The 70,924-nt window shown below is 41.2% G+C and overlaps 5 protein-coding genes and 1 non-coding gene across 7 annotated transcripts in view; 1 reads left to right on the forward strand and 5 right to left on the reverse strand.

Moving 5' to 3' along the window:
- Window positions 1-273: 273 nt before the first annotated feature.
- Window positions 274-8,033, reverse strand: LOC138611721 (cholesterol 24-hydroxylase-like). The gene is given in 9 exon segments (XM_069684932.1): window positions 274-327; window positions 512-596; window positions 678-776; window positions 1,560-1,762; window positions 1,848-1,965; window positions 2,040-2,171; window positions 2,285-2,291; window positions 2,373-2,401; window positions 7,891-8,033. Coding segments are annotated over 9 exon segments (870 nt in total).
- A 978-nt stretch (window positions 8,034-9,011) lies between these two features.
- Window positions 9,012-14,096, reverse strand: LOC138610794 (cholesterol 24-hydroxylase-like). Of its 2 annotated transcripts, XM_069683624.1 has the most exons (15): window positions 13,771-14,095; window positions 13,545-13,622; window positions 13,106-13,187; window positions 12,838-12,911; window positions 12,439-12,525; window positions 12,217-12,355; window positions 12,017-12,127; window positions 11,769-11,931; window positions 11,300-11,365; window positions 10,599-10,671; window positions 10,433-10,517; window positions 10,190-10,300; window positions 9,908-9,996; window positions 9,706-9,772; window positions 9,013-9,620 (listed from the first exon to the last, which is right to left on the reverse strand). In XM_069683624.1, exons 1-15 carry the CDS (start codon window positions 13,917-13,919, stop codon window positions 9,471-9,473), a joined length of 1,524 nt encoding a protein of 507 aa, XP_069539725.1. In that variant the 5' UTR covers window positions 13,920-14,095; the 3' UTR covers window positions 9,013-9,470. The 2 variants fall into 2 exon arrangements, with proteins under 2 accessions (XP_069539732.1, XP_069539725.1); XM_069683631.1 differs by lacking the exon at window positions 10,599-10,671 and having other exon boundaries at window positions 9,012-9,620; window positions 10,433-10,533; window positions 13,771-14,096.
- A 5-nt stretch (window positions 14,097-14,101) lies between these two features.
- On the forward strand, window positions 14,102-14,174 carry trnat-ugu (transfer RNA threonine (anticodon UGU)). Its single transcript has one exon. It is a non-coding gene; the product is annotated as a tRNA-Thr (tRNA).
- Window positions 14,175-24,236: 10,062 nt separating this feature from the next.
- ism2b (isthmin 2b) lies at window positions 24,237-34,591 on the reverse strand. The gene is made up of 6 exons (XM_069657162.1): window positions 34,484-34,591; window positions 28,445-28,696; window positions 27,116-27,443; window positions 25,255-25,392; window positions 25,077-25,145; window positions 24,237-24,898 (listed from the first exon to the last, which is right to left on the reverse strand). The coding sequence occupies exons 1-6, from the start codon at window positions 34,589-34,591 to the stop codon at window positions 24,381-24,383; spliced, it is 1,413 nt and encodes a 470-aa protein (XP_069513263.1). The 3' UTR covers window positions 24,237-24,380.
- A 1,107-nt stretch (window positions 34,592-35,698) lies between these two features.
- On the reverse strand, window positions 35,699-56,305 carry sptlc2b (serine palmitoyltransferase, long chain base subunit 2b). Its single transcript, XM_069657716.1, has 12 exons — window positions 56,091-56,305; window positions 53,037-53,231; window positions 52,506-52,660; window positions 51,092-51,240; window positions 50,418-50,542; window positions 47,879-47,972; window positions 47,243-47,348; window positions 45,469-45,688; window positions 44,043-44,169; window positions 40,276-40,411; window positions 39,828-39,957; window positions 35,699-38,011 (listed from the first exon to the last, which is right to left on the reverse strand). Exons 1-12 carry the CDS (start codon window positions 56,232-56,234, stop codon window positions 37,898-37,900), a joined length of 1,695 nt encoding a protein of 564 aa, XP_069513817.1. The 5' UTR covers window positions 56,235-56,305; the 3' UTR covers window positions 35,699-37,897.
- An 8,901-nt stretch (window positions 56,306-65,206) lies between these two features.
- Window positions 65,207-70,924, reverse strand: part of snw1 (SNW domain containing 1) — an 8,232-nt gene continuing 2,514 nt past the window's right edge. Inside the window, exons 6-14 of the mRNA XM_069655781.1 lie at window positions 70,445-70,549; window positions 69,718-69,787; window positions 69,544-69,609; window positions 69,308-69,424; window positions 69,077-69,218; window positions 68,260-68,362; window positions 67,431-67,548; window positions 66,982-67,145; window positions 65,207-65,493 (exon numbers count right to left, since the gene is read on the reverse strand). Of these exons, the coding sequence (XP_069511882.1) occupies window positions 65,301-65,493; window positions 66,982-67,145; window positions 67,431-67,548; window positions 68,260-68,362; window positions 69,077-69,218; window positions 69,308-69,424; window positions 69,544-69,609; window positions 69,718-69,787; window positions 70,445-70,549 (1,078 nt within the window). The 3' untranslated portion in view covers window positions 65,207-65,300. The remainder of the gene's footprint in view (window positions 65,494-66,981; window positions 67,146-67,430; window positions 67,549-68,259; window positions 68,363-69,076; window positions 69,219-69,307; window positions 69,425-69,543; window positions 69,610-69,717; window positions 69,788-70,444; window positions 70,550-70,924) is intronic.

Genomic DNA, 70,924 nt, shown 5'->3' on the forward strand with positions numbered 1-70,924 from the left:
GAACTGAGGCTGATGAGTGAAAACTTTTGAGTTTTAATCCTCTGAAAATTGCAGTTTAACAGGTGCTTTTGAGATTTCTTGGCAATGTCACAGCGCCACCCTGTGTACAGGGTCAGTAATAGCTAAAAACACAACCAATCACTTCATTAAAAACAAGACACAGCAAATAAGTATGAAATAAAACCACGTTGACAGGCATTTAATTAATCAACAGTTTATTAAATTGTAGAACAAACGAAAATATATTTCTGCATTAATAGAATAATAAAATGGTTAATTTGGCATACCTGGAGCTGTCGGGTAAAGCCTCAGAGTCTCTTTTAGCACCTGTTTCAATTTACAATTTACGGGAAGGTTACAATTTAAGGTGCATACTTGCATACATAAAAAAAATAGAGCAAATAAGGACATGTGAATGATCCTGGTTAGGAGCCAGTGAATAAGTGAACATATTCGCCCAACTGAAACCTCATACTTCACTCTTAAGAAGTGCAATTTCTCAAACATGCACCTGTGAAAGGTAGACCAGTTTCCCCAGATCGTCATAATGGATCTCCTGTTTCTTCCCAATGACTTCATCCACCTCTTTCTTCACTCTGAGAAAAAACACAACTGAAGAAGCCTTCATTCAACAGCGATACTTTGAAACTGTTGTGCACTGCATTATTAGTTCTTACTTCTCCAGGACATCAGGATGTCTTCCTAGTTCCATGATGCAGAAAGCCAGTTGATTGGCTGTTGTTTCTTGCCCTAAAAATGTTACAAAACAATCACAACTTCAAAACCATATTTTCTATCAAAGTATGCTTTTAGGTAGTTTACAGCAAAGACTATGGATTAGAAGAAGACACTTTCATAATCAAAGAACTCACTCTGTTATTACAAACATGCGACACACAGGCCTGAAATACACACATGCACGAACATGACTCTAAGGACATGCATTACTGGAGAGATGTCAGAGTGAGGGGGCTGCACGTAGACATGCACGCAGAGCAGTGGGGAATTCAGTGGATTAGTTACCATTTACCCCATTAATGTCAATATTAAGTCTTTAAATATTATAAATAAACATTAAACTTCACCATTAATGTGATTAAGGGGGAGTTAGGTGAAATTGAATTTTCGGGTGAATTCTCTCCATAAAAATTGTTAGCTTTTTATGGTGCAAAACATTTAGTCTCAAGCTTATTTCACACACCAAAGCAGACAAAACACTCACCCACAATAAACAACAAAAGAATTGAACAAGTAAAACATAGTCTATCCATCTTATAATAAAAGGAAAAATAAACAACAAACATTGACATCCATGTTGGACTGAAAGTCAAATGAACATGCCTACTGACCTATTTAATGCAGTTACATAATGTCTACTGTATGTGATTGTGAACGGGTAGAAGCCTTACATTGAAATCCTGCTTAACTATAAGCTAGCTAAATTATATACACGTTAAGATTGTGATTTGTCGTATATTTGTTACATTTTTCTTTTAAAATAAAAACACAGCTAGATCTTGACACCATTGCTTTTAACTGCCATGACCCAAATACAACACAGCTTTCCTCTTATCTGGCCTGATTAAATCTGATCTTAACCTTCGCCAGCACTTCTGGTGATTTGCGTGAGGATGTCTTTGGGGACATCGTCGCCATTTTTCATGGCAGTCTTTCTTTCATTAATCCACTGAGCTCCAGTAGTGCGCAGCAGGCGGCAAGCTTCCCACACTTCCTTAATGAATGGTCGGTTCTTTGGCTTGTACTGGAATGTGAAGATTTTAAGAGTCATTTTGTTTTTCTAAACTGTTTTTATTTTCGGCAACAAACGTCAAAGAAATTCTGCATACCTGGAAAAAGGAGTCCCTTACGTAGTACACCATCCCCCTCAGGCACGTCTCAACAGCTTTAGGGAAAGGTGAACTATTCGTCAACAGGTCTAACTCCACACCAAAAGCCACCTGACAGTTATCAAGAAAACAATCATACATAATAACATTGGTACAACTTGATTACATTAACTTTTTTCATTAGATGATTTTGCCACATCCATGGTAACACAGTTGACGAGCTTGAGCATTCTGGCCTCTGTTTTGTCATCAGCAAGCTCCGAAAGTTTAATCATCAGTTTCTCTGCCCTCTCATTGAAGGTGCCCATTAGACCTCTCAGACACCTGGAAATAATAGGTACTTTTAGACAGTGGACTAGTTAGACCAGGCAATTTCTGTCAAGCTCCACATTTTGTTAGTGGACAATGTTGCCCAAAAGAAAAACAGCAAAAGATACCGGAAACCTGAACAGAAGTAGCAATATCACAGCAAGGACGGGCAGATGCTCCATATTGTCTATTGTTAATAATTATTAAATGACTCACCTGCTGTTACCAGGCCATAACCCAGGAACCTTCAGAAGACACATCAAACACATGACAATTCGACATGACAAAACAGTACAATGACCCAACAAAGTAAGGGCTGTGCACTCAGAAGTTGAAACTTCTAAAAAAGCGCACTGAAGACAAGCCAAGATTACTTGTAGTGACATTAAAGTATGTGATGCTGTATCATGCAAAACAATGCATAACAAACAAAATATCCTTCTTACTAAAGTATTGCTTAAGTGTTCCAAGGTCACTTTGACAACAGTGTAGTCAATGACACAGTACCTGTACACGCTTTATCTGTATACATGATGCATGTAACAAATCTAACAACCTTTGATTAAACAAGTTGAAGAGTCTCTTGTACAGGAATTTGTCTTTGTGGTACTTTGGAGACATCAGGATTTCCTGAAACAGAGCCATAAACAAAGGCATTAATCTTTTATTATGCTACGTTTGTGCAACTGACGGTTAGACAAATACCACTGTAAGGTGTGTTCCACATACTGTCAAGGCAGTTCATTACATTGATGATAAATGTAATCTAAAGATTGATCTTTTGTCACAAACAGTCATGATACTGCAATAGATGTTTACCTTGGTCGTCTCTGGACAGGTCACAAGGAGTAAAACGTAATGAATAGCATTTATCCTGCAAACAGGCCCATACGTCTCGGACCTGTAAATAACAGAAGTTTGGATTGCAACACATGAATAGTAGTTACAAACACGACATGTCTGATATGTAAGGACAGAATGAAAGTCAGCTAAAACTGAATCAATACAGAGTGCTTAATAGTTAAACATTATATTTAGCACGTTTGCTCACCATTCCATAAATGTACCTCTTTTTGTACATATTTTGTATTACACATATTGTTTCTTATATTTTTACTCCTATTGCCTATTTTTTATCTTTTGTTTTATTTAAGTCTTTTACTTATTTTTATTCTAGCTCTGTTATAACTGTTCTGCACCAAAACAAATTCCTTGTATGTGTAAACCTACTTGGTAATAAAGTTGATTCTGATTCTGGCACAGAGGTGAGCTGTTTTTAATGACTTAAAACTTTGAGCCAAATTGTATTGCCTCCCTTTCCCAGAGTTCAGCATTCATGTCTCAGCATAGAGGAACAAGGGGATTCCTTTAAAACTAAAATAGGACCAATTTGCCAATCGGAGCGTACGTGTACGTAAGTAGACGCACTTCACACATCAGATCCCGTCTACATTCACTTCAGCTTCTGAAGCAGGAAACCCTCACTTGGTTAATACAATTACACTAATCTCCAGGAGCACTGACAGAACGGTAATTATTTGAGTCAACACAGACTCTCACATAGGTTTGATGATGAAAAATGCGTACGGAAGTGATAGGCTAAGTCATGCAGATGAACATTGTGAATAAGTCTGCTCATGTAAATATATTGGGTCAAACATTGTTAAACCCAAAGAAGCTCGGCATGTCCTCTTCTCAAACTCACCTACTTAGCAGTCTTTAGGCTGACACGAAGCTGGAGGCAATGAGCAGCATACAACATCTTAGTCTGTGGGTGGTGATATACACACGCCATAGAATTATTTTTAACATGGTAAATCAAGCTTTTAATATGTTTTCAGAGTCACAGTGTGTGGGGCAGAATTACTTACATGAAAAGAACATGTACACTCTGCAGATTGTGTGATCATTGAACCCAGTGCTGAATCCGGTAAAGTGATTCTGTGAACTGTGACTCAGAACCTATGAAGGTCACTTGTGGGGTTCCACAGGGCTCAGTGCCGGGTGCAAAGCTCTTTGTACTTTATATAAATGACATTTGTAATATAATATTTGCTGATGACACAAACCTATTTTGTTCAGGGAAAAAATTTTAAAGAACTTTTGAATATAGTTGAAGGGGAATTGGAGACACTAAAAAAGTGGTTTGACACAAATAAATGAAACCTAAGTAAAACAAAATTCATTGTGTTTGGAAATCGCAAAATTAAATTCTGAAGTAAATCTTAAAATGAATGATGTAGAAATTGAAAGAGTGTATGAATACAAATTCTTGGAAGTGATAATAGACTATAAACTCGGTTGGAAACCTCACATAAATCATATCAAATCAAAACTGTCTCAAATCCATTGCAATACTGCACAAAACTAGGAAACACCTATAAAACTAGCACTAATCCAATCTTTATACTGCAAAAAAGAGCAATAAGAATTGTCAATAAGGCTGATTATAATGACCCAAACAACCCATTATTTATAAAATAGTATGTGCTAAATTTCAAGGAACTGGTCGACCTTAAAACTCTACAAGTAATGTTAAGAGCGAAACAAAGAACTGTATCCAAAGGTTGTTTTCAGTGAGGGAGAGCAGGTATCCATCCAGAGGGAACTTTCATGTTTGGAAAAATTAGGACAAATGTGAAAAACAGATGTGTGACAATTAAAGGGGTCAATTTATGGAACAGTTGCAACAATGACTAAAAAGAATGTAGTAATATATGTACATTTAAGAAAATGTACAAAGACATGGTATTTTAAAAATATAAAGTATTAGATCATATTGTTTTGTTATTATAATTCTTTTGACCAAATAAGAGAATTGGCTGACGATAATGGTCTATTTTTGTTTTGTTTATGTATGTTCTTATTAAGATGGTGTGCTTTATTATAATCTATCTTTGTTTGTTTTTTTCCTTTGTCTTGTTTCATTTCCACATTGAGTAGAATTCGGGTAATGCTTCGTAAAGTAATTCGGGTAGGCACAATAAGCTCAGGCTTCAGCCTACACGCTTTGTTTCGGTCAAAAAATGTGTTTGTTTTATTTTTTCTTTGTTTGATATGGGACTAATTATTGGATCATATTCAACTGCTTTAAAACTGTATGGACAATTGTTGTTATGTTACTGTATGTTTATATATGACCGAAAAAAAAACAACTAACTAATTAACTAAGGAATTCTTCAGGAAAAATCAATCATATTCCATGTTTAGGTGTTCGTGATTTCATCCTTATCAAGCTCACCAGATCAACTGATAATCACAATTAGAGCAGTTTTATAGGCCAAGTTTGTGTATGTGTATGTGTGCACATAGTAGGAACTTGAATCCAGTTTTACATGACTCTCAATGTACAGACACACAAAAAGACATACACTTAAAACAAGGACAAGTTGGGCAAAGGTAACACTGGCAATTAAACACTTAACGACAGGCCCATGGATATAAATATATATTAAACAGTATTTGTATAGGAAACAGATTTAAAACAGACATTAAAAAGTGTTAATATATATATAAATAAAACACAACAACAACACTTTTAGACAGAAAACAGTGGACAATAGTGTAATTGAGAGCAAAAAGGGTTCTGAGATAAATATTAATGTTTAAAGTAAGAGTAACAGGAGGTGAAGGCATTTGAAGGCCTCTAAGTCAAACTGACCACCAGGGTGTGCTCTTTGTCAGTCTCCTCAAAGGTCTAGTACTCACGTCTTTGCTTTCTGACAACATGAACTGTAGACTGACTGGGAAAATAAAAAGATTAGGAGGTTTTTAGTGCCAAAACTTCCACTTTTGTTGACTGATTAAAGAAGAATTCCTGCGAGACAAGGTCTCACACTCTGATCCAAGGCATCCAAGAGGCCTCATTAGATCTAAAGTACGCCTTTCCTCCTATTTGTTTGCTAAAATCCATCCACTTCTATCACTACGGCCACTTATGTCTTTACATATTTTCCACAATAACCTTCAAGCTCGTCTGCATTTACAGCCAATTTTGACACTTTTTAAAATCTACTTTAATTTAGAAGTCCATCTCTTTTGAAGGAAAGGAGGCAGTGGGAGAAGAGTGTATAACAGGGGGCCAAGCGGAGGTCCTTCACTAGGTCTTATTTTGTTGTCATTTCAACTATTTGTATCTGACTCACGGGCTGATTTACCTCCAGGCTCATTGCACGTCCTACAATGTGACTTACACATGCGCACATGCTTATTGTGATTGTTAAACAATTTATGGTTTAGCCCTATTCTCAGCTGTCTGAAAAAAGTTTCATCTTGCAAAGGGGGGCCCCGCAGAAAAAGTTTGGGAACCACTGGTTTGGTGGCAACTTAGTTAGCTTTATATTTAGTAATAAGTATTAGTAACGTTAACGTTAGTAGTCAGTAGTGAGTTTGCAAAAATTACAACGTTATCTTTTCCACATTCAATGGATCTTTAACACAACAACGACAGGATTTCCTTAGGTAAGATCTCTCTTGCTAACACATATTAGCAGCGTGTGCAGTTGCTGTTTGGACTATCACCATCAAACAATCAACAACAGCCTTTTAAAGCCATGCACACTTCGGGCTGTACAAATGTGTTAAACAGCAGCTCTGTTTTCTTTCCGCATGGACTTATTTACAATTACGTGAAAGCCAGAAAGATTTGTGATGCTCATCTCTGTTTGGGACGAGATAGCATCAAGCTCATTAGCAGTGCATTGGTTTTAACAATGACATAATAACCCAGGTCTGTCCCATGCTGGCTGCATCATGTGCGTTTGTGTGTATCTGCTTGTTATTGACAGTGATGAACACACTGAGCCAGGGCCTCAGGGGCACACAATGTCACACACATCCAGCAAAACAGTGGCTTATAGAGGAGCCTCCCACAATATTGATGTTGTGTAATGACAGCCAATTGCGGCCTTAAAATGTTGGCATGCGAGTGTGTCCCTCGGCCGTCCCTCATTGCATCCTTTAGATGTGTTACCTTCACGGTTTCAGTCCACAAAACCAGGACGGTCCCGTGAATAATAAGTGAATTTTTACTGGATAGGGGATTTTTTTTTTCCTATGCAACAGAATTTATTCCCCATGCCAAACAGATCATGGCGAGTTATCAGCCAGTGTCCTAGCTAAACGAGGCTTAGTGTCCTCCTGTTCCATCAGGGCTTTTTCATCCCAGCTTGGAGCTTTCAGCCGTGTATTTAGGTCTTAAAACAGGGACATTGATTTCTGGTCCCACGCCACGCATTTCAAACGGGCCAAAAGCAGACTTGAGAGCTCTTCCACAACCAAAGACGACAACGATAATCAGTGAACGATATACGGGGGGCTGTCAGTGATTCCCTGTGGGCCAATTTTTGACCATTTCCTTCACTACATGGAGCTTCTGGCAGCGTCCAGAGCTAATGATAGTTAGTTATATCAGTAGTAATAGTTATATTATTAGCTGTTTGCACTAATAATATTTCTGCCCAAAGAAAAACACCATGAGATATATTTCTGTAAGAGAACAAGGCCAAACAGCTTTTATTTTGAAACTAATCCTTGGCCTGGTTGGTTGGACTCTAGGAAGGGCTTCTTCTAGGGCCTCTTCTTAGGCGTCTGTGAAGTCTGCATGCAGATAATGTCAAACAGGTGTGTTTCCACAGGTGGAAATAGAGTTCTTACTCACTATTAAGTCCATTGGGGATGCTCCTGTGATGGAGGTGCACCTGCAGCCGCCGGTTGATGTCTTTCATCATGTTGCCATGCTCGATCATCAAGTTCATTTTTATCGCTGTCAACCCTCCTTAATCTCCGGACCAGCTCCTCTTTGCTGCATCGCACCAGCTCCTCGTCCGTCAGCTGGCTCAGTTTATCCTTCGCTCCCTCGGACGGATTTTTAGCCATGACTGTCTCTGCTATGAGTCTTAATTGCGGCATTGTGTTAAAATACATAATCCAAAATATAATAAAAGTATGATCTTCTTCAAAAGGCTGATAATGAAAAGGAAAATATTATTGTGATGCTATGGCAACCCGAGCATGAACTAAATGCCCTCGCTAACCTTTTAAAGTTATTATCCTGTATGAATCCCCAAAACAACGGCAGATATTCACATTCCGTCAAAACACATAGTTCAAAATCGATTACCAGAGATGTTTAGGTCCTGGCCCCGAGTCCTGTCAGCACAACAAACCGCGTCCCATCGCAATGTGCGTTGATTCCGCCCTCCAGCCAGCCAGCTCAGAATTAGCAGCCGAGCCCTCTCCTGATGCAGGAGCGGAGTGGGCAGCAGGTTGATAAAAAGTGCGGCGAAGCTCGATGGAGCTCGGCCTTCTTAAAAGAACAGTAACACAGTTGTTAAACTTAAGTTTAAGCAGCACTAAAGCAAACATGTATAATTGTTTTCGAAAAAGAAATCACGAGTATTACATCGGCTAACAAAGCTGAGCTTACGGATATTTTATTATAAACTTTATCAACACACGATTATTTAACTGTTCTTTCTTGTATATTTAGTATATAATAAACAGACTTTTGCTGTCGGACTTCTTTAAGTAAGGCTACTTATTTTATTGTGTTAATTTTTAAGCAAAAGAAAAGCTTTGCAGTTAGTAATTTGACCTATTTCTTTTTCTTATTTTAATTAAAAATATCTTTGACAACCATTGTATTGACGCCAGCCTCTCACAACAGTGTGATTCCTCTGAAAATTGCAGTTCAACAGGTGCTTTTGAGGTTTCTTGGCAATGTCACAGCGCCCCCCTGTGTACAAAGTCAGTAATAGCTAAAAACACCGGTCACTTCATTGAAAACGAGGCACAGCAAACTATGAAATGAAATAAAACTACGTTGACAGGCATTCAATTAATTAATTAACAGTTTATTAAAGTGCAAAATTAAAAAATATACATTTCTGCATTAATAAAATTGTTATAAAAATAATTTCTAAAGCGCTTGATAATTTGGTGTATTATAGTAGTGTTAAAGGCACAAAACCAGTGTAGACACTCAGTGTTATTACAGAGCTCAAGGGTTAGCTCAAACAAGATATACCTGGTAATGATAATATAACTATAAAAAGTTTCCTATATGCTCATTATGGTTAGAAAATAAAAATCACTATCATTTTTAGAATACAGTGTATACCTTTAAAACAATAATCTCTGATACAATCATATTGAGAAAGGCTAGCAAAATGACAGTGTGTTTTAAAAAAAACTCTGCAGCATAAGGGGCTGCTTTAGCAGCAATCAGTAGGTTACTAGAAACAAACCAACATCCCAATTTTCACCACATGGATTATGATCATTTTTCTTTTTGTTGTATCACTCTACGACCGTTTATTTCTTGAATTCCCTGTGGTTAATCAAGCACACCACTCCACTCTTTGGCCTGAGTGTGCCAAAGTCCAGGACATCAAAGGTCTGGCCCGGCTTAAGAGTGAGGTCAAACCTCTGGATCAGCTTGGCCATCACCACCTTAGCCTCCATCTGCAATCACACCACCACCCACTGAGTAAATCTCATGTGTGTTAATGTTTATTTGTGTTTATTATTAATGGCTGTCATCACCCACCTGAGCAAAGTTCTTTCCCAGGCAGGAGCGTGGACCGAGGGCAAAGGGGTAGTAGCAGTAATAAGGCCTTACAAAAAAGATAACAGAGAGGCTTATTTAATACTCTATATTGATTTCTTCTTTCTGGGACAATAAGATAAGGATAATCTGACATAATGACCCGAATAAACAAACTATTATCTGAAAATTAAATGCTACTTACTTTGGAGCATCTGGGTGAAATCTATCTGGATCAAATTTCAGAGGGTCCTTGAAGAATCTTTCCATTCTCCCAGAGGTGTAGCTGCTGAACTGAATTTTTGAACAATAAATGCAACGTTTTAGTCGATGGCCCGTTCATGTTCGCCAATAAAGTTCTTGTTTTATTGTGTTTTTTTAAAAGTAATAAGTGCCATTGTTCTACATTTATAAAAAGCAGAACCAAACTCTGAAACATTTTTGGGTGTCGACACATTTCCAACACACTCATAAGTGAATGACTCACAAAAGCTGCAACTCCTGCAGGTATGTGGACACCATCAATGACTGTGTCTTCCAGTATTTCACGAGATGTGCCTGGAGCAGTCGGGTAAAGCCTCAGAGTTTCTTTAAGCACCTGTGGGAGGTTACAATGTGAGGAGCATATTTAAGTTAACTCTTAGTTAGTGAACATATTGACAATTGGACCCTCATACTTCACTCTTTTGAATTTGAATGAATGAATTACAATTTCTCAAACATCATGCACCTGTGAAAGGTAGACCAGTTTCCCCAGATCGTCATAATGAATCTCCTGTTTCATCCCAATGACTTCATCCACCTCTTTCTTCACTCTGAGTAAAAACACAACTGAAGAAGCCTTCATTCAACAGCGATACTTTGAAACTTTTGTGCACTGCATTATTAGTTCTTACTTCTCCAGGACATCAGGATGTCTTCCTAGTTCCATGATGCAGAAAGCCAGTTGATTGGCTGTTGTTTCTTGCCCTAAAAATGTTACAAAACCCTCACAACTTCAAAACCATATTTTCTATCAAAGTATGCTTTTAGGTAGTTTACAGCAAAGATTATGGATTAGAAGAAGACACTTTCATAATCAAAGAACTCACTCTGTTATTACAAACATGCGACACACAGGCCTGAAATACACACATGCACGAACATGACTCTAAGGACATGCATTACTGGAGAGATGTCAGAGTGAGGGGGCTGCACGTAGACATGCACGCAGAGCAGTGGGGGATTCAATGCCATGCTCAAGAGCACTTTGACAGTGCCCAGGAAATGACATAGCACCTCTCATGCTACCAGTCCCAATTTCCATGCTTTGTACGTGCTGGGACTTCAAAAGCCACCCTCCAGTTCCCAAGCCAAATCCCTACAGACTGAGCTACCGTTTACCCCATTAATGTCAATATTAAGTCTTTAAATATTATAAATAAACATTAAACTTCACCATACATGGTGAACTACAAATATCGCAAATGTGATTAAGGGGGAGTTAGGTTAAATTGAATTTTCGGGTGAATTCTCCCCATAAAAATTATTAGCTTTGTATTGTGCAAAACATTTAGTCTCAAGCTTATTTCACACACCAAAGCAGAGAAATACTCACCCGCAATAAAAAATGTGACAAAATTGTCCAACATGAACTCTTCATCATCTTTAGTCATGCTTTCCTCTAGAACAACAAAAGAATTGAACAAGTAAAACATTGTCTATCCATCGAAAGGAAAAATAAACAACAAACATTGACATCCATGTTGGACTGAAAGTCAAATGAACATGCCTACTGACCTATTTAATGCAGTTACATAATGTCTACTGTATGTGATTGTGAACGGGTAGAAGCTTAACATTGAAATCCTGCTCTGCAAATTTAACTATAAGCTAATTAAATTATACACAAGTTAAGATAGTGATGCTTGTATCTTTTCTTCCTATGTTATTTGTTAAACTTTACTTTACAGTTAGAATAAAAACACAGCCCTTATCTAGATCTTTATACCACTGTTTTTAACTGCCATGACCCAAATACAACACAGCTTTCCGCCTGATTAAATCAGAACTTTAGTAATCTTAACCTTTGCCAGCACTTCTGATGATTTGCGTGAGGATGTCTTTGGGGACGTCGTCGCCATTTTTAATGGCAGTCTTTCTGTCATTAATCCACTGAGCTCCAGTAGTGCGCAGCAGGTGGCAAGCTTCCCTCACTTCCTTAATGAATGGTCGGTTCTTTGGCTTGTACTGGAATGTGAAGATTTTAAGAGTCATTTTGTTTTTCTAAACTGTTTTTATTTTCGGCAACAAACGTCAAAGAAATTCTGCATACCTGGAAAAACAAGTCCCTTATGTAGAACACCATCCCCCTCAGGCACGTCTCAACAGCTTTAGGGAAAGGTGAACTATTCGTCAACAGGTCTAACTCCACACCAAAAGCCACCTGACAGTTATCAAGAAGACAATCATACATTATAACATTGCATTAGGGCTACTGCTGTGGAAGCTCTGAAACAGACTACAGAACAATACCTTAGCAATAACATCCATGGTAACACAGTTGAAGAGCTTGAGCATGTTGGCCTCTGTTTTGTTATCAGCAAGTTCCGAAAGTTGAATCATCAGTTTCTCTGCCCTCTCATTGAAGGTGCCCATTAGACCTCTCAGATACCTGGAAATAATGATACTTTTAGACAGTGGACTAGTTTGGCTGAGCAGATACTCCATATTGTTAATGATTATTAAATTACTCACAAGCTGCTGAATGCAGGGTCCATGATCCGCCGCTGTTTATACCACAGTTCATGGTCCTGTGCTGTTATCAGGCCATTACCCAGGAACCTTTAAAAGAGACATAAAACATAAAATTTGACATTACAAGAGAGTACAGTGACACAACAAAGTAAGGGTTGTGGACTCAGAAGTTGAAACTTCTAAAAAAGCAAACTGAAGACAAGCCAAGATTACTTGTATTGATATTAAAGTATATGATACTGTATCATGCTCAGTAATGTCAGTTCGTAAAATAAACATATAAGAAATAAAAATACATATCAAACTACTGATTGGTTGTTCCAAGGTCACTAGGACACAGTACCTGTACACTCTTTATCTGTATACAGAATGCATAGTATAACAAATCTGAATGTGAACCTTTGATTAAACAAGTTGAAGAGTCTCTTGTAGACGAAACTGTCTTTGGGGTGCTTTGGAGACATCAGGATTTCCTGAAACAGAGCCATAAACAAAGGCATTAATCTTTTATTATGCTACGTTTGTGCAACTGACCGTTAGACAAATACCACTGTAAGGTGTGTTCAACAACAACACAACTGTCACAGCAGTTCATTACATTGCTGAAAAATGTCTATTGATTGATATTGTTTACACAAACAGTCATGATACTGCAATAGATGTTTACCTTGGTTGCCTCTGGACAGGTCACAAGGAGTAAAACGTAATGAATAGCATTTATCCTGCAAACAGGCCCATATGTCTCGGACCTGTAAATAACAGAAGTTTGGATTGCAACACATGAATAGTAGTTACAAACACGACATGTCAAAACATGTTAAAGCCAGTTGATAGATAGCCTAAACTATAAATCACGGACTAAACTAGTTAAATCTTAGCAGCCTGCAAAGGGGTAAAACATTCTGCATAGAGTCTGGACCTAACCCAACACTGTTTTCGACTAATGCTGCGTTCGGAGGTCGGAAAAACGCTGCATTCAGGACCTCAGAGTTCGGAACTCGGACATTTTTTCAAGTCCTCGGGTTCCCAGTTGTCTGGAACGCAGCATAAGTTTGTCCTGAAAGACACGTTAATAGTTAAATATCATATTTAGCACCTTTGCTTACCATTCCATAAATTTGTCGTGTACATTTCCGCCATTATTCATTACCGCCAAAAACGCTGGTGAATGTCCAAGTAAGAAACTGTGGGGAGGCAAACAGAAAGAAACTGGATACCAGAGTAGACGCACTTCAGCCGAAACTCTGAGGTTTAGTTACCCTTAAAGGTAACTTGGGTAACAACGAATCAGGTGAAGTTGTAGCTTCATCTTAAACGACCCACTTGACTTACCTGTCTCTCGGTGGCCCTGGTATATGGTCATATTTGTCATGAATGTGTTTAATGTACAAGCAGAAACCAAGAAACCCTATGAAAGCAAGACCGAGGAGAAAGAGAAGCGCGTGAGCAGCCCAGCTCAAAATTATATGTAAAACTGCCATTTCGAGAAGTGTAGTCCCGTAGACCGTAGTGGTGTACCGTCGGTTAGCTACTCCAAAGTGAAGTCAGTCAGTCGTTAGCTAGCCATTATGTTCTCCGCGACGGTCGCTGCGTCAATACGTCCTTGATACGTATACACAAATCCAATTTCAAAATTTTACTGTACTACAATTGCCCTGTATCGGGCTCCATAGCTCAGTGGTTAGAGCACTGGTCTTGTAAACCAGGGGTCGCGAGTTCGATCCTCGCTGGGGCCTGACTGGGAATTGCCTTTTCACTCTCAAATGCGTGTTTGGGTCTGTCATATATCTTTAAAGATTCTCCCTGGTTTCGGTTTCAGCATTGAACATTTCCGATGCCGTGATAACGCACGGAAGTCACAAACATCAACATTTTTGTGGTTTTTAATACTGAGAGCAAATTTTCTCGGGAATATATTTTTTAGAGGCCCAATAACAGTAAACGAACTGCACTAACAAAATGAATAAATAAAGTATGATATAAAGTATAATGACCATGGGAAATATCATGTATCAGTATACAGTGCCAACAACTATTACCAGGAAACGCAGATTTTGAGATCAGTCATGCCGGTACTTTAAGGGTTTAAAAATAATATACATATATGGCAGAAAGACGAATTTATTACTTTCAACACTGATAGCTTAAGAATGACCACTAAGAAAAACGTAGATTTGTGATCCAGAAAAGTTTTGATATTTTAAAAGTCGCAACTCAAAGAAATTGTAGCTTCTGACAAACTTTTCACCCTGGAGACTGGCGTTCGTGTCCCGTGTGAAAGTATTTCCGGGTTATTGTAGCTTATGTTTTGATCTTTCTCATTATGTTGTTCCTAACTTTAAATGTGTAGGTGTTCTTCCCATAAACCAAACAACAATGTTTTGTGTTAACCACGAGTTAGAAACGAAAAAAGAGAGAGACGCTAAACGGGCGTGACAAACAGTCAGTATTTGACGACCTGGGTTTTGCAACGCTTGCTTTAGTACAGATCATATACTGTATAAATAAGATAGCTACAGACAAGCTGAAAAGCGCTTTAGTTTTTGAGACAGTGTTTAATTCTTAAAAAGGAGGTTGCAAGTGGAAAATTGCCACTTTTCATCCTTTATTTTGAAATAGTTTGGCGTTTTTGTCATCTTGGTTTTGTATTAAATGTAGGACTAGAGAGCAGCATAAAGTATAAAATCAAAGCACACAAAAAGTAGTTAAGCCGTCTTTGTCAGGTTTATGTCAGGTCCTTTGTAAGTGAACTACTTTGCCTTCTAAATGAAGCAGAAGTAGGCCTATGTTATATGTACCTAGTCTTTTACTTATTTTTATTCTAGCTCTGTTATAATTGTTCTGCACCAAAACAAATTCATTGTATGTGTAAACCTACTTGGTAATAAAGTTGATTCTGATTCTGGCACAGAGGTGAGCTGTTTTTAATGACTTAAAACTTTGAGCCAAATTGTATTGCCTCCCTTTCCCAGAGTTCAGCATTCATGTCTCAGCATAGAGGAACAAGGGGATTCCTTTAAAACTGAAAATAGGAGCAATTTGCCAATCGGAGCGTACCTGTACGTAAGTAGACTCACTTCACACATCAGATCCCGTCTACATTCACTTCAGCTTCTGAAGCAGGAAACCCTCACTTGGTTAATACAATTACACTAATCTCCAGGAGCACTGACAGAACGGTAATTATTTGAGTCAACACAGACTCTCACATAGGTTTGATGATGAAAAATGCGTACGGAAGTGATAGGCTAAGTCATGCAGATGAACATTGTGAATAAGTCTGCTCATGTAAATATATTGGGTCAAACATTGTTAAACCCAAAAAAGCTCGGCATGTCCTCTTCTCAAACTCACCTACTTAGCAGTCTTTAGGCTGACACGAAGCTGGAGGCAACGAGCAGCATACTAATATGAACAACATCTTAGTCTGTGGGTGGTGATATACACACGCCATAGAATTATTTTTAACCTGGTGAATCAAGCTTTTAATAGAAGAATTACTTACATGAAAAGAACAGGTGCTGAATCCAGAAATCTGAAGATAAAATGATTCTTTAGGATATTAATTTTTTTTATGTTTAGGAGTTTGTGATTTCATCCTTATTAAGCACTCCAGATCAACTCACAATTAGAGCAGTTTTATATAAACTGCAGGTCTGTGGATATAAATGTATATCAAAAAGTATATGTTAGGAAACTCAGATTTTAAAGAAGATAATAAAAAGTATTAATATATATATTAATAGAACACAACAACACTTTTAGGCAGGAAACAGTGCACAATAGTGTAATTGAGAGTAAAAAGGGTGCTGAGATATATATTAAAGTTTCAGTAAGAGTAACAGGAGGTGAAGCCATATGAAGGCCTCTGTCCTAAGTCAAACTGACCACCAGGGTGTGCTCTTTGTCAGTCTCCTCAAAGGTCTAGTACTCGCGTCTTTGCTTTCTGACAACATGAACTGTAGACTGACTGGGAAAATAAAAAGATTAGGAGGTTTTTAGTGCCAAAACTTCTCCTTGTGTTGACTGATTAAAGGAGAATTCCTGCAAGGCAAGATCTCACACTCTGATCCAAGGCATCCAAGAGGCCTCATTAAATCTAAAGTACGCCTTTCCTCCTATTTGTTTGCTAAAATCCATCCACTTCTATCACTATGGCCACTTATATCTTTACATATTGTTCGCAATAACCTTCAAGCTTGTCTGCATTCTTATCTAACAAAGAACGAGCAATCATATTTTTGGTCCTGGCTCTTGGCTCTGGGTAAACGCTGGAGGCTAGGGGCTGTTTGATGTTGTTATGGCTGGCTGGCTGCCGCCTCAGTACTACTGGATCTGCAGGCCCCTCTCATGTCCAAAGGTATTGTGTTGGCTGCTCTTTTGATTATATTATCAACAGAGAGGGAGGGATGGAGAGAATTAAGTCTTCCACTGGACATAAGTAAACAAACAAAGGTTTGTAGAGTCTGGTCCATCCAAAGAATGTCAGTTATTCAGACTTCTCTGAGGATATTGATGTCCAGTGTTGGGATTATCGTGCTGAATATTGCTCATGCTTGATAAAACAATTTGCCTGTACTTTGTCTGCAAGAGGAAAGGATATATTAGACACTACACAGAATAAAAGATAGTGTTCATTTTCCATGTAACAGTCCCTGCAAGTGAAGGCAAGACTATAGTTGGTTTTAATACATTTTTAGGCATGCTAACTGTCCACCATATTCACACGGCTAATCACAACAGCTAACGTTAGCATTCATTGTTAGCTAGGAGCTTATGCCTTTCATATTGTGTCTTGTGTCCCTATCAAAGGATAAAGTTTACTAGAAAGTGGTTGATAGCTAATATTAGCTGCTGTCGTTGGTACCTAATGGGTTATAAAATATGTCGTTTTACCTTAAAATATGGCACCAGGTCCGTCCAGGTTTTCATGAACTATTATCTATTAAGTTGACGTACAATTGAGAAGCAGTGAAATGATAATGACCGGTGTGATTCCCTACGTGTATATAATTTTTCAAACCTGGAACACAGCAGTACAACATCATGACAGCATTTGATCCTCCCACCCTCAGCATGATGACATCAGACGAAAATGGCTGCTGTGTGAATATGGCAAATTGGACAACAGCCAGTAATTTTCTTTGAACACATATTCATGGTCCCCAGAGGATGAGCCAAACTGACTTTATGAGGTTTACAGTTGAGGTTTTGAGGGAAATATGTCTAGAAGTATTTGATGGATTAGCGTGAAATTTGACCCAGGCATTTCTGTTCTCCTCAGCATGAGTTGCAATAACATTGGCGGTCCCTTCTCTTTTCATAGGGCCAATATGCGGTAAAATAAAGATATGAATAAGCAAATCTTACCACCAGTATGCTAACTTGCTAAACTGTGATGATAAACCTAAACGTTGTACCTGCTAAACTTCAACATTTCCGATAAGATTGCGAGCACAATGCATATTTATTCTGCATATTTTATTGTTTCCTTTAAAAACAGAATAAAGCAAAGGGACTTGTCTTGACTTGTCAAAGATATTGATTGGCGCTTACAGTGTCCAATAGCACTGAATGTGAGAACCTTCTAACACAAACAAGCTGTGTCCCAATTCAGGAGCTGCATCCACGTCGAAGGCTGTCCCATTTTAAAGACAATTTCAGATGCGGCCAACAAATGCGTCCTCCTTTTGCCCAGCGTATCCAAAGAATTATTGTGCGCCAATCCAAACGAGATGGCGTACTCTCAAGTGGCTGAGTAATACACTTTTAAATGTAATAGTTTTTGGTTTCAATCAAAATTGAATCAAATAGCTAGCAATACAAATGTAAAAAAAATGAAAGGGTCCTTGAAACTTAAAACATTTAAAAAATAATTCATTAACTTACATGACGTTAGTTATGTTAGGTAGTAAGCCAGCTAGCTACCTGTTACTTGGCGACAGGAGCGGCGCATTGCGTCAGCAGCTGTTCCCGCCCTTATGCTTGCATCACAAACAGGAAATCCTCTATAGATCAGACCATCTAATTTCTAATTTCGATCTATGAAGGCTACGAATGACTCATCCTTCGTAGACCGTGTCTTTCGAAGGATGCAGCAGCATAAAAGTGACAAACAGCGCAAGATATGTCTAAAAAATCATCTATTTTGATTTCATGGGAACTTTAACATTAGAATTGTGAGCATGTTAGCATTAAGCTGAAAGTAGGACTGTGCCGATGGACAACTAAAGAACGTGGGGCTTGTTTTTTGTGAATTGTTATTCATGCTCTGTAGCTCTTATGAATGGAGGTTCCATTTTAAAGATTAGTCTTGTTAATCATCTCAGAACAAGGCTTTCCTCTGTGTCAAGCTGGTCAAGGAATGGGATAAGTCAAACTCCAGATAATCCATAAAATCCGGAGATCCCCTGGCATTTGTAGGTAGAGCAGCTCCAGTATGTGTATGAGTTTGTAAGTGTGTGTGTGGAAAAGCATACCTTTGCCAGCTTTAATGCAGAATGTCGGCTCGTTTTCATGACTTCAATGAACCCTTGTCAGCCTCGGTGTGAGTGTGTGTTTGTTTGCGTGGGGTTACCCTCAGCACAAGTGCTCCTAGGCCGTAACGGGAGCCGCGAGGGACTTGAAGGGCCGCGCTGTTTGCAGGTCGACCAGCCACAGTACACCCAGAGGAAATCTCATGTTCCTGCCAGCCTACAAAAGTAAACAGATCTGCAACCACCGAAGCGCTGGCACCTGGCCTGGGCCACCGGCGTTTTAACTACAGGAATGAATCACATCACACACACTCACTTGAAATGTAAAATGTAGTCGCACGTTGGAGGTTGCATGTAGAATTTTGTATGGCAATTCATCTTTTCATATGTTGTATGTGAGATAAATCATGCTAATTTGAAATCAAATGAGTTTGAACTTCTGTAAAACCACATTATACCCCTTCAGTGACATGATACATATGCCCTCCATAAGTTGTGAAGTGAATCCACACGGTTTTTAAACACATCCGCCCGGGACCTCTTGCTTCATTCAATATTTTAGATAACATCTTTTAGCCACAGAGGTTTTGAAACCTCCCCTCTCTTTTATGTTGCTTTCTCTCCTCTCTCGCTCTCTCCTCTGTCTGTTCCTCCCTCTGCTTTCTCCTCTGTCTGCACATCTGTGGTTATTTATCTGTTATTCTGCGGCAGCAATGTGGTCAACATGTGTCTGGCTTTCCTCCACGCAGCACTCATCTGTAGTCAACGTAGGAATCAGTGAGAGACCACAGTAGACCTACCAAGCTTCTTATCATTCATTCCACAGCCGATACTCTGCACACACAAATGGATGGATAGATTGATTTCTAAGTATCTCCTTGGTTATGCACGTAACATCAGAACATCCTCTGCTAATTGTGTCCCACTTTTGACCTAATGTTCTATTGTAAGTGCATAACCAGGCTTTTCTCATGGGTCAATGAGAGCAAGTGAAAGATAGACATTGTGACCTCCAGATTTAGAGTATCTTTGGATTGCCTAAGCCTATGGATTTGTATTACTCTGACCTTTGAACTTTAAATCTCAATGTAATTTAATCCCCTGGAAAGAGTGTAGCTTCAGACAGCACAACGGGAGGAATATATCTACTAGATACCACAGTGGAGATGGATGTCAGTAATGGTGGCTGTTGTTGTGTAATAGCAGGCCTTTTCTGTCTGAGTGGTTGAGGGGAACCTTTTTATATTTTTGATGCTCATTTTTTTTTTTTTTGGCTCTTTAATCTAAAGGAATTTCAACCCAGCACCACCACTTTCTCTTGCCCAGCCACAACTAAGTACCATAATGTGTCACTCTTGTGAATCACCAGAAAAATGTCACAACACATTTGTACAGCCCGAAGCGTGCATGGCTTTAAAAGGCTGTGGTCGATTGTTTAGAAGTCTGACTGAAATTGTTAGTACGACTTTTGACTTTTAGACGTGAACTCAACTTATAAAGAAAACCAATGTTGGAGTGAGAACACACAGATGATTAAATAGAGTAAACTAAGGAAACGTTTGATGGTGATAGTCCAAACAGCAACTGCACACGCTGCTAATGTGCTAGCAAGAGAGATCTTACCTTAGGAATCCTGTCATTGCTATTTTAAAGATCTGTTGAATGTGGAAAAGATAATGTAGATGACGATTAGAATCACATGTAACACATTTTCATGAAGTTGGACAATACAGAACACCACAAATTATACCTATTAAGCCTTTTGGCATCACCACCCACTTTCGTTAGCTTAGCTATGTGGTCAGGACCCTTCTTTGATGGACTGACTGTATTTGACTGTTTTTAGCTTTACAAGGGAATAACAACTTGACAAGGAATTTGACATTTTGGGAAAAATGCCTACTTGCTTTATTGTGGAAAGTTAGATGGCAAGATTAGTCATACTCGCATGTCAATTTGGTTAATAAGAAGCTACAGGCGGCATCCAGCTAGCTAAGCACCACAAAACTGGGAACGGGGGTAAACAGCTAGCTTTGATCTGTCAATAGCTGACAATATCTGCCTACCTGAACCTCCAAAGCTGGTCGGTGGAGGTTACTACTGGTCAAGTAAGAGTCTGGCACATAACCCCATAACACTGCATGTAGTTTTAACAGTTAGCTTTTTTCAGATTAAACTAAAAAGATACAAAATTAGTGAGCTTTAGAGGAGCTGGAAGCAAGGATAGCTGTTTCTCTTCATTTTAACGCTTTGTATTAAGCTAGGCTAACTGTTTGGTGCCTTTAGCCTCATATTAACCATGCAGATGAGAGTAGCATCAATCTTCTCATCTAAATTTTGACAAGAAAGTCAAGAAAATAATTTACAGATGGCCAAGTTCTTTAAAATTCTCCCATCTTTCGTCTGTGTAATACGCTAAGCTAACTGCCTGCTGCCTTTAGCTTCATATTAACGTATCAGTCTCTAACTCTAGCTCTGTTCTTTTAAGAATAAACTCTTCTTTGCTGAATTACCTGATATAAAGAAGCGACATATATTTGGGGTATTTTAAAGGGAGAGAGGCCTGAATCCCCTTTTTTTCTGGTTGGTTTTCGTACACTTTCTCCCATTAGTAGTTTTAAGATTTGGCCTGTTGCTCAAGTAAGGAAGTGACATGTTTGCGCTTTACAGGAATGTTTGCTGCACTGTACCTGGCTTGTTTGAGAGGAAAGCTACGGAAAAGTTTGGTATGTCGGTCAGTGAAGAGTATAACTACTCAGTTGTGTTTGAGGAATTTTGCTGTACAGTGCTATGCTATGTTTGGCTCTAACGCACAGTATCTAAAGGGTGGAAGAAGAAATGACACATTAAAAAGTCAGATGATGAATGCAAGGTCTTTATATATTTCTTCAGTATAATTGCAACAACATATTCATAGAGCACTGCAGTACAAAGTCGATTGAAACACACACTTGATGCTGCTGTATGAAGTGATATGAGGCGAGTGGTTTCCCTTTTGATAACGGGTGCCTTCATTTCTCAGTCCGATTAGTGCACCATGTTGAGTATAGAGACATTTCAAAGCTTCAGCAAACTTAAAAAAAAAGAGAACAGACAAATAAATACTGTACAACACCATATATGTAATACTAGATTCAGAAATCACAAGATCATGCTTTCCTCAACAGAACACTTGATATAAGCGCTTTCATAGAACAATGCAGCATTTCTGGCGAGTTTCCCTTCACGATAACACCGTCATCAACAAATGGCAAACACGAGTACATTTTGATATATCTTTTGTATATATATAAACCTTAAATAAAGTGCCTTCCTTAAAAATCGGTGATTCCAAAATGTAAATGCTTGTTTGCATAAACACATCTGGAAGCAGAATTCCTGAAAATAAAGGTTTGGAGCGAACATCCGTAGAACCAGACTGGATAGAAGGAACAACTCCTGGAATTTTACTGTATTTCACAATAAAATACGATTAAGGCCACTGTTTTTTTTGAGTTAGGAATAGAAATTTAAAGATATGATCTCGAAGGTTTCCGTTAAAAAAAAAGTCTTTTAAGTCACTATCTATCTCCAAATGAGGTAACACAATGGTGATTGAGCCGATGATGGCCCGCTGATGAAAGCCTTTGCATTTGCAGAATTACGGACTGGGTGAAAAAAGATCACAAGCAGCGCCCAGTTAGTGACGCATTTTCCATTACCCAGCAGTGGCTGGTCTGCCAGAGAGGGTAGGTGGAGCTAAGCCGCTGCTTTTCCGGTCTCTGCAATTGTTGCGAGTAAACAGAAAAGTTCGATGACTACAGATACAACTTCAAAAATAAGTGAAAATCCAAAGAAAAAGAAACAAACTCGACGCTCAGATGAAGGCAAACAGTCTAAAAAGGAAAGTGACCGTCAGCGAGGAAAATCAAGGGTTACAACCGGAGCCAACCGTGGACGTCTGGTTATCTGGGACGTATGCGCCCGCCAAATAGAACGAAACTTAAAACTTCGAGATTATAACTTTAACACTACCACTGCTATTCCAATAATTATCCAGATTATGGTAACCTAACAGGAGCCTTTACAGCCCTTTAATTTACCGAATAGAGAAAGACTACTAGGCTACTACTTCCATGCCTTTATTTATGTTAACAAGGATAAGAGCAACTACTTTACGATCTATCTGGAATGAGTAGGAATGTCCTTTCTATCCAGTCAAGTTCTGTACATAAACCCAAAGACCCAAAGCCAACAGCTTAAACAGCAATGACATCTTTCTGCAACCACAATCAACAACAATTATTTAGTTTTAAGGGTTCAAATTGCTTTCTGAAAGCATTTTCTGTTCATCAATTCCAATCTGGATTACACATCCGATACTCTCTAATCTAATCTTCACCCCAATACGCTTTGTTCCGATAGTGCTCCGCTGTCGAGGTAAATGAACGAATGTGTTTATCATGGTCAGTCAGTCCCCCTGAGAACATTGTAGAGACATATCTATGAGCACAATCTACTCACTGTAGAGTTATTTTTATCCTACATTTGCACCGTAGAGACTTAGGAGGCTGGATTTACACAGGCACCAACAGTCTGATTTTTAACTCTTTGGCACCCAGATTATACACCTTCCTGGCTGGGAAAATGTGAGGAAATACATGAAATCAATCTGTGTGACAAAACATTTGAAATCAAATGTGCTGTTCCTGTACCACTACTGCTTTTTCTTATAGTCCTCACTTTATAAGCTTAATAACAACAGCAGCGTACCTCTGGTTTGGATCCCAAGTTACTCTAAAATAACTAAATGTAGTGTCCCAAAAGATTGGCTGAAATGTTCATTACTGTTAATGCATGTGGCATCTTTTGGGTTTATTTATGTCCTGTTGTCTTGTTCCTCTTAATACCTTTGTAAAACCTGAAAGATTTCATATTGTAGCAGCATAGTTGGGATATTCATCTGTTGGACTCTTCCCATGCATGTGTTTGTTTCATCAATATAACCAGCCCACACTCATACTAATGTAAAACCTACAAGAAGCACAATCAGGATGTTTACCATGTGTTGTTATTGTCAATCACAAGCGCTCCAGGACACCATCAAGAAAGCCAGTAGGTAGACATCATGCTTACACGCACCCAGGAGAGCGAACCAAACACAAAGAAAGAGCTTGATGTCATGCCAGATGTGGAACAGGTTGGCAAGCGATGGGAGAACACTGCATTTTTTCTTGCAATTCAGTTCAGTTCAGTCGAGCCTGATATCAGGACACTGTGCCAAATCCTAACTTGAGGCAGTCACACTTCACCATCATTCCTAAAGCCCACGGATCTCCCAATCACAAATGTGCATTTCCTCTGAGTCAAAGCATGATGCTGGTTTGGATGTAATATGTCATGACTTGTAAGGTTGGCAGTCCTCGCTCAAATTAGGATTGGGCCCTTTGACTCTGTGAGTGAAGTGGTAGTTTTGGCTGTGGCCCCTCAGTACTCCCTGGCCTCCTCCAGTTCATTCATGAACACGTCTTCATGGGGGTTTTCTGGGCAGCTCAGTCCATTATTGGGTGGCCGCACCGCATGGAAGCGACTCCAGTCTCCCTTGCACAGGATCCAAGGCAGCACGTCTACTTTGAAGTGCAGCTCAGGTGAGAACTCGGTGCTGATCAGGTTCGGCGTGCCTGCGCCTTTCCCCCGCGTGATCAGCCGCCCGCGATCACCGTAACAACAGTGCTGCGCTGCGAGAGTAGATGAGTCACTGGAGAGTGTTGAGCGGATGCAGCTACGCGCTGACGGCTTGTAGATGTCCAGGCGCTCCTTGGGGCCACTCGCATCGCGCCAGCGGAACTGCCGGCCATGAGTCTCGTCGTAGATGCTGACCACAGTGTACGCCACCTCCGAGGGGAAGGTGCAGGGGCAGCTGGGCAGCTCAGACAGGACCTGGTGGAGGTACCTCTGCAGGAACTCGCTCTTACAGTTGAGCCACTTCTCACAGCTGTCCACATCTGATGGAGAGAGGATTGAAATACGACATGAAGTTGTGTTACAGTATGTGCCACTATGGTATTAGGACTGGTAGCGTTATATTATTGACTTTATAAGATGTAAATACAGCTTGCAGTAAATGGGGGAGAATATATTATGATACTTTAAAGTAAGGATGTAATGGAGAGTTAAACTCACCTGTCCCAAATGGCTCTGTGCCATTCTCCATCTCGAAAGGGAACGGCTCTACCACAGTGTTGACTTCACCTACAGAGAGGAGAGTGGAACATCATTTGTGGATTAAAAAACAGAATAAAATACCGAAATAATCTCTGTATGTTTTTTTGAGTTTCTTGAAGTGTGAATATATTCTTACCAGGACAAGGCTCCAGGTCACACTTTGAGGCTTCTGTCAGCGTGCAGGAGTAGCCACAGGACTTGGTCCTCTTCCTCTCACCGTGACCACACGTCGCTGAACAGGGAGACCAGGGGGTCCACTCGTCTGTCTCTTTCTCTGTGGAGAGGACAACACAGTTCAGACATACTGAGGGTCACAGTGACAGAAGCTCTTAATCGTGCTTTAAGGAACACATTCAGTTAATAGGTGGACGGTATTAAAAGGTATTAAAAGTAAGCAGCCTTATATAATTGACTAAGATTAGAAACGCAAAGCATAAACCCTACAAAATCAACCTCTACCTCACAGTTCTGAGCTGAAGTGCACTCAGCTCGTGCTCCATGTTTCTGGACAGTCTCATTTTATGTAAATGCCAATTTTCTCCTGGTCGAACCTTTCCCATGCAAACCCATATTCTTTTTAAGACGACTTCAGTAAAATTAGAGAGAGGGAAGCTGTGCTGTGGCTGTCCGCCTCCGCACCATGCTTCCTTGTGGTGTTAATAACACTGAAAACAAGTCCTCCTTGATTAAAGGCGAGGTGGGTGCAGAAATACCAGCTTGGGTGTAGCGAGCACCCAATTTGACTCTGTGGGCGCTGCCAACTCGCCATGTGGCCATACGGGAACGAGGTCTCAGGAGAGTCGTAATTACAGAAGAAGCTAAGGCAGACATCGTTGATTTATGTTCGCAGAGTCTTTAGATGTGACCACTTTATAGGCATTGTTGCCTTTTGCTGGCTAAATGCACAACAGTTCAACAGACAGAGTCTGTGTAGCAGCATGACGGATAAGGGAAAGGTTAACGAGTAAAAAGGAGCCAAGCTTTTAGACACTTGTTCGCAAATTTTAAGATTACACTACACCAAGCCTCAAAAGCCTTAGGAAAACAAATAGATCAATCATGCACAGATTAGTGTCTGTGAGAAATGTCTCTGAAGAATGAAAGCTTGAGTTTGTGGTTAACCCATGACAGCTCTGTGATCTACAGCAGGCCTCACACACATTGGCCTACCCACTGCCAAACCCATCAAACTTTCTTTTTCATTCCGTCTTTTTCTGTCTCTCTTTTCAATCTCTGCTCTCTTTCATTCACCATGCACACCTTTCTCTATCATTATTTACTTTTTTTTGTACCACTGAATAAGCAGTCTGTGCGAGCTGAGACACAACATTTTTTCCCACCAGAGGAAGGCAGAATTAAGAGGGGGTGAAAGAGCTGTAAAAGTTATGCAGAACCCTGAAAGCCCCCCGAAATTCTTGAACTGGCTCAAAAGGCCGAGCCGCAGAGGGCAGCGAGGGCCGCCATGGTCTGGGGGGGCCCACGGGGTCCTGGGGAAGGATGAAAGGGCCGGCCCAATGGCCCCTGTCATTCTGTGTTCCCAATCTGCCCTCTAATTGTCCACAAGCAGAGGGATGTTTTGTCCCAGGGAACAGTGCCGGCCTCACGCTGCCATTAGCGAGCGCATCGGACCCATCTTCAAAAGACAGGCCTCAGCGACCAGCACGACCAGTGTCGACTTCAAAGTGCACATAACCCACAATGTCCCGATGGTCGAGTGCTCATGCTGCCTCGCATGCTGGCATCCTTTGGCTCTCTGTGACTGTGAAGACAGTTATCATGCAGCCCTCCAAAACCACTCTGTTGTTCTCTATCCATTTCTGTCTGTCTCTCTCTCCCTGTCTCCCATTCCAGACTTTCCCATTATCTCTACCAGTTCTTCATACTCTTCCTTTTCGCATTATTTCTTTTGCGAAACCCATAGGACACATTTTGATGAACTCATATCTAAAAGAGCGGCGTGCTAGCAGACAGCCAGTGTACCACTTGGCAGTCCTTACCGTAGTAGCTTTGCATTGGATCCCAGCCTTCGTTCCAGTGTGTATCCCAGTCTCCGCCCACTCCGCTGGGTAAGGGCTCCTCGCTGCCGTAATCCAGGTAGTAATCTTCCTCCTCTTCTTCCTCTCCCGTTTCTTCAGCGCCTGACCGGCTGTTGCTGTCTTCGCTTGAATCTGTGTAGCTCCAAAAAAGGGGCCAGAAGAGCTTCTTGCCATTGAGCCAATCCACTGTGGAAGAGGGGGAGGAGGACGAGGACGGTAGCCACTCTTTTTCGTTGGCCAGGTCCATCTCTACCTCCATCTGGGGGTCGTCCACCACCTCAATGGTTACCTACATTGGACAAGAGAGGATCTCTGTTAAACCAAAGTAACATATTCTTGACATTGACAAGCGGTTGAAGTGTCCTTGGTTGCTTTGTTGCGTTTGCCGTGACGTGTCATCATTAAGTACTCTTCATACTTCTGTGCACAATACTTCCCTCTCAGGAAATCGACTATCTCAAATGCGAGAGGCTTTCCGTTCACCGGTTGCAAGTCAGCCAGCCAGACGTAAGCATGAGCATTCAGCCAGCTAAACGATCCTCTCAGGGAGAGAAAGTGAGCATTCATTCTGGATAAGTACCTCTCATTACCTCGATATGACTCATCCTAGATGCTACGGCACTTCCAAGAGGCCGCTCCAGCTGATGTGAAGGCCAGGCGAGAGGAAAACTACTCGATTAGTAGCTGTTGTGGCATTCATTTAAGTATGATTGGAAACACTTCCTTTTGTCCAGGTTAAATAGTCTTTGAATGGATTACGGTACATCTGGTATATACGCTACATAAAAACTCATCAGACATGTCACTGGTCTCTGTACTTAATGCAGACAGAGGCCGGCATCATTACGTCCCTCTAACCACATCCTGATTACACTGACCGGAGCTGGAGAGCATAACTGCCATGAGATAAGTTAAACAGAACAACTTTTTGATCTTTAGGGTCAATTTAGAAGGAGATGATGAGGACTTAATGGCGCTTATAATCACAGAGCCTGTTTTCCTTTATTACACTTTAATTAAATAGTAGCAAAAAAACAAAGCGAGGTCTAAGATTAGACTGAGAGACTGTTGATTTTGTTAAACGTTAAGGAAATAAATCATTTCAACAAATGAAAGAGAAAATGTCCCGCTTCTCCTCGCATGAATGGTTTTAATTTAACGCATAATTTACCTTCTTTTGGTTACTGCATGGACACAGCAGACACACTAAATGGACTTATCTTTGTTCTATTGGAGCTTTAATAATAATCTTCATTCACTGAAACGCGTGGCTGCCTCCTCCCAACTCACCTGTATGTTTGGGTTCTGCGAGTTGATATCGGCATTGGCCAGGTCTGGAAAGTTCTTGAGATCCAGGATGAAAGGTTTGGTCTCCTCCTCAGGTTCGGGCTGTGGAAGAACTCCAACGGAGCGGTGCTGGGGGTGGGGCCACCTCCTCTGTTGGCTATGGGGCTCAGGCAGGAGACTCTGGACCTGGTTCTGCTGCTCCAAAGCCTCAGGGACATACTGGACCCCACCGCCGTGGATCTGGTGGCCATGATTCTGTAGGTACAAGGTAAGAGGTGAGATTATGGTCCATTATCAAGACCAGAAATAATAATCTAGAGGATTTCCTTCCTGATACCAATTCTGATACCAAGACTAGACCTAGGCCGATGAGAGAACCCCTCCAATACCTTTGCAATAAAGTCAACACTAATGACGCTGGTGCTGATATTTTGCTAGCTTTGATATGTTACACTCCCAGCTAGCACTGTGTTTGTGTTGTCTGCTATCATCACGTGATGACTCAACTAGAAATAGTTCTACTTTGCCATACTCATACACTGATTGCAGAGGCTGCTACCTAAAGTGCCCAACTGTCATTCAGTCTTCACATTCACACCGATGGCTATGCCACCAGGAGCAATATAGGGTTCAGTGTCTTGCCCAAGGACACTTCGACATGTACACTGAGGGAGCTTGGGATCGAACCACCAACCTTCCGGTTGAAAGACGACCGACTCTACCTCTGATCTACAGCCCCCCAGTGGCAGACGCGATGTATAATTTTGCTGTGTTGGCAGCTGTTATGGAAACGACTCGCCCATTAACGACATTGCTTTTTTGGCTTTACTGACACTGGTATCAGCATCGGACCAACTCTATTAATTGCAGGAAATGCCTCTTAGCCTGATTTGTGCATATATGCTTACTGTGTGAGCAGACACCACCTTGTAATCTCGAAGATCTCAGTTTTGTTCTCTTTTGCGGCAACTAGGGTGATAAACGGTTATTGCGGGAGCACACTTCCCAGATATATCCAGATAGTGTTGCATGTATGACGTCCGTGGTTGGTTGGATTTTCCTCGCTGACGGTTGCCATCACTAACTGGGCGCCGCTTGGACATTTTTTCTGCGAATGTCGGCAGACACCCAGTCTGTAATACTGCAAAGGCTTCATCAGTGGGTCATAGGCTCAATCACCATCGTGTTACCTCATTCGGCGATAGATAGTGACTTAACAGACATTTTCATGAAAATATTCAAGATTATTACTTTAATAATGTTAAGAACACCCAAAACTGGAATACATCCAAAGTCCAGCGGCTACTTAAGTTCTACTGACAAAAAAAGATCGATCATTAACAGCTCATTGATGAAAAACAATCAGTGCTCTGTTTCCAAGAAGAAACCTTGAAACCATCAAACACTTTGTAGCTTGGTCAGCAATTCCAAAAAGCCCCTGAGGCATCCAACTAACCAGCCAAGTGACCAACCAGCCTTCGTTCAGTTCATTCTTTTTTTTCCCACAACAGTCATGGCATCCAGGCCGTGGACAAAGAGGGGCTTGTGCCAGAGGGATCCTCTTTTAGCTTTAATGAGAGGGCCTGGGAGGCGTGGGACCCCTGGGCTGGTGCGAGCGTGTCTGAACCTGCTGTGCTGCCGCCACTACGGCCACCACTTAATTTGACCTTTTGGGATTTACTGTACTAAGAATAACCGGAGGAAATGTAGATCTCTGATATTAATGATGACATTGTAATGGTAGGGAATTGTAGATATTAGCACAGCAGAATTTAGTCGCTGAAAACTGAGTTAAAGTTGGTCTGATTCCCCAATTTGGATGTGTCTGTTTCACGTCTGCCATTCACTCATGTCTATTTCATCCTGAATATGGCCCCAAACCATGATTGGACCTTGAGAGTTGACCTGAGCCCGTTTGCGGTCTGCGCAGAGAAAAGCAGTTGCAGTCTGAGCACTAAAGAGGAGAAGAAATGTCTGAATTAATGACCAGACGGTTGATGATTTATAGTTGTGGCCTCTAGAACGGGGCGTACTTTTCACTGACTGCCTGTGATTGTCCCATAAAGAAGTTATGTGGTCGGTCAAATTCAAGCATGTGAACACATTATGGCTGTTTAGAGGAGAAGCCAGCCAAGCATGATAGATGATGGATGAAGAGAAGTTGGCCCCCTCCCCAGATATCTGTAAACTGGTGGTGACAAGTAGATAACCTATTGGGCACATTGAACCTTTCTCTGTGCTGTAATGTTATCCACTCCAAATACTGTAAGCAAACATTACACATAGTGCAATAACAGTGGATTCTTGGACTAATTATAGCAAAGCTTTTATAGCAAAGCTGCTGAAAAGAGAAAAATAACAAAATCTCATATAAAGCCTCTTTTGTGGGCGGCTGTGGTTCAGTGGTAGAGTCGGTCGTCTTTCAATTGGAAGGTTGGCGGTTCAATCCCCGGCTGCTACAGTCCACATGTCGAAGTGTCTTTGGCCAAGACACTGAACACCAAATAGCTCACGAAGGCATAGCCACCGGTGTGTGTCTGCGAGTGCATCGTATGAGTCTGACTGGAGGTCGGCACTTTGCACAGCAGCCTCTGCCATCAGTGTGTGTGAAAGGGTGAATGTGACATGTAGTGTAAAAGCATTGAATGGTCTGATGACGAGAAAAGCGCTATATAAGTCCAGTCCATTTACCATTTTGATCTGTTGCTTTTCTCTTTTTTGTTGGTCTGACTGATAAACAAGAACTTCAATAAGGTCGCCTTGGATTTTGAGATATTGGCATTTCACCCAGCGGCCATTTTCTTCAAACGTCACGCTCAGGATGGCAAGCTGAAATACTCTTACGCTATTGTTCTCGAATAAACGTGTGGAATCCGACAGTAGCCAACATCAGGTAGGGACATCGGGTAACATTTAAAATTAAAACAAAACAAGCTGCGTTAGCTTTTAACCAATGACTGTATATAAAGATGGACGATGGCATCTCATCTGCTCTCAATGTACGAAATTGATGCCAAAACAGCCTGCGTGATATAGGCGCTGCCATCTTGCGATGGTGTCATCATTTGGAGCCAGAGCTGCGCAGTAAAGATCAGCGGGTGGAGCCGCCATAGCCACTGAAAAAAACAGCAAGGATCCCGCACGTCTGCGTATTTAACAGCAGAACAGCTTCTTGTGTCAGTCTAAAGCAGACGTTCACAGGTATGTAAACTTCAATGACTGTAGTGATTGTTTTAGTTACGTTTCCTCTCACCGTTCCTCCTCTACTCTGCTGATCAGGAACAGATCGGCTGCAGGAGCCGTATTTGTCAACAGAGCTGTCAATCATAATTTTGACAGCATCAAATAACTAATTAAAACTAAACTAAAAATGAACGCTTGGACGTAAATCAGCATGATAAGAACCAACTATAATGACAGAAACCATGTGTATGAAAAATGTATTTGGCGTGATTTTATGATTTGACCCATGACCCATCTGTTAACATGGAGGAGGCGGGCTTTATGACCTATACTGCAGCCAGTCAGCAGGGGGCGCTCGAAAAGTTTTGGCTTCACTTTTAGGGAGCCGTCATGTCGTCCATCTTTTTATAGGGTCTATGCTTTTAACCACTACAGTTGTCTAGGAATTAATGCTTTTACTTCTGTATCGTGTGACTCTATAAACAGTAATATTGTTCATTAAAAGCAGCCCTGAGTGTTAAATAGGTGCCAGTGCTGTTTTCTCCAAATATCATGTGTTATGTTTGGAATTTATGGCAAGAAATTATTAACAAACAAAACCACATTTTTCTCCATGTGACCACATCAAAACATAAAAGGCCCACACGTAACGTCTGGTCTCTTGTATAAGATCTTAATCCTCCATATTGATGCTCCATGTCACCCCGGCCTGGTCCTGGAGAGCATCACAGTCAAGTCTGTCCAGCAGTGACAATATTCCCTCACACACATGCCCTAACACCTAACGCACTCACGCAGACATAGAAGGTCCGGAGTCACGAGAGAGGCCACATACTTTCACACCCTCCTCATCTCGTCCTGTTACACATCTGGATCCTGTATTCTTTCGCCCTGTATATCACTCTCCTCCTCCTTTCTTCCTCCCCCTCGTTCTCTCTGATCCTGCTCTCCTCCTCTCTGCAGAGGGGCTCTTCTGATCAAAGGCCCGAAGGATGATGGCATGCGGTGTGTTTAACAGGAAGACTATCTGGATGCTGTGGGGGACCTCGGCCTGGTCTGGAGAGCTTCTCTCTTTTAAGACAAACATTGAATGCACCTTTTTGGCGACACAGCGAGTCTTCCATTCATTAGGCTGAGAAGAGTGGATCCATTTAGCTACTGTCATTGCTACTGCTGGTGGTGACACACATTCCTGTTAGGGAGAGGAGGTCTGAGTCTGGATGGGGGCAGCAGGGGCTGAGGTGAGGGCCAGGGATGGGATCCGGTGGAGTTGGGGGGCAGGCTGGGAAGGCGGGCGGTGTGGCAGCCCTGATTTATGCGCCCGCAGATATCAAAGGCCTCTGCACTTGGCTGTTTCCAAACCATTACAGAAGAACAATAAACTATAGACGCTCTTTGATCGCCGTCTTTTACAAATGGAAACAGGACAACAAATGCATGCCTGGTGGAATCGGGGTGAGGTTGTGGAGGTGGGAGGTGGGAGGTGGGGGTACATAACAAGTTAGGGCAAACAGGTCGCAATATTTGGAAAAGGGGCCACTTCAACACAAACCCCTCCTCCTCCCCCTCTTCTTGCTGAGAGATGGGGTGAAACCAAAAACAGGAAATTCCACATTAACACGAAAAAAAAGAGCCAATGTAAACAATCAGATGAGTGACACTTGACCCCATCTCCAGCGTGAGAGATGCCGAGGGCTCGCCTTATTCTAGTTACATAAGCATCTCGTTACTGGGCACCCGCTTTGCTGAGCTTCCCCTCCTCCTCCTTCCTCTCTTCCTCTGCTAATCTCTCCTCTCCATCCAGCACTTACGGACACGCATCCAGCGGGTCGCAGGCGAAAGTCACCGACTGCAGCCTTTTGGTGAATGAAACGAACAATCACACAAGCCACAGTGAGACTTTTCATTTCTCCCTCCCTCTTTTTTTCCTCCCTGTCTCTTTTTTTGCTTTGACATCAATCAGACAGATGATGAGAGAGAGAGAGTCCCAACAGGGCATCCATGGGAGGCCACACAAGAAGGAGAGTTCAAAGGCAAAAACTGAACCCTGACACAAACACACACAAACAGACTTTGATATCCAAATATGTCCGTGCGTAACACAAACACTGGAGTACACACACACACACCACACACTGCACAGCGTGTGTGTGTGAGTGTGAAAGGAGTTTGGATTTATTATAGCAAGGAGTAGGTCCAGTTATGGCAACCTTTACTATACATAGAGAGAAGTGCAACAAAAGAGAGAGACATACACTAAAGAGAAATGTATCATTATTTCTTTATCATTTTATTCTCTCTCTATTATTTTTAGCCTCAATAAAAGGTGGAATCATTTGATGGATGCTGGCTGAAGATAATAGTTAAAAAAGTGACCTTTCAAGCCATCTGTTAGCCCCAATAATCTTACAATATATTCAGATATAATAGAAATGACTAACTTATATATTTTATATTCAATAAATTCCTAAAACCTAATTTTTTTGCCTGTTGTACCCCATAAAGTTAGGCTAAAAATGACTTTGCAAGAAGTAAGCAAGGAGATTTTTGTGTATTTTCATTCATATCTTTCATAAACCACTTTCATAAAGTTTTTAATTTATATATGATATTTCTATAATGCTGGGAAAGTTTTCTTGAAATTGACACTATTTTTCAACATTAATAACGGAACTGTATCTATAGTAACCATAGGAGTGTGTACATTTTATAAGTTAGCAAAGATGCACCACGATGCTAGCTAATTTTACGGAAAAATACGTTTCGTCAGCAACAGGTGTGATTTTAACAGCAAGGAACTTGCTCTTAAACTTCAAAAAAATCCAACACATGCTCAATATTGTAGAAAAAAAAACTTACCTTGTGGCCCACATGCTTGTGTCTGGTAGGAAACCCTGTCCCCAAGCTAAGAAGTGTTGACCAAATCACGAGCAGCATCTGAAATCTCCACGCGACCTCTTGACGCATCTTCAAAACTTCCTGTTAAGATTTGTAAAAGTACTTTGGAGGTTTTACTCAAACTTTTCTCCCTAAACAAGCTTGTTTGTTTAGCAGAAGCGACTCCGTCCCGCTTGTCCTCCGCTTGTCAGCAACTTTGACTCAGGACAGATGAAGTTTTGGGCCCCGTCAGTCTCGAAGTGTCGCACTTTATGAAGATGCGCACCAGCGTCCAGAGGTATCCCGCGCGCTATCCATATCTGGCACCAGCGCCTCGCGCAGCAACTGTCAGTCCGTATGGCGGCTCGAGCTCAACGCCTCTCTTCCCCATAAAAACCACAGTTTGAAGAGCTTTAAGTACCAGAAAGAAGTCAAACACCCCACGCAGAATCTCCCCGTCCGCACCGGCGCCCGCTTATTCAACTACTTTAAACTGTGAGTCATTCCGTCGTGGGTGGGTGGGTGTTTTCTTCCAATACATTGACATCTGGAGCTCATAGTATGCTGTGCGTCTTTGCTATCTGTCTGATGCGTTAATCCAGTATCCATCTGAAGTTCATCCACCGGTTCGAGTGGATGTGTGCGTGCGTTTGTGTGCGTACAGCCCAGCCAACCGGTTTCGGTAAACTCGCCTTTTACGCACGCATTCAGAAGGTTGGTGCTGCAGGAGTTGGGGGTGGGAGGCTTATTGCTCACAGCTGTGAGGAGGGGGGCGCGTGGGGCCACTGAGGTTCCTGATAAGGTACGCGGTTTAGTTTACATATGAACTACAAAGGGCTACATAGGCAGGACACGAAGAGGACATTTTACTTACCACTGAGAAGAGAAAGTTTCACCTTACATTCTGACTTCAAAAGTCATATTGTAGAGTAAAATATTCCGCCGATGCTTTTAATTATTTCACTAAACTCTGGAAACAAGCACATCTCATCCCAATGGCATACCATTTCTCAAAAATACACTTTTAAAACAGTAGTGAATGACTGTTCGATGTGGAATGCTTTGTAATGGTAGGATGTCGGTGACCTTCCAGAATAAAATGCTTTCAAACATGTTTGTAATGAGCTTCAAACTGTAACTACAGTCTGTGTGTGCCAGCTGTAAATAAACATAAACCCATTCCAGGACTTGGTACAAAGAAAGTGATTTAATCAGCACTGTTTCCAACAGCATGGTCAACAAACATCATGGCTTTACAAACTCCTCTAAGTGGTTTATATTCAACCTAAATACAACTCCAACGGCAAAAACAAGTGATAGGCAAGTTTTCCAGTGGTCGCTGCAGGTCAGTCTGCAGGTAGGCTGGAAAACGGCACCTTAGGTCAAAGGGCTCCAAGCAACTCAAACATGTCAGTAATTTCTTGACTTTAATTCCTCAGTTTCAATGAGGGAAACCTGGCTGAGAGAACGAGTCATGTTGCTGTTTGCAATTACATTTCTGCCTCCATAGACAGAAATGCAGAAGCTCAACGTACTGCGCGGTGCTGCAGACAGCTTGAGAGGAAACTTTGACGAGGAGCAAACGTTTTATGTCAGAGCGCATTTCTGAAGAGTGCAATTCCAGATCATAGTCATGTGTTCCACCTTTTACATTATATTTATTAAAAGCAACTGCATCACTGAGTTGTTATGCAAGACGTTTTCTGCACAGAGAAATAAAACAATATTGGAATGACATATTTACAGACAACAATGCAATAAATTTCTAATGAATGTAGACTTAAAAGGAGACCCCGAAAAGTTGTCTTGCTGTGCTAAAATGAAACAATAAAAACATCTCAAACATGAGTTGAGCTGAATCACTCGGATGAGCATTTAAAGGAATGGTCACATAGCCGGACAATGGCCAGTTTTCTGACTGGCTACACTGACGCGGCCTCCAGTTCACTTCAATAAGTGATAAAACAGTAACATTATTTTACAGTAATGTGTACGCCATGTTTGGGGTAACCTCACACAGAAAATTCAGACAAAAACAGCAAAACAATTGACACTCAAACAAACTGATATGGAATGTCTTTACAGACCACAGATGATAAATTAAAAAAAACATTTGAAGCATACCCAAACAAATCCTGCAAGTTTCAGTGACTACGTCATCTGTGCATGTAGGATGCCTGTCAGTAGTGCTGGCACTGAAGTTAAGACGCGTTAAAGTAGTCAGATAAAATGCACACCTTCCATTTGAGCTGCCTTTCAGAAAACAGTTACAAAACTAACATAGCTGAAAGATGACAAAGACATTTAAAATAAATAAAGCCGTCTGTATATCAGATGAGCATGGCGGCACAATCGTCATACATACAGAGCTGAGGTACCAGCGTGTCATCGTGCTCAGAGATCGTGTCGACGCTGATTCACATGAAAGCACTTGAGTGAAAAGGACTCGGCGTGTAGGGAAAAGAAGAATCACACATGGAGCTCATTAGCTTATAGAAATGTTAAAGACACTGGGCTCAAGTCTTTTGAGTGCAGGTGTAAACAGTAAATAAGGCTGAGAAATATTTCTAGAAAATAAGCAGTAAAAAATATTCCTTAAGTCTTGCTCCCTGGGATTCTTTCCCTGTTAAATGTTTTCTTTTGGAAACATCTGCTTTGCATTTTAAGAGAACAGGTAGAAAACGTATCTATACACGTACAGTATATCCTTTGGTGAGGGAAAGAACCCCGTATTCTCTGCTCTCTATTCAAGTAAGAGTGATTAGAAAAGAAAGAAGCCATCAGATAAATACATGTGGAGCGAACATGCTGATGTTACTCCTGTGAAAAAATGTATCTCTTTGAGGTTTGGGATGCTACCCAAAGGCAGAATTACAAACTTCAGGATAAATATTATTTACATATATAACTTTTTCCTCTTGTGTTCGTCATAGCTATGATCAGATTTCTTTTTGAACTCATGGCAAGAGTTCGTCTACTTTGCTCGAGGTTATTTGAGATAGAAAAAAACTCCACGTTGTTGTTATTATTGCACAAATAGGATACACATTCAATGTGCACACAGGAATAAGACTTAGACAGATGCAGTCACAATAAGTTAGGACAAACTGAAAGGCTCTGAACGCACTTTGTAACAACGGACACATACAGGAAGGTGATTTTGGTCCTCCACTGCTATGGGGAGAATCAGCTGGTCAAGTCCCAGAATGCACTGGGGCTAATTAGCAAAACAGGGTGGACCTGTGAAGAATTTGGTTCTTGTGAGTCCACGGGAGTCCAGTGTGAAGAGATATGCCAAATGTGGTGGAGAGAGTGGCTCAGAGGAAGAAGAGGGATTTAAGACAAGAGAAGGTCAAGTAAGAGAGGGGCAGGGAGGCGCGGCCTCAATGTTTAGGCTCAGTCCTGGAGGAGACTCTCCTCAGACATCCACCCGAGAGAGGGAAGAGGCTGTTCACGTCTGGAGTACTTCAGCTGCAGCAGGTCGCCCACTTCACTGATGGCCGCCAGCGCCTGGCAAAAGAACAGGAAGAAGGCGATTAATCTGAAGCCAAAATTATTTGTGTCAATCACAATAATGAAGACAGCCAGACAGACGAGCCAGACAATGAAACCCCTGAAGATCAGCGGATTACACACACAGCACTACTTGAAAAGAAGACTTGCTTTTGAAGGTGACAAATTAAGTGATAAGCTTTAATCACACGTGGATTTTTAAGCACTAAACATGACAGAAGGCTCCCTGCGTGAACCACAACTGAGCTCAAACTCCCTCCACTTCTTTCCGCAGGAGACTGTATCAGCATTGCAACACTGCGCAGCACCTGGAAACAATTTACCTTCCTCCTGACCTTTTTTTTTTTCTGACTCCATGCTTTGAGAAATAGCGAGGGCTGGCTTTTCCAAAGACGGAAAAAGCGGCTCCTCGAAGTGCTCTACAAAGGCAGGCCGGTGCCCTTTAAATGGACTATTACAAACGGTGTTGACGTGCTCCTCAGTAAGATGAATGAAGTGTCTTTGGAGAGACAGAGCAGCTCAAATAAAAGTCTGTCTCTGAGCCACGCTGTAATGCTTAGAGACAGCTCGGCTTTCCAAGTTACTTTAAAATAAAGGACATATTTGGAGCCAATTTTTCAGCAGGCGCACACATCAGCTGAAAAACCATAGAGAGGGCCATAAATCCAACAGACTCTTACACCATGCTGAGGATAAAATTAAATCTTCAGCAGTACAAGTATGCCCTCGCTTGACCTTGATCAACACGGATCAGATGTCTTACTCTTTATAATTTGGATGGATTGGAAGTGACAGCGTTAAATCAAAACATAAAGCCCAGACGGTCCAAGGAACGGAGGGTTTACTCATCTTCCCCAGCACAGAAAGAGGTCATCATCTTGCTTATGCATAAAGGTGATGACAGTGGAGTGCAGCTAGTGCTGATGTTCTGCCAAAGACACCCAGATGTTGAAAAGCCAATGACCATTTTAAAGTGATTTTCATGCAGCTTTTCGAGTTGTTCCAATGACTGTATTTTATATAGAGTGGACAAGGGGTCTCCATCTGCTCTCATTGATATGTAAACTTCACTGACAGGAGTGATTGTTTTAATTACATCTCCTCACGCTGTTCCTCTTCTACTCTGCTAATCCTGAACAGATCGGCTGCAGGAGCCGTATTTGTCAACAGAGCTGTCAATCATCATTTTACAGCAGATAACTAATAAAAACTAAACTTGTGAGAAAAATTAACACTTGGATGTAAATCAGCATGATAAGAACTAACTATAATGACAGAAACCATGTTTGAGAAACATTTATTTGATGTGTATTTTGATTTTATAGTTTGACTCATGTCCCATCTGTTAACATGGAGGAGGCGGGCTTTATGAGCTATACTGCAGCCAGTCAGCAGGGGGCGCTAGAGATGTTTTGGCTTCACTTTAAGGGAGCTGTCATGCCGTCCATCTTTTATACAGTCTATGGTTTGTTTGCATTGCAAATGCATTCACCATGTTAGAGTCAAGAGGTTGCTTTTATGGCAGGACATCTGAGGAAGGCTTTTGCGTTAAACAGTTGAATTAAAAAATGGCAAGAAAATCTAATGGACCTGGTGATGATGTCACCCTTCAGCAGTCACAGTCCTTTGTATGAATGAAATCTAAACTGTAAACCTTTAGGATGTCTCTGCTGGAAATTCAATCTTTATAATCCAATTTTAAACCTTGTTTTCCTTCAATTTGATTAACCTCTTTTAAACATTAAGGATTGCTAAGATACAGTATTTAATGTTTGTGTTTGAGACAGTGATTGGGACTTATGGGATGACTTACTGTGTCGAGCATCTCTCTGGTATGGGCTGCTGAAACGCAGAAACGTGCCCTCGACTCGATGATGGGTGTCGCTGGGAAGCCGACGACCACTGTGCCGATGTTCCTCTTTAACATCTCCCGACCAAACGCCCTGAAAAGCAACAGCGACATTAGACGGAGGGCAACGCATGGAAAGTCCAACTTCTCCACCAACACCACAGCCACATCTTAGATGTTTTTTTTCTTTAATGTGTGAAACTAAAATCATAAACAGCTTTCCACGCATTAAGTCAGATTCTATTTGGAGAAGGGACAAGAGTACGGAAAATCACTAAAATTAAGAGGCTTTTATGTCTTTTCCAAATGTGAAATCATTCGGAGATTCTTCTGTTTATCCATACTAATTATCCTTGATCTCTTAAGCATTGAAAGTGTATTAAATTATCTGAAATGGAGGAGAATCACACACCCAATTTTGGCAGGCATGTAGAGCATCATGGGTACTACGGGCGAGTCATCGTTGCCGTAGATGATGACGCCCATGTCGCGGAGTTTCCTGCGGAAGTAGTTGGTGTTCTCTGATAGCTGTCGGAGGCGATCAGCACCTGGAAGAGGCAGACAAACACATAAGGAGGTCACAACGTGAGCACAGGCCTGCACGTACACATAGAATGAGTCAATAAAAGTGTTCTGTTGAAATGAGAAAGCCTTCATACTGAGTATCTGTCAGTTTGCATCTCTTCGCTCCAGATGTTTTCTCTTCCCTTACTTGATATTTTCCTCATAATTTCTGTTGGAAGTTACAGAATGTTCTTGATCGGCATTTCCCTCAATTTGCTGTTAGACCTGTTGATGCGTACCGAACTTTATGTACAAATAGGAAGAATAAAGATGGAAGCTGTTGAAGTCAAAACATCTGAAGGTCCTACAACACTATTTTTAGTTAGTATTTATGCGTGCAGGCTCTGTGAAACTGTATTAGCTTTTGTTCAGTGGCCAAGTGAGAGAAACAGCATGTACCTTGCAAATTACTCAACCATTCATTTTACTTAACAAAGCAATCATGTTTAAGTTTATGACTTTGTTCGTTCTTGTGTGAAGCCGGTTTAAAGTGGTAATCTCGAAGATCTCTTCTTCTTGCGGGAGCACACTTTCCAGATAACCAGACGTCCACGGCTGGCTCCCTTTGTTACAGCTGTAACTCTTGATTCTCCTGGCTGACGGTCGCTTTGCTTTTTAGACTGTTTGCCTTCATCTGAGCGTCAAATTTGTTTCGTTTTCTTAAGATTTTCTCTTATTTTTGAAGTTCTATCTGTAGTCATCCATCTTTTCTTTGTTTGTTCAGCCATAGTAGATTACTGTTTACTGGAAACACCTGCAGAGACCGGAAAAGCAGCCGCTTAGCTCCGCCTACCCTCTCTGGCAGACCAACCACTGCTGGGTGATGGAAAACGTGTCACTAACTGGGCGCTGCTTGTGATTTTTTCAACAGAAGTCGCCACAGACACCCAGTCTGTAATAGTACTATATACTGCAAATGCAAAGGCTTTCATCAGTGGGCCATACGCTAAATCACCATTGAGTTACCTCATTCGGCGATAGATAGTGACTTAACAGACATTTATTCTATCTTTAAATATTGAGAGACAGACAAACTTTTAGTTTATGGATTTGAGGTTGAAACGTAGAAGCATTAGAGCTAAAACGCAGAGAAATAAGTGACAAAAAGCAAAATCACAGCCTGAAATATACCCTCAGTATCAGGAAGAATATATTTTAATGCTGGTTTTAAAGCCCACAGGCTTCAGGCATTTTTTACGCCAACAGTTGCATGAAGCCAGGGCACCTCATGAAGCGTTTCTCATTTACAAGGTTGTTGTTTACCGAATCAAATGCTGAAGGAACAGCGCTGCATTGTACCTCTTTATAGATGTGCTGGTCAGGGGGTACTGGCCTGAAAAAATATATTAAAAAGGGGGCTACATTACTGAAAAAAGTTTGAGAACCTCTGCTTTAATTCACTCAGAACATCAACATCATCTGACAGAACAACTGAACCAAGGTGCAGTAAGAAGTAACAGGTCGGCTCCAGTAACAAAGCCATGTCAACCAGAAAAACAAAACAAACTCCCTGGAGAAGTTCAAAACTCATAAGAGACAGCATGTCTTGTATCATGTCCTCCGCAGAAAGCAGGACACAGTTTGCCTTTGAAGACGACCAGGGTTCTTTAAAGTTGAGGTCAAGGGGCTGAAAGTAAACAGGCATCAATCCTCACGTGTCAGTCTGATGCACACTGCGGATTCACTCTCTGAATCCGCAGGCTGAACCTCTACAGATAGCATCTTAACCAAACAAATAACCATATGGCTAAAAAGCGCCAACAGCAACACACATCTGCCCAGCCGTGCTGAAAAACAGAGCAGAAACAACACGACTTCAAAGCGACCTGAGACACAACAAAGTCTGACATTATATTTATCCACACGTCTTTTTCCACTGTCAAAGAATCCAAAGCTTTGAAACAAAAAAACAGTGCTATATAATATTCAGACAATTTGCTTTTCAGGCGCTTTAGCATCCTTTTCATGTTGAAGAAAGCCCGTCTTCTGCTTTTATTCCTCATCCACATCTTTGATTGATGTGAGCTTCAAACAACAAATGTCACATTTCGACGCAGGCCTTTGCCTGGAACCACGAGCAGCCGTCCTCGGCGACTTGAACGCAGCAACAAACTGTTAGCAGGCAGCTCTCGACTGTCACTTCAAGTCTGTGTCAGTGTCTGAATCTTCAAAGGCCTGGATTTCAAAGAGTGACGGGGCTGCAACCAATCAGACTGTCATTGTTAGTCCTCTGCAAGGAAAACTGAGAGATGTTAAAAGGTCAGCCAGTCAGGCCTTCTCTGCTCAGAGCTGATGACATTGTGGAGCAGTCATACTATAAAAGGTTGCCCCAGGTGTTTACTCCTGTACCTAATGATTCAATGACAAGGGAGCGAGGTAATCTGATCTTTAATCAGCATCTTTAATCAGGCTCTTAAAGGAGCAGGCATCAATCAAGCCCCGTAAAAGAGTAATGGGGTTGCCGCCCTGCAAGAAAAACAAGACTTAGTGATCTGTTTGTGTGTGTAGGAGATGAGTCCAACAGAGTTTGATCTGCATGGATCTCTGGCCCTCAGCACCACGCTGCTTTGTACCCAGCGTGAAGGCAAAGAAGCACACGTACACAAAGAAACACACATCTGAAAGCCATAAAGGGAAAGGGCAGAAGAGTCAACATACCACTGCGTCAGGAAGACCTGAAAGAGGAAGGCAACTGTCCACCCGACTGCTTTAAAAATTTACAAAGACGGGAGGAAAGGCTGCTGTAGAGGACTACAGAGACACTTTTAAGTATGCAAAACCATGCTGAAGAAACATAGCTATCATCAGTTGCTCTCAAAGGCTGAAGTAACTACCTCAACATTTTGGAAAACCAAAAGTACTAGTGTTTCTTAGAAAGGCCTGTCGCTCATCTTTAAAGTTAAATCAGGTGAAATTCCAAACAGGAAATTACTGCTACTGAAAAATGCATCCAATTTTGTGTTGCAAGTGACCTGCTGTGACTGCAAAAGTATGAAGGGCACAACTGTTCCCATGTGGCATTTACACTATGCCTCGAAAAGGGTTTACACAGTTTGATAAGGCTTTGTAACACCCCTTTATTTGCTGGTAAATAATTGCCAGCCTGCCATTGATAGTAGCCTTTATCACTCAGCTGGGAAAGGAAAACTTCACAAGGTAAACAAGCACAATCTGCATGAAGGAGCCAAAGTACAAAAGGTGGCAAAGGCGATGTAAGTTGAAAGAAGGGGAAGGACTGTCAACAATTCCTCTCAGGTTTGCGGGAAATAATCAAGTCTGAGTCAAAGGTTTATACTGCCATCTTGTGGTGACTCAAGCACACTGATACCAACTACAACCAAAATACTATCTCTGTAGTCCACAAAATACTAAACATGTATCATTAGCTTAGTATCAAATCTCCACATACTCTTACTCTGTGTGATTCTTAGTGTCTTGCCCAACCCTTAAGGTGTCTACATAGCATAAAAGTGATGTCCATCGATCCACTATCTTTTAGTGTGATAGTAGTGCAGTGATTGAAGGTGCCTTTTAACGCTCCCTCCTCATCACACAATGCTGCTGCCGGAGCAGAGGTGCACTTTAAGGTGGTTATTATCATTTTCTGGCACCTACCGAGTGTGGACCCGTCCTCTCCCATGATGATCTTCATAGAGGTGATAATCTGCTGGGCCACAGGGGGGGGCATGGAGGTGGCGTACAGGGCGCTGTGAGAGTGGTGCCGCAGGTAGTCGATCAGCTCCTGACAGAGAAATTACAACAGTAAAAAAGTTGATTTTATTTTTATATAACAGGGATACAACCAATTATGTGTCTGTGACAAAATAAAAGAAACACATTTATATTATTTATACATTTCTGATTGATAAAGATATATGGTAGTAGACACACGAGCCCACACACGAGAGGGGAAGACAAATCCATTGACTTTGTGATGTGTGAATGTGCCTCCTACACACTTTTGTTTGCTAGCTAACAACAGGAAAATGCTTAAAAGCTGCTAATGTGTACAAACTACAAACAAGGTAAATAACCTAAAACTTTGTAGTTTTATAGGCATTTGAATAGAAAAACTGAGTTTTAAAGATTGGATGCAGGGAATAGTATGTGAGGCATCAGCAGGGATTATGCTTAAAGGAGCAATTCTCCCCTGGAAAAAGCCACTGTCAGTCACAGCTGGTGTTCTCTGTGATCGATAGAAGCAATAATATTCTAAATTGGCGCCATAGCTGTGGAGAAAGTTGTACAAACAGCTCGTGGTTTCGCCCATTCTACATTCTTACAACACCCAGCGTGCGTTGTGCCCCTCCCTCTGAAAGGAGCGGCCCAGCGAGAGACGCTGGAGTGAAATACTACAGTTACGCTGCAGGCAACGTCTCAGAGCGGTACAGAAGCCGAAATACGATGAGAATATACCGGTGGATTATCTAAAAAATCTTCAGGTCTGCAGTCTACATTTCAAACCTGACGATTCTGAACGAGACATGACATCGGAGGCGGGCGTCCTAGATTGACACAGTTCTTCTGTATTGAAGAAAAGATACAAATATTTTAAGGCATAACTTTATTTTGTTTGGGGGAAATAAATGGTTTCCTAGTTTTTCAGGAAATAATATTTCAGCATCGTCTTCAAGGCAGTTTGGGCCTAATAACTGTCCAACACTTCACCTTTCCACACAAGTGTTTCAGCTTTTAACTTCTGTTTGAAGTGTTGCTAACATATTGTTCCTATCTGTATGTTATTTTATATCATTCTTAACAAGAGGAAGCCTTATTGGCAGCTCTACTCTGACTTAAAACGAAGGCTTACACTGAGTCAAAATCCCTTTAGGAAAAGCAGGAAGTTAACTTTCCCAATGCTGGTAAACACTGTGAACAATAATGAAACTCTATGACACACAACCTGCTGGTTCCCAGCAGTTGGGAAATAGTTCCCTAAAGAGCAGCTTCCCTAAAGTGCTCCAGCTCCTTAAAACAGTTTGATTCTCATTTCCCTTTATGTGCCATTGTCTGACCTCACAGCCTTTATTGTACCACCAACCTTTTTGCCTCCGATGTATCCTCCAGCAGCACCAAAGCTCTTGGTGAATGTGCCCATCATGATGTCGACATCTTTGGGATCCAGGCCAAAGTAGTCCACTACTCCTTTACCATTGGGCCCCATGGCCCCGATACTGTGGGCCTCATCCAGGTACAGATACGCCTTGTAGCGCTTCTTTAGTGCGATGACCTCTGGCAGGCGTACGACTGACCCCTCCATACTTCGGGACAAGAAAATAACGTATAAATTCATAGTAAAGACATGCTCAGAAACATCAACACATTTATGAGGTCTCTCTTTTTTTATAAGGGATAATGTTTGACGAACAGACACACACAACCTAACCCTAAAGCTGCAGCGTAATTGAAGGAGCATGTGACAAGTCGACCTTATAAAATACCGTGTGACCTTTGCCTAACTGCATGTGCAGGCGTTAATGCCTGCACAGGCGCTGTCTATTTTAGCAGTTGAAGTGTTTGCTTTCCAAATCCCAGTGGAAATAAAGCTCCATTAACATTACATCAGTAAAGGCCATTGATTATGTCAGAGAGTTTCTCTGACAGCTGTATTGATCAACAGGATTGATCACCTTTACAGTAAGTACACTTCAAAGACCAAGGAATGCATTATGCTCAGAGGAGAATGGGACACGTTTTCTTTATTTAAACAAAGTGATAAAAGTGAGTGTTGACATCGTAGTTGAATAAACTAAAGTAGAAATTGTGACACTGGTATTCACAATTTTGCTCAAGCAGAAAACAGCTTTTTTTTATGAAGTCAGTGTGTGGGTGTTGCATCAAGTTAAAGATATGATCTTGAAGAGTTTCATTTAAATAAATGTCTGTTAAGTCACTATCTATCGCCGAATTAGGTAACACAATGATGATTGAGCCTATGGCCCCCTGATGACTGCCCACCATCACCCAGCAGTGGTTGGTCTGCCAGAGAGGGTAGGCGGAGCTAAGCGGGTGCTTGTCCGCTCTCTGCAAGTGTTGCGAGTAAACAGTAATCTACTATGGCTGAACAACAAAGAAAAGATCGATGACTACAGATGTAACTTCAAAAATAAGTGAAAATCCAAAGAAAAAGAAACAAATTTGACGCTCAGATGAAGGCAAACAGTCTAAAAAGGAAAGTGACCGTCCGCCAGGAGAATCAAGAGGTACAACCGGAGCCAACCGTGGACGTAGGGAAGTGTGCTCCTGCAATTACCGTTTATTGCCATAAGGTGCCGCCAAGTAGAACGAAACTGAGATCTTCGAGGTTACCACTTTAAATCAATGCAGGGAAATGTTCTTTACTCTGAAATATTGCGTCATATATCTCATAAAAGTTCTTTGTTATTTTACTGCAAATGAGTTTCCTGGTACAGTAAAGATGGGGATGTTAATGCCATAAAAACAGCCTTTAGGTCTATGGCAGGCTTAGTAAATCAATACCTTTGCTACATGACACCATAATGTCTTAAACAAAGAACAGCTCCACAAGTAACAACAATGTAAGACTATAACTATTACTGTCTTTTTGGAGATAAATATACATTTAAAGTACCAGTGAAAGTGCCATTAGGATAAATGAGTCCTCGCCCGGAGAAGTAATTGTTTAATGCAGCAGTGCTATTAAAATACTTCAGTGAAATAACAATAAAAGAGAAGTACAATTTTATTGCCAAAATTGGCTTAATTATTAGTCTGAGGCCCTTTTCACCGAGCGTGGATGCTTGTGTGCGTCAGTTTACTGTACATGTGTGTTAGAGAAGGATGATTGTGTCTACCTGTAGATGCCCTCCACCACTATGAGGATTTTCTTCCAGGGTCGGTGGGTTCTCGGCTGCCCGTGAACGATAGCGTCTCTCAGCAGCTTCTCCAGGCTTTGCATGTCTACATCACAGAGGAACAACCTTCATTGTTTGAGGGTAGATTTAATAGCCTTTAAAATTACATAAGAGTTTCTTTCATTAATGGATGAGTGTCTATATTTTATGATTACAGCCCTTTGTAGCATAGCTTCAAAGCATTCTCTCAGCAGTCTGCCCGTATGGTTTCTGGTTGCTGTAACTTTAAGGGAGGATATCTGGTGACTGTGTTTACATACATGATGTGTGTGTTAATGTTGGACTGCACCACGCCCACTACTGTGTGATTCAATACAACAAATAAGAGAAAGACGAGCAAGTGTAGAACTGTAAAGTGTTTGCACTGAGTGGAGCAACTTGCAGCAACTCACACCCATGTTGAATGTATTTGCTCTGCTGTTGGGTAAAGCAGATTATAACCAAGTCCGGCCTCGTGGTGCTGAAAGCTCATTTAACCCTATGTAAGCTGTGTGATCGCATTCCTTTGATGTTTTCTTAGTCACATATGTGTCTAATGGTTCTTAGGTAAGATGCTCGTTATTGAAGGTCACCCACTGTTGTGTTTGAAGACCCGGATTGTGGAGCCGGACAGGCGAGCCCCCAGCACCAGCGATGCGTGATTCAGCTCGTCACTCAGAATGAGACAACCCTACAACGAGAAGACAAGAGAAGAAATGTTCATAAATATTACAGAAACAACAGGAATGGAAAGCAGCGACTACTAATCAGCCAGAGAAATCAACCCTGAGCTTTGCTTGCATCATTGTAACACCCAAGGGTGTCACATGAGTTTTTTTTTAGTGTTGAGCAACAGCTTTCCAGACCAGACTGATTATTCCAGTTTGAGGGAGACAGAGCTGAAGTCTTGCAATGACATGCATGGGTTACAGTGGCAGGAAGCAACATGAACATTCCTGTGTAAAAAACCTTCTGCCTCTCTCTTATTACTCCGCTACACCAAACATGCACGCGCATTTTGCAACTGGTGTGTGCGACTCTCTGCAGCACCGAGGCAAGGAGACAGAGAGGAGAGATGCTGTTTATTCCAAAAAGTACAATTTATTGCTGGCAAAATTAGGCTGTGCCATATCATATCGTTCAGATTATACTGGTATAATTTTTTGACGTGATAAGAAAGTGTGGTAACGCCATATCAAAGATGTTACTTTGCAAGACAATTGTTATGGCTAACAAGTTGCGTATTGCTTTTCCTGTTCATTTTTAGAAGCACTCGCCTGTGTTTTAAATCAATACGAGCAGGAGAGATACCCGTCTGTCCGTGTAAACCCCGCCCCTGCATGCTCAGAGTGTGTGAGTGTGGAGAGGCAGGGGTGCTCAGCTGAGAGCAGAGAGCGCATTGGGCGGAGGGCAGACTTCAGTGTTTGATCGATACTAGCAAAAGAATTGAAGACAAGAAGAATAATTGCATCATTGTTACGGGCAGCTTCAGAAAACACCGGAAAACATCGGTTGCAGCAACGTGACGCCTGCACGTTAAGCATTAAAAGGTTTTCCTAATACGCCACACAGATGTTAATAAACTTAACGAATAAACAAATCACTTTTAATAAAGCCTACATTTGGCTTTTCTTCTTTATTTCTCTTCACATTTCCATCTAATTGAAATTTGTAGCATAGCCATATATAGAGAAATTAAGCAGGCAGCTTCGCTATTTACTGATTTAAAGATAAACAACATACAGGGGCAGTTGATGCAGTGGCAGATCAACAACCGCTTATAAATAAGTAAGAAGAGAGTATAAGAATAGCACAGCTTGTAGCAGCAGGCTACAGCAGTGTTTCCATGTTGTCACGTAGATTTAAACGTGAACAATGACTGGGTGGGCACAGAGTGGGCTAAAGCGTATTAAGTTTACCTCAAGTTGCCATGGCTCCTGACTGACACAACCTCTGCGTGTGCGCTGCTGACACAAGTCAAGTAGAAGCCGAATGACGCTAGTTTGAGTCGCTGTGATTGGCTAAGTTACGTGGAAAGCTAACCGTGATTGGTTGTTTGATTCAGACCGGACAAACGAAATACAAAGAGGAGGGCTCTGACAGCCACAGATCAGCAATCAACATTATTTCAATTTAATTTTGTTAGGGAAACGCAATGATCAAAATGCGTTATTTTTTTAACCAGTCTTATGAAATAATGTTGCCTACTGTAGCTTTAAGCATGTTCACATTACCTTTTAATGACAGGTGAGAAAGAATACCTTTTGTCATGATTAAATGTACTAAAACAATTATGTTATATTACCTTTATACTACTGAAAAAACATGTATATAAGTACCCTGCTCTGTTTCTTTTGCAACTTATTCATTATTACCTTTATCAAACAGGAAAAGCTTATCCCAAATATTTTCAGAATAAGAGCTTATTTCTCTTTACATCATAACTATTGCCAACCCCTTATCCACCTCTTAAAGTCAATACACTCAAACATTCACACTGGTCACACCACTTCCTCTGGTCAATGAATAAATGGGATTGTTACACAACACACAATTATGCAGTAACAAAACGACGTCAGCAAGCAGAAAAGTGACGGGCAGGGTAACGAATTTATGAACCCTCGTGACAAGGTCAGTGACTCAAATCTTTACTGTCTGGCTGAAGGTCTCTTCCTCCCATTTCATCTGCTTTTCGCTCATGTGGCTGTCAGGAAATGTGCTCTGTCAGCTCAGATTTCTACTTCCTGTTCAAGATACGTTAGCTAGGGAGGAAAGGAGCGAGTAAGAACGCAGGTATGAGCTGGAATGTGTGATTTGTTGGGGTTAGAACAACAGGGGCTGGGAGTTGTCAAATATTAATCTCCAACCTTCTGCACTCACAATGTTCTGAAAGCTTCAGCTGGAAACAAGTGTGTTGAGGAACAGTCTGAGCTTGGACATACATCTGAGAACGTAGCTTGTTTTCAGGAAAGAGTGTTTTTCCTTAACAGTAAATCTAATAACGGCAGTTAATACAATTACAGGATGGATACAGGGGGCAATATTACCTTGAAAACGCAGTAATGTAATCAAACAGAACAGGATGTTCTAGTCTGAACAAAAAACAAAAATAAAGGAAGTCAGATAAATTCCTTACCTTCCCGGTGAGAGCAGGAATGTTCATAGAGTTTGTTGCGAAGCCCATGCCAAAAGCCATGGATGACTCAACGCCGAGGAACCTGGCAACCAACTGCTCCAGCTCTTCATGGATGTCCAAGTTCCCTGGAAAACAACATCCCTCAGTTTTACTACAACTTCCTATCAGACCTTGAGTTTGTTTATCTATTGAACAAGCATGCATGCAAGTACACGCAAAATATGGATGACGCAGAACACAGAACTATCAATGCTGTCAGTCTATTCCACTGACTGATCTGCTCTCCAGAAAAAAAAGCAGGAAAGAAGAAGAGTGCAAGCTAGTACACATGGATGTCAACAATTCTGGATTGAAAACACTTTAAAACGCGCCTTTGTAAATGTTTTATGCGGAAGGAAATTTAGTCTAGCTTCTGAGGTCAGGAGCAGCAACCAAGGTGCTAAACGGAGAAACACCTCAACTTCAAAAGGTTTCACAATGCGTCACTACATATCACACTCAATCTTTCCCCTTCCCTTCAGAACCACTCCAGCCTGTGGCCTCTGTTGTACGCTGAAGGAGGGAGCAGTGGCTCAAGTACCAGCTGAGGATTTAAAGTCCATTTGATCATGAATGGACTCAAAAAGACTTTGATGTCAAATGATGATCTTTTTAGAAAAAAAAACGACACTTACCCATCTCACAGCGAGTGCTGCCCACTCCAACGCCATACTTTTGTGTGGACTCAATAGCAGCATCGGCGCAAGCACCCACATTCTCAGCAAAGCCGAGGTAGTTGTATGAGCCCATGTTGATGACGTTCTTCACCACTCTGCCCGTGTGCCTGAGAGAGACAGAGGATTGGTAGCCTGACGTTAGGTTGATAGAAAACAGTACCTTCAACATGAGTCTCATGTCTAATGAGACTTGTTGCCTGGAAACTCAGAGTCACAGTTATCATGCACCTTCATAACATAAAAATGTTTGACGGAATGGAATTCGGCTAGTAAAGTCAATATTTTACTGCACAAATGCCTGAGATAAACTTCTTTCCCCTCGTAGTCCGGGCAATTTTTCGGCAGCAATATTAAAGCACTCTTCCCATTTTCAAAGCTAAAAATGTATACATGTATACATATTTACATTATACATATTTACTAGTGGACCACTGAATGAATGAGGTCTATATTTCGTTGAGGTACCAGAGGGAAAAATTCAAGAAAAGGGACAAATTCAATAAGTTATGTGCATTCCATTTCAAATTTGTGCCATCTTGATAAGTTGATACGATGACTGTATATAAAGATGGACGATGCGTCTCCATCTGCTCTCATTGTATGAATTTGAAGCCAAAATAGCCCCTGTGATAGGCGCTGCCATCTTGCGATGGTGACGTCATTTGGAGCCAGAGCTGTGCAGTAGAGATCGGCGGGTGGAGCCGCTGAAGCCACTTCCGCTAACCAAAACACACACTTAACTTACTGAAAGAAACAGCAAGGATCCCGCATGCCAGCGTGTTTAACAGCAGAACAGCTTCTTGTGTTGGTCTGAAGCAGACGTTCACAGATGTGGGAACTTCAATGACTGTAGTGATTGTTCTAGTTAAGTTCCTCCTCTACTCTGCTAATCCGGAACAGATCGGCTGCAGGAGCTGTATTTGTCAACAGAGCTGTCAATCAATTTTGATTTTATAGTTTGACTCATGCCCCATCTGTTAACATGGAGGAGGTGGGCTTTATGACCTATACTGCAGCCAGTGAGCAGGGGGCGCTAGAGATGTTTTTTCTTCACTTCTAGGGAGATGTCATGCCATCCAATTTTTTAAACAGTCATATACAGTACAGTGGTATATGAGTTTATAGCAGGTTGTGTTTATATGACCATCTGAATCATGCCGTACGTCATTCTTGCTATCAGTAATAAGAGGCCAGTGACTTTAAGTGCAAATCAATGTACTTCCTGTTGAGCTAAGGATAAGACACACAGAAACAGACACACCTCTTTGGGAGTAATGACGGTCATAGACAACACCTTGATACAGGGTTGATCCCGGTGCACATACACACACAGAACAAACACTCACAGCCACACCTAGATGCAGCAACTTACTCGAAGGTCCAGTTGTAGTCGTGGGAAACTCTCTCCACCAGGTCCATCTTAGCACCAGGGACGCTGCAGATGGGACGATTCCAGTTGTCTCTGATTCTCATGTACAAGTTCCTGGTGTAAAAGTTCTCAAAGTCCTGATAGAGGGGGACGAAATCCTGCAGAGGAAGAGGGAAAATGTCAACGACTTTCTAATGGCATGTCTTAGAGGTTCAATATATAACAAGGGAGCCATCTTTCTTCTGTGGCAGATGAATGATTTAACCACATTTAATCAGGGTGATAGACTTGCAACACTGTGACAGCTAATGTAGTAGATAGAGACGTGTATCAGAGAGATTATATATCTAAAAATCAAAGTGTGGTGTTGTAATATAAGTAAAGTTCTGCATTGCAACTTCTGCTTACAAAACAAAGCATTTGCAATCCAAGAAAGTCATGGAATAAGTAGTCTGACTTCACTTTTCCGTCACTCATTTGATTTTTTAAATCAGCCTTTTCATTCAAAGTTGTCAAATGTAAACACCGCTTTACCTTCTGCTCCTCTCTTTCCCGAGCCACGTGGCACTTCTCGATGCTCCAGTGGCGAAGGAAGTCTCGGAGGTAGCCAAAGACGGTGAGGATGCCGTAGCCCATGTATGTGAGGACGGCCACCAAAAGAGGCGTCTCCTCGAATGACTCCAAGAAGGGCTTCTTGTACAGGCTGGAGTTGTGTGTGGCATTTTGGTTCTGGGGGGACAATAAAGTAAAATAGTGTGTCATTACAAGCCTGTAAAAGTTGACATTGAGATTGAAATGAACAACAGTTTTAATCTACACCCAAAACACAGATATAAGAGTGCTAATGTAAGTAAATCAAACAACTCTATGTTGAAGTGAAGCCTGTTCCAGCTGGTGGTTCTTTTTTTAAAAGGATAATAGTTTATCTATGCTTCAAGCGTATTTACCCATGAAGTCTGCCTCACTGCACAGACCAATAAACTGCTATAGCAACCAGCCACACAAGTCCAGTATAAGCTGGGCACACAGAGGACGACAGCAGGTCTGATTTGGTCAAATTGTGTTTTTCTTGGAAAGAGTTAGAAACCCAATAAAGTCCAGAAGGAGCACATTAATTCATGGAGACCTGAATGTGCCCGAGCCCCGGTGCACCAGTGAGCAGTAAAATGGCCATCAGTCTGCGGTTCCAATTCATTGAGTTTTATGAAAAGCAATATTGATCTGGGATTATGGGGACGTATAAATGTGGTCACACATCGGAGAGGCACCATAAAAAGTTGTCGTTATAAGCTGGCCTGTGGACTCGCTCCTGTCTACAAAACCAACATTAAACAAATGAGCGCGGTCACTCATTACAGGTTGTGGCCTGCAGCTTAGCAACCACAGCTCATGTGACCAGTCATACTTCTCCAAGAAATACCTCTGAAACGGGAAACAGGAGGGCACTGCGTGTGTGTGGGTGTGTGTAAAGCCGGTCAAACAGGTCCCTCTCTCTGAATTAACAGACCAGAAACCATGGTTTCATTGGTTTTTTGGCCTGTCTCAAACAGCGAGCACAAAAACACATTCACATCCAGGTACACCGCTCAAAGAGATGCAAACCACAGCAGCTAAATACAGTACGGCTGACGTCATATTTGCTTAATCTTTTATACCTGTGGACAAACAGGGACTGGAAAGAAGCAGATCTGTGCCGTTCATTCACAGCTGGATGGCACGGCAACTGTCCTCAGGAGACCGTCCTACCAACAAGCTCTATGGAAATTTGCTCTTTAACGTGCTTGCTCTGCAGCTCAGGAGATGATGATTGTATTACAGTGTGCACACAATATAAAAAGCTTGCAAATAGAGAATGTATCACATTAGCCCTTAAACTGAATAAATGAGTGAGTCCTCTCTCAGCTAATTGAGTATTCACATCTCATTTCTGCTGAGCGTTAATTGACACTACCATCCCTGCTGATAGCTGAAAGCAAGATCATTTATTCCTGCCTGCTCATCAAAATCCTGCCTTTAAGCATTTCCCCCATATTCTCCATATAGGAATTAAAGCTATATCAATAAAAGGTTCAGTTTTTCAGCTGCACACCCTAACACAGGGGGGCATTTATTAGTGGACTTTGCTTGAGACTGTGAAACGGTTTAAACACTGCACTTAACCTGTAAAAAGCCAGTCCCATGTTGACCAGCTGAGACACAGGCCCTCTGGGAAGCTCTATGTGCATCCAACTCTTATTTCAGCTGCCTTATCATGAACCAGCAGAGCTCATATTAGAACAGGATGACTCAATGTCCTTTTTTAGTGCTGATAGCAATCCTGTATATTACTAATATTTAAGTATCGGTACTGGTCATAGTATCATACAGGTTGGCCCAATCACACTGTCAGAATAAACATGAGGACATACCGGCCTAGTTCATCTGAGAGACATAAAAGTCACCAAATGATACATGTGGAAGTCATCAGCAGGTATATGTGACATGCAGCTCTGCTTTAACTTATGGCTGGATGGAGACATTGTGTGTATAAAGATGTAATTGGTTTGACAGCCAAGGCATCTGGACCTGATTGTGTAAACCAACAGTATGTTGAAATCAGCAGCCCTGTGGCTTTATGCTGTCGCAAGTCTGGAATGTGATGTTCTCAGATATGAGAGATTTCAATCAGTTTTCACAGTAGGTGTGATTTTTGAAAGTGTGTTTTCTGAGTTAAAACCAAACAACTGCAAACAAATAAACAAAGACGTGGGTTTCTGCATACCCCACCTCCACCAATACACACACACACTGTTTTCAGTGTTTCTCTTTCTACCCTAGGAGGGACCACACCCTTCACAGCCTGGAGACATTCCTCTCCCGCTAAAGTGTCATGTGCCCTCCTCTCCCAGGAGACACACACTTACACTCACACCCACACCCACACACACAGCTTATCTGGTAATAACACAACGGGGCACTGCTCTTCTTCATACGAGAGTCAGTGTAAACAGAGACCGGTCTAACTTCACCAGGCTCTCACACACACACAGGAGTGAAGAAACAACAGGGTGTAGGGTTACAAACAAGTCCCCACTACAATCCTCCCTGATCAGGTGGCAGGTAACCACCAAACAAGAAGTTGAAAATGCTTAATTGTTACTTACATAGCACATACTACTGGTTATACGCTTTTTAATAACCACAATGTTAATAATACTAAGCATTGTGGAAGCCACGTGATTAGAAAGTATTAGAAATTCAGTTTCAAGCATTTGGCTACAGCTTGCAAAACTAAACTAGCACATAAAGCTGGACAGTAAAAGAAAAGCTGGACATTAGCTGGAAGTCATCACATTAACGCTAATAAATACAGTTTACTTCTGAGATGACGTGACGTCATACAGCCGCAGCTCACACTTTTCGTGAGCCTTCAAAATAAAACGCATACTCCTAAATTGGAATTTACAGCCGCAATATAAACCGCAAAACCATAAATGTTCATCAAATGAGCTAACATTATTTTCTTCATTCAAACTATTCCACTTCACTGCGTACCAAACATAGCAGCTACCTCCAGTCTCGCGCAGTTGACGGTTGGGCCTTCCTTACCTTCTCTCTGGGGCGACGGTACTTCTGTGGCTGCTGAAACAGGCAGTGGTTCTTCACGAAGCCATTTTTACTCGATTTTTTACCGTTTGAGGTCCGGTGACAGGCGTCCCCGTTCAGCAGCTTGTTCGCGGAGCTTTCCGTCATCTTTACCTGTCGTCTGTGACTGGATATGTGTCTAATTGAAGTTGCCCAACTTGTGTAACGTTAATCGTGAAGTCATGTATGAGCAGGAGAAGAAGACGGATTAAACGCCCACTCTGCACTGTGAGCGTACGAGCCTGCCGGAAATCCACGCCCTGGAGTAATATCATTGGTCGATGCTGAGGCTTCAATACAAAGATCGTCTATACAGATACAACTCATAACTCTGACCTGGGTTGTGTATAACATTGAGGATATGAGACCATGTGCTTATTTAAAAGAGATTTGGAGAGTGTTAGCTACTAGGGGGAGTTTATAAGAAACATTTAAAATGCTTAAATTATTTTAAGCTGTTGAACAATTAACAGATTTACTTTTCTCCACAGTTTTTGCAGCCAGTTTAAGCCTTCTTAATTGTTGAAAAACAAAACTCTTACAATATAATACATAATTAATTTTGAAAAATATAAATACCGGTAATGAGAAAGAATTCAGAGTTCTGTTTGGTGAAAATTCATAACTTCTAGCTGCTAATGGTGCATTTGGGTTAATTTAATTCATGAAATATTCCAGGTTTTTGCTACTACATCCTAATATCATTATATATATAAAAAAGTCCAGTAGATATAGCCTAGTGAGAAGTAAAAAGCGGTTTTCAATTCTTTTGTGCACTTTTTCCCTACCGTTACGGACGCTATAAATGTATTTTTTTATATTAATTGATTTTAATCTAATAATTGTTTTGTTTGTAACCTGTTTTGAAACAAAAAACACATTACTGGGTTTCTCTATCCATCTCAACAGTCAAGTCTGAAAAGACTGTCATGTCAGGGTGAAACAACGATTATTGTTTTTAGTATTTAACAATAAAATGATGAGTCCAACTCCTTACAGAATCGGTACATAATAATGTTGTTGCATGTTAATGTTGTACAGTGTGAGACCTCCTGTTCTTCCATCTCTTTGCTAGGCGTCACCCTCTCTCCAGCGTGGGACGTCCTAAAGCCCATCCCATGGAAATAACCCACAATAACCTTTGGTCAGGCGTCAGCGTAATACCCCTTTCCGTTGACGCTGTTTCTCACCTGAGCAGGGAAGATGCTAAACAAGGGTCAAGGCTATCGTCAACTTGATTCCCACAGAAAAAAAATCTATGGAATAATGACTAAAGTTAGTAGAAAAAATGACCAATTCAGTGTTTTAGAAGGTTTGGGTTGTTTTGCTTCTGCAGCAAAGAAAGGTATCTTAATCTTCCCCAAAGGTTTTGTGTCTCACTATGAAATATCCAAGAGAATTGTGTTCCTTCCGCTTAACAGAAAACAAACATAGCATGTAACTGATGAGCCTATGGCCCTGGTTAAACTGTAACCTGTGACAGGCTTTTTATCTGGAGTACATCAGGGTATGTAAACAATATAATCTTGCCTAACACCACACCTTGAAGTGTTTAATTATTTATTAGTAAGATAATTCATTTAGCATATATTATATATGTATTGCATTATGGGCTCCATTCGCTTTCATTTCACAATATCCTACTGGGCAGAGGACTACCAGTGGAGGTATTTCAGGTGCATAGAAAGGGGGAGAAGAGAATGCAACAACAATAGGCTGGTTTCCTGGAGTCACAGTGGACCTGCAGGTTGTACTTTTCACTTCCTGTTTGGTAAATATGGTCAGTGGAACGTGCCTGTCAGCACAGCCCCTGCTGTGTTTGCGTGTGTATTTGATAAGGTATGATGTATTGTGTAACACTCCACCTGTGAGGCAGCATGTCCCTTCCTTCCTTCCTTCCTTCCTCTACTATTTGCATGTGTTACTGTGGTGAGGAATTTTTATTCATTTTGATATGCAAAAGAAACATCAGCTCCACTGTTCCTTAAACCTACTCCTACTTCCACCCACCTAGATGGCAGTGTTGGGCCACACAAAGGTTGAGCCCTGCATGTAAACAGACCTGACATCAAAGGTGATGCTGCTGCCGTGGGTTACAGTTCAGTGTTTGGTGGCATTGGTCTGCAGCACGGTGTTCCTATTGGGTGTGACATCCATGATGAAGACATAAGCGATAACATCTGATGACTTGATTCTCTAATCAATTTTGAAACCTTTGCCTCTTGTTTTCGTCTCAAGGTTGTAACCTTGAGTGTGGAATAGTGAAACATTAGTCCGACCAGCTCTTGTCAATGTGCACAAAAGCAGTTAAGCTCCCATCCATTCCAAACCTGATAAAGGTGATAAGCATCCAGCTTTAATAGGATCAGAGGCAGGGTTAAAAGGAAAGAGGATCTGCTTGCATTGATACAGACACAGCAAAGAGCTTTAACAATCATTTATTCTGATGACACTCTGATGCAATACAGAATGATGTTCATTTTGTGGTCCCATTCAGGGGAGTGGCCTGGGGTGGCTTGGGCCCCCCTGAAATCTGATTAGCCACCCCAGGTTCTACCCCAAAATGTAGGGCTATTTGTCCCGTCAGAGGCAGAATTATGTACAAACTAATTTTGTTATGTGCATGTTGCAACAGGCTGTTTGAAGCTTTTTGAAGCGTATTTCAATGTAGCACATTTGTTTTGTTGGTTCTTTAACTGACTTTGGTGACATATCTTCTTTGTGAGTCCTTAAATTAATAATGACATTTAAAGAAATGTCTGTTAAGTCACTATCTATCACCGAATGAGGTAACACAATGGTAGCCCACTGATGAAAGCCTTTGCAATATATAGTATCATATAAGGCAAACAGTCTAAAAAGAAAAGCGATCGTCAGCGAGGAAAACTGGACTTTTTTGAGGATCTATAATGAAATGTTTCCCTGCCTGCCTGTTGCATCATGAAATAAATATCAGCTATTTAATGAATGAGGCCATCTAACCTCATGTAATGCAGATAGAGAGAAACATCATAATTAGCGTCTCCACTGACAAGGTTACATGTCCCTTCTGTAGTTCTTACAGTATCATTCAAATGACAGATGATTTTCTATTCACTGTAGATGTATTCCTGCTCTCTGCTGAGATTTCCCTGCTTTGATGTCATGTAATGAAATCATCAGGAGAATCAATCTCTCTATCTCCCTATTCCCCCGACAACCTATTAAGACCCAGCGCTGCCTGAGAGGAAATCTAGGCAAGCAGCCATTTTTTACACTTCAACGGCGGCTAAATGCGGTTGATAACAAATGATGAAATCACAATAGCACACAAGTAACCATGTAAATGAGTATAAATGAATCGATTGCTGGGAATTACGCTCCTTCACAAACAGAGGAAGTCCAAGTCACATCCCAAATGATGCATTTAAATACTGGCTGATAATTCCACTGTTATTGACATTGCAAATGGCTGAAAGGGGGGATCATGGAAACAAACAAACTTTCTTGCGTCATCAACATATGCGTAATATATCCAACTCCACCACCACATGTTTCCTCTCAGAACCCACTCCCTGTATCCCAGCTCTTCCCCAGATGAAGACATTGGCGTCAATCACTTCCTGTCACAGCAAATCCCAGAGCAGTCGATGTGCACTCCCACCACGGTTGGGTGGGCCCTGCCGCCAGAGTATGTGTGGTAGTCTGCTTTCTGACTGACACAACCATTAGAGATTGTTACGCCTGTCTAAGTCTTCCCAACATAATAGATTATCCACAGAGGGAACCGCCGTGGAGACGGGGAAATCTGCTCCCCAGGTTTCAGGTGAGTTAGACAGAAGGACAGTTTGACAAGGAGACCATTTTCCAGTGAGCAGTAGACTCTGTCCGACACTAGACTGCTGGTATAATGATGAGTGAAATCCGGCCTAAATATGCACAGATGAGGAACTAATGATATGAGAGTGAGTGAGTGGCGGAGGACAGACAGGTAGCTCAGGCGCGTGATGCTGGTTGTGAATGTCAGATTCAACTTACACACTCTGTGGCTGTGCCTCCTGTATCCATACTATGTATTAACAATATGCATTAAAGCTCTTGTGTGGAGTTTTTCACCGGTTATGAAACAGACTGAAATTAATTCTGATTACTCTATATGACCTATAAAAGCAAACCAGACCATCAGCGACAACATTGATTATTTCTGTATAGTTATTTTTAATGCCTGAAACTGCTGCTGGAGGGGTAGGTGTCAGACGTAGCGATTAACTGCCTGCTGCCTTTGTTTACATTTTCCATGGCAACAATTTGAAGCGAGTGATGCATATGACTGTTAAAGAAAGCAGGAGGAGATTTTTGTTGAAAACTACCACTTACAGGACAAAATCAGCAAAGAGATAAGAGGTACGGCTTTGTCCACAGGGGGCGCCAAAATCAACACAAACCCAAAGTGCCTCACAGGAGCTTTAAGTGGCAGTGAATTTATATTCATAACTGTAGTTTTGAGAAGACCCAAAGGGATCTGCAGATTGTAATATGCTAGAAAGTTTTAAGTACAGTCTTACTCGTCTGGAAGAAAATTTTTGTGGAATGGACGGCAAACTTGCTCCCCAAGGAAAGCCAAAACTTTATACATTGTTTGTGATTGAAGCAAATGTTCCGCATTAATATTCTTTTTCAGCACTATAAGACTATGAATATTATATTTTATACAATTTTAGGTAGCATTAATGAATTAATCCTGGTTGTAAACACAACATTAGAGTTGATGGCTAACATGCTAGCAAACAGTTGCTATATCTAGCTAACACGCAGCAACATTAGCCTTTATTTAGAGTCAATTATCTAGCTGCCTAACTAATCTAAGTCCAATATTCACTCTCATTTCAGTTTTGTTTTTGTGTCCAAAGCTATGTTACTAGCTAGTTTTTAAACTTTATACACTACCAGTCAAAAGTTTGGACACACTTTCCCATTCACTTGTATGAGAAAATGTGTCCAAACGTTTGACTGGTAGTGTATATCCGACATTCGGTGCCTGACAGGTGAAGTACACTGGGTTTAGAAGATGCTTTTTGCCAATGTTGTTGTGGGAAAAGTGTTTATAAAGAGGTGAGCCTGAAACTAAATAATAAAGTAGCAGGCTATTACACCAAAACAGTTTGCTAAACAACTCCTAAATGCTCTGAAGAGCTCAGGGGCAGTGCTGGGGAAGCTTACTTGAAAGCACAGCTCTGCACTACACAATGAAAGAAGAGCCAGAGCCACACTAGGGAGATTTCTTGTTTGGTTAACTTAAGTTAGTCAAAAAGACTTATTACATAGAGAATATGCATCTGATGTTTTGCAAAAAGGTGCCCACTTGTTGGCAGATCAAACATAACATACAAAAGGTAATACCCCACTAGCTTTAGTTTTGAAGTTAGACACCTGCCTTACAGAAACTAGAGTCTCGGTGAGCTAAGCATCTTGTATAATAGCAAATGCTTGACATTTCAGCCTATAGAAGGAAGAAATCTTCATGATTCCCTTTTGTGTCTCTAAAAGTGACTCATCTCTCCATGTGGATGAAGAACAGTGGCGTTGGCAGAAAGGAAATGGGACCATTGTTTTCCATGGATGTGGGTGTGTTTCTTGAACAGAACAGAAAGGCCGCCTCTGTTACAGCAGCAGCCTACAATACTGTGAGAGAAGAGCAAATCTCACGGAGCGGGATAAGATCTCTCTCTGGCCAGCTTCTTCGACAGGTCAACAGGAGCAGCGGGGACATTTATCACCCAACTTATTGCTTTGCTGCCACTGAGGGGAGGAAGTTGGGAGACGTATCACAAAAGGCATCACAAAACAAACTCAGCTCTCCTCCTGCAAGTCCAAAGAGTGGGAAGATGCGCTGCAGCAACTCAATATTGTTTATTATTTCTGGGTTTGTTTCCTTGTGGGGCAAAGATAAGGAGCGATCCATCATGGCCTCTCTGTCCGCAACCTGAGGATTCCATTATGGCCGAACACAATATGTGCACCGTTTACATCAAGCAGCACACAAAAGCAATGCCAAGGAACCAATTTCCTCTTACCTTCATGAATAAAAATCTCATTCATCTCCCTCTGTGCGCATTCATGAAGGAAGACAAGAGCTGAGAGACCTTTTATCAAGTTGTCCCTTACATTTCAACAGAGGTCCAAGGAAAAATGCAGCCTGAGAGTGAGCCCTGCTTTTCTGTTTTAAACCCAGCCTGATCTTGGTGTAAACTTGTAAATATTTTTCTCATTTGTCTGCTACTGAGACTTTAATGATGTTCAAAAACGTCCCTCCAAACCACATACAGCAATCATTTTTCCCCTCATGTGTCAGACGGTGCATGTCAAATTGATTTCCTCGCAGTGACATTCACACCAGGCCCTCACAATAACCCCCTGCTGCCCTTAAATCACCTCACACTGGTAGTAGAGCGACTTCCATCCATCCATTCAACATTTATACACACACAGTGGGAGTATACGCACGCCTGATCATGTTCCCTTTGCAACAAAGCAGATAATATTACATCAAGAATTCATAACAGTGCAATATGTAAATGATAAAAGAGTCATGACCCTGGGTAGAAAGGAAAAATAGATAACCCTCTCGACATGATAACGGTCAGTGTCATGGTTTTCTTGTTTTCTCAGTTGCAGAGGGGAGACGGGGACACACCACCGCCTCTCCCCCTCAAGCTCCTGGCTGTCGTCTCCTCTCCACAGGAGTACAGGTCAATGTTAAATCACATCAGAGCCACTTTGCTGTAATTGAGTAAGGGTTTAATGTGTTTTAGCTGGTTCCTCAGGATGCGAGTTGGCTGCGATCACAAAGAGTGAGTTCAAATCTGCAGCATTTTTACCGCATTAAACCCCGTTCTTGACACTTTTTATGTTCTGCTATAGCCTTAAAATGTGTTTACACTGTAGTGACTGTAGTTTGCATTGTCAGTGAGGGTGTCTGCCATTTGCCTTTGCACGATTTGAATGGTGTTCACAAGGCATTTCAAAGAGGTAACATATTTGCATTGGTGAAAGTAAAGCCATTGGCTTATCTGTCTGTTAATCAAAAGTTACTTTTAACTGCTCTTCTGTCAGAAGGTAATTTGAGATTCAAACAGGTGTGACCACATAAAACCAAATGTCAAAGACAATAGCTTTAAAAGTTCAAAGGTCATATTTAGAGTGAGAAAGAAAATGTTTTAAAATCATCATCACTTAACAGCATCTGATCTGTTGTTGTGAAGGATATAAAATTAATAGGCTGTAAGAAGTCGATGCAGCCTCAGAGACCTCAACTGCTGGTTTGAAGCCTCGATGTCTGCAATTTGGTCATCACCATCTTTTGTGTGGATACACATTGCTTCACTTCTGTCTTGGTTGCAACTCAATCATAGGAAACCACACCATACAGCATTCCCTGCTTCATGAACATCATGCTGTATTGAAAGAGACTTGAAATGGCTGATTAAGACTATTCATTCAACAGGAAAAGCTTAACTGAGGTGATAAATCTATTGAGGACTAGGGAAAATTCAGCATCTGCTTCCATACAATCAGTTCTTTTAATAAGCGGTGCATTCGCCCCCAGCTGGCAATTAGAAAGAATGCAGCTTTAAGACATGCCCACATTGGCTTCACTCTTGAAACCAACAGGCTATATCCACTTCTCACATACAGTCAGTGATTTAAACTTCTACATTTACACTTTCTAATAAAATCGCATAACAATTGTTGACATAAAAGTGGCTTTAAGTGTATAATTGTGATGAATGTAAGCAACTTTGGCACAAATCAAATGTCCCGAAGCTCAGTGTTCCTTTTGCATATCCCATATTGATTCAATGTCATTTGGAAATTGGTTCTTTCTGGTTCGGAGGCCCTCAATATGTTTTTTTCACAGTTCCAAGGCTATTAATTTTCTGATGTTGTTTAGACCGGCAATAAAACAAAGTATACAAGTCTGGTGCATGGCACTAATTCAGGAAGCCATAACTACAAACAGTGCAGATTGAAGAAAACATAAATACTGTCTGAGCCCTATTCAGGCATGAGTTAAAGATTGCACTGTGCAGAGATGTGCGAGTCTGCCGGGCTGTGTAATGCGGCAATCATTATTTTCTGACGGCTGGGAAAATAAAACTGTCAGCCTGCATAAGTCATAATTAATTGTAATTAATGGAACCAGTTTTGGTCTAATCATCACAGAAATTGCAGAGCCCATTTCTGGAAGAAAAAAATAACCCTGTCAGTACTCACGCTTTGTAATGGATGGCTTCTCTAAACACATCTTGGACATTTAATCATCTTTGTAAATGGGGTGCATTACTCGGAAGTGATTAAAATGAGGCAAATCTAATACAAGAAAACTATAATAATTAGACAACTAATGGATTTTTCTCTAGGCTGCAGTGCTGTGAAAGTTAAAATGAAGCAGCTGTAAACCTGAATGAAAAAAGCTGCAGGGAGAACACATTTTTAAATAATCTACTCAATCATGAACACATACAGGGCGATTAATTACACACTATATGAAATTTATTTCATTGGTAGTAATGTACAAGAATTATAAAGCTGGTTTGCTTTACATCTTACAGATGAGTTTATACTGCTGTACATGTCTGCCATCAAATACGGGCTTTAACTGTGCTCACAAACACAGCAGGGATTAAATAAAACACAGGGAACAAGGTGGGGACAAATGGAAACAAGGTAAAGGTGAACAGTTCCTGCTGGGTTTCATCTGTATACATGTAAAAAAAATAAGGGGAAAAAAAGATACAATTACTAAAATCTACGGATTTCGATGGTCAAAATATCATCAAATATTACCCTCCAAGCCTGAAATGACCTTTGCCGCACTGTACAGAGACTGAAGAGGCAGACCTTACACAGCTATCAGTTCACCTGCGTTATTATTCAAGAGCTCACTCGTGTCATATTTAACACGACACTGAATGAATTTCAAAATAAAGTAAACAACAAATGTGAAAAAAAAGGATAAAACATGAGCATCTTTCACAAGCGTTTACCTTCTTTCACACTGAAAACAATCAGATGATTCCTGATAGAGACTTGAGAATATTAAAACACCTCTCAAACATGGGGACGATGCAGACCCTCTCTCTGTCCTCCCACATGCTAGCAGCTTCCCTACGTGGCCTCGGTCCCCGGCCGCTCTCACTCCTTCCTGCGTTTCTTGTCGTGGTAGTCGTCCTTCGAGCGGCTGCTGGTGGAGGGTCTCTTGGAGCCGCCGTGCTGTTTGGCCTCCTCCAAGAACTTGTCCAGACCGAAGGGATCTTCCTCAAACTGCACGGGCCCTTCTCGCCTCTGCGCGTGGTCGGCACCTGAGAACTCTTTGTCAGGAACGAACCTGATGGTGGGAAAGACCAACAATTATTACAGTGTTTTTCAGTGATTTAGAGGTTATCAAAACTGTGCTCCCTGACAATCTTGTGTTGAACTACTTTTTATAAGGGAAGAAATACAGGACCGAATCCAAACTATCAGGGTACTACAAGCAACATCTGTTTGTACGTCTAAGGGGATTTGCTAAAGTGAAATTTCCATTGCATTGTTTTGCACAGCGGTGTAACACCCCGCAGCCAAACAACATTCCTAGACGACAATGACAAGCTGGTGACTAAACATATGGGACAGGCTATGCTCGGCTAGTAGAGTGTGGCACTGCTGCCCCAAGGACAAAGGCTCCTGCTGGGGTGTCATGTGCGCTCCTACCCCGTGCTTCAAAATAAAGAGACAATGACCTTAAAATAATTCAGGCTTTTGTTATTTTAAGTAACTATAAAGGAAGGTTAAAACTTGTGCAATGTTTACAAACCAGAAATTATTTAAGGAGATATTCGGTCATCAAGAAAAAATAATATTTCACTTGTAACTCTTCTCTCTGAAGGAAAGCATGTTTAATTCAGCTGATGTCATGTGATCACCATTAAATCATGGCCAGTTCAGCTATTTGATTAGTGCAATTAAACGACAGCAGTTGCAAAAAGCGTTTTCTTTAATTATAAATAAGGCAAGTTTAAATTGTGACTAAACCCCCACACCACTATTTTCAACTGAAAACCTATATACATGGGTATTAAGTAATGTTGTTGAATAATTCAGTTCCCAACCTTGACATTTGAGTGTATAAAAGTATTTAAATTTTTTCAAATTGTGTTCGAAATATGCATAGCGACTGCCCTCTACAGGTTCAAACCGGCTACTGCAATTTAATTTACCTATTGGCTGATCTGGAGGCAGCAGACGTATGTAGTGCCCGCTTTTGTCACTGGATCCTACAATAAGCACGCTTCATCTGATTTAGCAAACTGCACTGTGCTCACGGCTCAAACTGATACGTCGCTGGACCGCCGTGGTCGTGTCCTACGGGAGACTCTGGAGGAGAGAAGTGCTCTTCCGCAAACGACATTCCTGTCGTAAAAGTGTCTGTGCTGCTTTTCGAGTCCTCGCTCATGGCTAAATAACCTAGCTAAACTTGCTAATCAGTATGTGCGTTTGTGATGTTCGTATGCGTGTGTGTGGCACATAGGCTGTATGGTGTTGCGGCTCATGATGACGACCCGAAGGAGTGAGTGGGCGCGTTTAATCGTACTCTTAGAAATGTGTTAGATCTGTGAGCCATTGTATTTTCAGAAACCAGCGACTGGCTCTGCATGAGTCATGCTTTCTACAGCAACAATCGAGGCAATTACCCTAATTAGAATAAAGCAAAAATGTAAACAAGAATTTTGTAATGTATATATTTAAATAGCAATAGTAGTATAGAATATATATAATATAGAATAGTAGTAATAGAAGTAGATGTATATGTTATTGAAGATTGTATCCACAGTACCTGTTGTTTTGCATGAGTGTGTCAAAGTCATCTGTATAGGCGTCCTTATCGATAGTCTTGCTGGGCCGATAGATGTTGGAGGCCATGTCTCTGCCGCTGCGGAACGGCTGGTCGTACACGTTGTAGGTGTCGTCCTCACCACCAGCAAAACCACTGTCCATACCCTGAAAAAGAGACAGAGAAAGTCGGAGTGACTGTTAAAAAACATATTAGAACATATGAAGGCAAGTTGTTCATCTTTTTAAGGGAGTTTCTGCCTGCAAATAACTAAAACACAGTCCATAGGATTCGGGCAAGAAGATTTAAGACCTGTAAACTCAATACTGAAACTGTGTCCTCCTGTTGCAGAGATAGGTATTTAGTCTTTCAAACTTTGCTATCTTTGTCCAGTCAGCATAAATCATCCAAGCCCATACTGATGCAGTGAGGAATCTCTGATACAATCTAACCTTGCTCTGATTGAAGAGTCGCTGGTCGTACTGCGCCTCGCTGGTAGAGCGAGGGTTGGGCATTCCCAGAGCCACGAGCTCGCTGATGTCTCTTTCCTGGTCTCTCTGCAGCTTCGACCTGGAACAGAGAACAGGGACTGAAGGTTAGAAAGGATTCACACACACACAATGATGACACGAGTGCTTGAGAGTCTTTCTATTAATAATATATAATAATAATACATTTGTCTGGAAAAAAATTAATGCAGCTGCACTAAAAAAAAATCCCACTTCATAAGGGAATACATTTGACTTTGTAAATTGGTATGTATGCCTTTGGGTGTTACATAAGGAAACATCCATAATTACATTTTGCCATTAAAGCTTTAGTTTATGTTAAAATGTGAGTATGTGATCAAACTGAACTCTCTTCATTGAGTTCTTGTGACTTTAACATCTTGACTGTTCTTCAGCAAAAAGTGTCTCAAAGTTAAGTGAAAGGTAATTTTAAGATAACAAGGTTTGTGCTTTCTAACAGCTGGAATTGTGATTGTAATGAGCTCTCCTCTGAATTTCAATTCCTCTGCTCCTCCAGGGACCCACAATCCCAACAAACGACAATCTGACAGTGCGCGCACACACATCACTCATCTCACATGCACACTGTGTGGATAACTGCAGACTAGGACTACTGCCTGGGAACTCTGCTGGATCCTGCTGGGTTTGTTCAGTATTACTGCCGGCCCCATGAATGATTCAGCATCTGTGTAGCTGTGTGTGCGTGTGTGTGTCTACGGAGACGAGGGTGGGTGAGTTCACATGCAGTGTGTTTTAAGTGCGTGTCCAGCACCTCTTATCAGGAGCAGCCCTGGAAATGTTCCTGTCGTGCTGTCTCTCTTTCCTTCTGTCATGGCGGATCTCGTCACGCTCCCTGGCCTCGCCGTCCTCGCCACCTGCCGCGTGAGACGGGGGGAGATGGATGGACGGAAAAGGGGGGAAGAGGGGGTGCAAAGACACAAAATAGGACATTTTTTAAAAAAGGAATAAAAACCACAAGAGAGGAAGAAGTGGGGAAACGGCACAGTGGGCGTGCAGAGTTGAAGAGAAACATGGGGATAAAGAGCGAGACAGATGGAGAGAGAAATGAGGTGACAGAGGTGAGAAAGGTGGACGTTAGGGGATGTTAAGGACAATGGGAAAAACATTGTTTAGGAATGGAGGAAATGTGAGGCAGGTGGTTGAGACGCAGAAGAAGAGGGAAGAATTAGTGAAGAAAAGCTGTCAGTACAATTGCAAGACAAAATAATCAGCAGACAGATGCTGAAATTTATGACAAATATGGAAATTCTGATTTTTAACTCTGAATCAATTTCATGTGTCTAAACGATCATTTAAAAAGTCTGCATAAAAACAGGGCACGCAACACTGATTTTTCCTCTCAAAATCTGAATGAGAATTATCAGCAGGGAGGCAGACACATTTCACAGCTTGCTGGTCCTGCGAGCGCTGGCAGCGTGAAAAATGTTGTCATCACTTCTGCCATCCATGTTCCAGATTTGGAGCTGGCAACAGCACTGACAACAAAGTCGGCTCCACTCACACAGAAACACAGCAACCATGAACAGACAAAGTAACCTTTTCATTTGGCCGACATCTTCAGGACTCACCTTTGTCTCCGTGACTTTTGATCCCAGCCCTGCGGTCTCGAGCCATCTGGGCCAGTTCCCTGAGTTTCTCCTCCTTTTTCTCCTTCTCCTTCTGGGCCATCTTCTTCTCGACCTGAGCTCTCATCTCCACTGCCTCTCTGGCCTATGGAAACATTTTAATATGTTATCTAAACGTGAATAAAAAGGCAAGAATTCTGTACCGCATATCAATCAGGAGTAATGGAGGAGTACCTTTCTATCTGCGATGTAGAGCGCCTCAGCCAGCTTGGCAAAGTTTTCATTGATGTGAACCGTTTGCAGCCCCCTGCCATCAGCAGCCAGACGTTTGTCAAGAGGAATGGTGTAACCCTGAAAGATATCAAGCACATCCAGAGAAATTAAGGAGTTGTGAAGAAAAAAGGCAGTATGGCAATGAAACCGGAATAACAAGATCTAGTGTTAATCTATTAATTCTGGTGTCCCATTACCTTTGCGTTTTTCCAGTTGGAGATGCATGGAGGAATCTTCCACTCCTGCTGCTCCTTGACTGTCATCTACAACAAAAGGAGAAACTCTGTTAAACAAAGTATCTCCTGGACAATGTGAGCAATGTCTTTTTATTTTTAAATATAATACGAAGTAAATTGTTTAGCAAACTGTACCTTTCTGCTTGGGGAATGCATAACAGGGGCAGGGGGAGAAGGAGGACCACGAGGAATCTTCTTGTTGATCCTGAAACATACAATAAAAACTATTATATCCTGTATTGTATATAATACCACTAATGATAAGTGAGAAGACAAACACTAGCTGGTTTCTACAGGAACAATTGTCAAACGATAGATACAGGAAATTATGAACTTGTAAATGTGTAAAAGTTTTCAGTCAAAAAAGATTTCATGATAAAAGCATCCTAGCTATTAAATTGAGCTAATTTTAAGCATCTAAATTTATCAAAGGGGAAATGTCTAATCATTGATAGAATTAATTATTAAGACGTGCAAAAGAGCCCTACTCCAGAAGAACTTTACAAGTAATGAATCACATCAAACCAAAACCTTCCAAATGGGTTTTAATTTTTTAATGCTTCCTTTAAATCCCCCTGCTTCTTAGAACTAAATTCTCACTTAGATTTCCTTTAGCCATTTCCTGCTGCTCAATCCAGACGGATATGATGATGACGTTAAAACTACAAATTGGGGCTCATCAGACGTCTTAAAAAAGACTCCACAAAGAAATGTAATGATGACTTTATGAATTAAAATGGCTTTTTAACTTTGTCCAAAAGAGCCCCAGTGAGTAATTAGGATGAGGAAGGTACTTACTTCCTGTATAATCCCAATCAGAACAGTCAACACAAGCTACTTTGTTAGACACATCTTTACTTACTTGAAACGTGGAGGTTCCATAGGATCTTTTTGCATTTCCACCATGCGGATCACCCTCTGTTTGGCCCCCGAGTTAAATGCCACTCCTTGCTGAGACGGGGTGTATCTAGGGGAGAGACAAAAAGAAAGAAATGTGTCAAGATCCATCCATCCTTTTCCCTTAACCCACAAATACAGAGATTATGAAGACAAATCAAATTGATAAACAGTAAATTCTTAAGGTTTTCATAACACAACTGGGCAAAATACTCACCACTACCTTTAATCCCACATGATGTCAATACAGCAGTTATCAACTTTGTCACAGATCAATATCTCTATTAGGGCTGCACGATTATGGCCAAAATTATAATCAAGTTTATTTATGAATTCTAGTTACAGTTTTTAATGTACTTTCAAATTTAAATAAACAAAGCGCTTTCAGTTCCATTGTGTGCTACGTTCTGGCTCATGCACAAATTTTGCATCACAATTATATTTA

The sequence above is a fragment of the Semicossyphus pulcher genome, unplaced genomic scaffold (genome assembly GCF_022749685.1).
Source record: "Semicossyphus pulcher isolate SPU_LCO1_2020_fin unplaced genomic scaffold, fSemPul1.0.p SCAF_11, whole genome shotgun sequence".
NCBI classification, from domain to species: domain Eukaryota; kingdom Metazoa; phylum Chordata; class Actinopteri; order Labriformes; family Labridae; genus Semicossyphus; species Semicossyphus pulcher.

Bases quoted from the DNA above. Each gene is read 5' to 3' on its own strand.
- LOC138610794 (XM_069683624.1), bottom strand. From the start codon at position 13,919: ATGGCAGTTTTACATATAATTTTGAGCTGGGCTGCTCACGCGCTTCTC. The intron at 9,773-9,907 runs GTAAGTAGCATT...CTTTTTTGTAAG, and splicing joins TTTCACCCAGATGCTCCAAA to GCCTTATTACTGCTACTACC. The intron at 9,621-9,705 runs GTGGGTGATGAC...GTGTGATTGCAG, and splicing joins TGGGAAAGAACTTTGCTCAG to ATGGAGGCTAAGGTGGTGAT.
- ism2b (XM_069657162.1), bottom strand. From the start codon at position 34,591: ATGCGTCAAGAGGTCGCGTGGAGATTTCAGATGCTGCTCGTGATTTGG. The intron at 28,697-34,483 runs GTAAGTTTTTTT...TTGTACCTACAG, and splicing joins ACAAGCATGTGGGCCACAAG to AATCATGGCCACCAGATCCA. The intron at 25,393-27,115 runs GTAAGGACTGCC...TCCTCTCCACAG, and splicing joins TCCAATGCAAAGCTACTACG to AGAAAGAGACAGACGAGTGG.
- sptlc2b (XM_069657716.1), bottom strand. From the start codon at position 56,234: ATGACGGAAAGCTCCGCGAACAAGCTGCTGAACGGGGACGCCTGTCAC. The intron at 51,241-52,505 runs GTAAGTTGCTGC...TGTCTCTCTCAG, and splicing joins GACTACAACTGGACCTTCGA to GCACACGGGCAGAGTGGTGA. The intron at 47,349-47,878 runs GTGGGTGACCTT...TCTGTGATGTAG, and splicing joins CCGGGTCTTCAAACACAACA to ACATGCAAAGCCTGGAGAAG.